At 36.8% G+C, this 72,089-nt stretch overlaps 1 long non-coding RNA gene across 1 annotated transcript; it reads right to left on the bottom strand.

Annotated features, from left to right (window-relative positions):
* Positions 1-20,880: 20,880 nt before the first annotated feature.
* On the bottom strand, positions 20,881-49,872 carry LOC109026201 (uncharacterized). Its single transcript, XR_002005163.4, has 4 exons — positions 49,695-49,872; positions 48,311-48,489; positions 22,060-22,156; positions 20,881-21,906 (listed from the first exon to the last, which is right to left on the bottom strand). It is a non-coding gene; the product is annotated as an uncharacterized lncRNA (long non-coding RNA).
* Positions 49,873-72,089: the final 22,217 nt, after the last annotated feature.

Raw genomic sequence — 72,089 nt, 5'->3', positions numbered from 1 at the left:
TTTTACAGGTTCATAGGCAGAAGGGACTTGCCTTGTCTCAGATGAGACTTTGGACTGTAGACTTTTGGGTTAATGCTGAAATGAGACTTATGGGGACTGTTGGGAAGGCATGATTGGTTTTGAAATGTGAGGACATGAGATTTGGAGAGGACAGTGGCAGAATGATATGATATGGTTTGGTGGTGTTCCTGCGCAAATCTCAACTTGAATTGTATCTCCTAGAATTCTCATGTGTTGTAGGAGGGACCCAGGAGGAGGTAATGGAATCATGGGGTCCGGTATTTCCTGAGCTATTCTTATGATATTGAATAAGTTTCATGAGACTTGATGGGTTTATCAGGCATTTCCACTTTTGCTTCTTCCTAATTTTCTCTTGCTGCCACCGTGTAAGAAGTGTCTTTCACCTCCCACCATGATTCTGAGGCCTCCCCAGCCACGTGGAACTATAAATCCAATTAAACTTCTTTTTCTTCCCAATCTCGGGAAATGATACACCATGGTGTATCATAAATCACCATCCATTCTGCAGCTTATGGATCAAGGAGTAATTTGGGCTTTCAAGTTTTATTATTTTAAGAAATACGTTTTTTAAGGCTATAGCTGCCATAGATAGGAATTCCTCTGATGAATATGGGCAAAGTAAACTGAAAACCTTCTGGAAAGAATTCACCATTCTACATGTCATTAAGAACATTCATGATTCATGAGAGGAGGTCAAAATATCAACATTAACAGGAGCTTGAATGAAATTGATTCCAACCTTCATGGGTGACTTTGAGAGGTTCAATACTTCAGTGGAGGAAGTAACTGCAAATGTGGTGAAAATAAAAAGAGAACTACATTAGAAGTGAAGTCTAATGATGTGACTAGATGGCTAAATTTGAATGGATAAAGAGTTGCTTCTCATGGATGAGCAAAGAAAGTGGTTTCTTGAGATGGAATCTGCTCCTGGTGAAGATGCTGTGAACATTGTTGAAATTACAACAAATGATTTAGAATATTCCATAAACTTAGATGAAAAAGTAGCAGTAGGGTTTAAGAGGATTGACTCCAATTTTGAAAGAAGTTCTACTGTGGGTAAAAGGCTATCAAACAGCATCACAAGCTACAGAGAAATTTTTCATATACTAAAGAGTGAATCAATGTGGCAAATATCACTGTTGTCTTATTTTAAGAAATTGCCAGTCACCTCAATCTTCAAGAACCACCACCCTGATTAATCAGCAGCTATCAGCATTGAAGAAAGACCCTTTACAACTTGCTAAAGGCTTAGCTGATGATTAGCATTTTTATCAATAAAGTGTTTTTAATTAAGATATATAGATTTTTAAAGACATAATGCTATTGAACACTTAATAGACTATAGTATAGTGTAAACGTAACTTTTATAGTTACTGAGAAACTAAAAAATTCATTTGACCCACTTTGATGTGATAATCACTTTATTGTGGTAGTCTGGAACTGAAACTGCAGTATCTCTGAGGTATGCCTGTAAACACATGTAGTTTTCTTCGCACCTTGAATTCTGTGCTTTTTGTTATAGGACTACTTTCCCAGTGTCAAAAGATTTGTAAAATCTATCCATCAAAGTTGATAAAAGTGATGAGAAATAAAAGCATCATCTCTGGGATAACAGAGTGGGATCATCTCTGGGATAATAATAGTGAATACAGATTAGGATCTTACAAAATGCCAATGTTATTGTCAAGATGTGTGTTTGAATTTAAAAGTAACCTGAAACAGACAAAAAATATTGGATCTCCTCTTTCTCATCCTAAAATCCAAGCTCTAAGGAGATTCCAAGTTTATGATTGTTGTATTCATCAGTGTTCTCTAGAGGGACAGAACTAATGGAATATATATATATATATGAGTTTATGAAGTATTAACTCACACAATCACAAGGTCCCACAGTAGGCCGTCTGCAGGCTGAAGAGCAAGGAGAGCCAGGCCAAGTTCCAAAATTGAAGAACTTGGAGTCTGATGTTCAAGGGCAGGAAGCACTCAGCATAGGAGAAAAATGTAGGCTGGGAGGCTAGGTCAGTCTCTTTTTCACATTTTTCTGCCTGTTTTATATTCTAGTCACACTGCAGCTGATTAGATTGTGCCTACCCACATTAAGGGTGGGTCTGCCTTTCCCAGCCCACTGACTCAACTGTTAATCTCCTTTAGCAACACCCTCACAGACACACCCAGGATGAATACTTTGTATCCTTCAATCCAATCAAGTTGACACTCAGTATTAACCATCACAAGTTTCATATTGCTCTTGGGATAAGAAGGTGGTCATTGTTTGCTCGTGTGTGCTCAACAGTGACCATGCAGGAGCTGGAACATATTAAGAACAGTAGACCTAAGTATAAGGTTGTTTAATACTTGCCTTGTTCTTGACTGAAAGAACATCTCTGAATTTTCACCCTTTCCCTCTTAACCTACAGTCATTTCCACTATACCTCTTAATCCTGCTTAATTTCTACATAACACTTATCACCTCTCACGTATTATGTATTTATTTGGTTACTCGTTACAATCTGTGTCCTCCCACTAAAATAAAAGTTCCATGGGACTTAGAACTTGTCTGTTTTAATCATTACACTATAGTAATCCCCTCTAATAGTGCCTATAGCACAATGGTCACCAAATAAATATTTGTGATAGAATTAACAAACAGGAACTGAGCAACTCTAGATTTCAGTTAAAACACAAGAGGCCTCATATCCTCTCCTAAACTCTGTACGAGGATATCTGGAATGCAGCTTCTCCTTACTACTACTCCCATTCCTGGCCACCCCAGTGTACTCCAATATTTTTCCCAACTCCCAAAGTTTTTTGAAAATTAGTATTTAAATGATAATACACAAACATGACTATAAAGCATAACTGAGTTTATTAAATTACAAAACACTTCCGTTTTTACTGTTATTCTAAAACTATACGTTGAGTTTTTACTGTTATTCTAAAAGTATATATTTTAAACAAACACACTGGAACTTATTCACACTTACTATATAGGGTAAGGTTCCTTTTGAGTCGCTGAGGCACCTAATGACTGTTACTTGCAGAAGAGGTATGCTTAGTTCTCTCTTACATAAAAGCCTGAAGTTATGCAGTCTAGGACTTGCATAGGGCTGGATCCCATGAATGTTTCAAGCATATGAATTCTATCTCTTGCTGCTCTACTATTTATGTGACCTCCAATCTCAAGATCATCTCATGGGCCAAAGTAACTGTTTCAGTCCAACTATTTTGTCACATTTCAGCCTGTAGGAAAAGATATGGACAAAGAAGAAAGGGCAAAAAATGCATGGATGTTTGTCTAGTAATGAAAATTCAAGGTTGCCACATGACACTTTTGCTTATATCCCATTGACCAAAACCAAGTGACATGATTTCATCTTGTTTGGAGGGAGGCAAGGAAATGTAGCCTTTCTTCCATGCAGTCATGTATCCAGCTAAAAATCAGGGATTCTACTACCACGTATGAAAAGAAAATGGATATAGAGGACAACTAGCAGTTTTTATCAAAGCATCCATCTGAATGTCTTCCCATACAAAATGGTCATCCCAGGAGGCTAAGTTCCAATAATGCTGTCATTGCCATAGTTTTCAACTTCCATTGGCACCTACGATACATTTTTATACATATCCTTAGAGGTGTCAAATATTCAGTCTTAAGGAGTAAATTTGATTTTTTGAAGCATCAAAAATTATCTTAGAATTTCCTATGTAAGATATGCAACAAAATTAGTGATGTCATTTGAGGGCAGAAGGCTGGATATGGCTTCAAACTTATGTTTCTCTAAAAACAATTTCCCGAGAGGGTCTTACACATGTTTCCCAAGACTGGCATCACCATTTACTCTCCTCCCAACACCATCATCAATGTCATCATTAGTAGTAGCACTTAACAAAGACTGAAAACTTATGAGGATGGTGATTTTCATGTGACACTTTCTACTCAAAATATAGTACTCAAATAAATGCATTTAGTGCCCCTCAACTTGTAACTTCCAGACTTACATCCATTTGTCTGTATAATATGCTCTAACAACAGATGGTATATCATTAAAAATCTTTATTACACTTGATGCTCTTCTAGGATGGAGAGAAATCTATTTCCAAAATTTACATAAAGATGCTGTAAAATTAGGGACTTACATTTAAAAAGCTACTTGGGATTGATTTAAAATGACATGTAATATTGTGCTTTCACCAGTTAGCTGGATAATATCACCCTCTGGAGGCAAAATGCTAATTATTTATGCACTTCATTATAAGGCAGCTCAAAACATTAAATTTCATTCCTGGAGAAATGTTAAACTGGGAAAAATAACAAGTATTGCTTACATTTAAAATCGTTTTTTAGAATTTGATTTTTAATTCCTTTTTCTCTTGAATCTTTATCAGTTGTTCCAAATCAGGAAAGATCTTAGCTAGATCTTCTGGATAACTTGCTGCAGCTTCTATATTATCACCTGCTTTCATCTTGTACTTTGATGGTATGGAGACAACATCTGCTTAAACCTCATGATCCAACCTTTGCTAGCCTCCAACTTTTCTCCTGCAGTTTTCTCACCTCTCTCAGCTTTCATAGAATTGAATAGAGTTAAGGCCTTGTTCTGGATTAGAGTTTGGCTTAAGGGAATGTTGTGGCTTGTTTGATCTTCTATCCAGGCCAACAAAACTTTCTTCGTATCAGCAATAGGGCTGTTTTGCTTTCCTATCATTCCTGTGTTCCCTGGAGTGGTGCTTTTAATTTTCTCCAAGAACTCTTTTTTTCTTTTAATTCATATCTTAGCTAACTGTTCATCACAAGAGACTTAGCTTTTGGGCTATCTTAACTTTCAACATGTCTTTCTCACTAAGCTTATTCATTTGCTTCTAGCTTTTCATTAAAGTGAGAGATGAGTGATTCTTCCTTTCACTTGAACACTTAGAGTCCATTGTAAGGTTATGTAATATTTTTTTAAAGTAATATAATTTACTTTTTATTTAAATAGGTTTTTGGATAACAGATGGTGTTTGGTTACGTGAATAAGTTTCTTAGTGGTGATTTCTGAGATTTTGATGCTCCCGTTACCCAAACAGTGTACACTATACCCAATCTTTTATCCCTCACCCACCTCCCACCCTTTCCCTCAAAGTCCCCAAAGTCCATTGTATCATTCTTGTGTCTTTGCGTCCTCATAGCCTAGCTCCCACTTATGAGTGAGAACATAACAATGTTTGGTTTTTCATTCCTGAGTTACCTCACTTAGAATAATGTTCTCCAATTCCATCCCTGTTGCTGCAAATGCCATTATTTCATTCCTTTTTATGGTGGAGTAGTATTCCATGGTGTATATATATATATATATGTATATATATATATATATTCCAAATATATATATACACATATATATATTCCAAATATATATATATTACATATATATATTCCAAATATATATATATTATATATATATTCCAAATATATATATTACATATATATTCCAAATATATATATATTACATATATATTCCAAATATATATATTACATATATATATTCCAAATATATATATTACATATATATATTCCAAATATATATATTACATATATATATTCCAAATATATATATTACATATATATATTCCAAATATATATATTACATATATATATTCCAAATATATATATTACATATATATATTCCAAATATATATATTACATATATATATTCCAAATATATATATTACATATATATATTCCAAATATATATATTACATATATATATTCCAAATATATATATTACATATATATATTCCAAATATATATATTACATATATATATTCCAAATATATATATTACATATATATATTCCAAATATATATATTACATATATATATTCCAAATATATATATTACATATATATATTCCAAATATATATATTACATATATATATTCCATATATATATTATATATATATTCCAAATATATATATATTCCATATATATATTCCAAATATATATATATTCCATATATATATTCCAAATATATATATATTACATATATTCCAAATATATATATATTACATATATATATTCCAAATATATATATATTACATATATATATTCCAAATATATATATATTACATATATATATTCCAAATATATATATTACGTATATATTCCAAATATATATATATATTACATATATATATATACCACATTTTCTTTATCTACTCATTGGTTGAGGAGCATTTGGGCTGGTTCTGTATTTTTGCAATTGCAAATTGTGCTGCTATAAACATGTAGGTGCAAATATCTTTTCTGTATAATGACTTCTTTTCCTCTGGGCAGATACCCAGTAGTGGGATTGCTGAATCAAATTGTAGATCTACTTTCAGTTCTTTAAGGAATCTCCACATTGTTTTCCATAGTGGTTTTACTAGTTTACATTCCCACCAACAGTGTAAAAGTGTTCCCTTTTCACCACATCCATGCCCACATCTATTAGTTTTCAAAAATTTTTTGACTATGGCCATTCTTGCCAGAGTAAGGTGGTATCGCATTGTAGATTGTGTTTTGATTTGCATTTCCATGATAATTAGTGATGTTGAGCATTTTTTCATTTTTTCCATTTGTATATCTTCTTTTGAGAATTGTCTATTCATGTCCTTAGCCCACTTTTTGATGGGATTGTTTGTTTTTTCCTTGCTGATTTGTTTAGGTTCTTTGTAGATTCTGGATATTAGTCCTTTGTCAGAAGTATAGTTTGCAAAAATTTTCTCCCACTCTGTGGGTTATCTGTTCACTCTGCTAATCATTTCTTTTCCTGTGCAGAAGCTTTTCAGTTTAATTAAATCTCATCTATTTATCTTTGTTTTTGTTGCATTTGCTTTTGGGTTCTTGGTTATAAAGTCTTTGCCTAAACTGAGGTCTAGAAGGGTTTTTCCAATGTTATCTTGTAGAATTTTTATGGTTTCAGGTCTTAGATTTAAATCTTTGAACCATCTTGAGTTGATTTTTTTATAAGGTCAAAGATAAGGATCCAGTTTCATTCTTCGACGTGTGGCTTGCCAATTATCCAAGCACCATTTGTTGAATAGGGTGTCATTTCCTCACTTTATGTTTTTGTTTGCTTTGTCAAAGATCAGTTTACTGTAAGTATTTTGCTTTATTTCTGGGTTCTCTATTCTGTTCCATTAATCTATATGCTTATTTTTATGCCAGTACCGTGCTGTTTTGGTGACTATGGCCTTATAGCATAATTTGAAGTAGGGTAGTGTGATGCCTCCAGATTTGTTCTTTTTGCTTAGTCTTGCTTTGGCTATGTGGGCTCTTTTTAGGTTCCATATGAATTTTGAGAATGTTTTTTCTAGTTCTGTGAAGAATGATGATGGTATTTTGATGGAATTGCATTGAATTTGTAGTTTGCTTTTGGTAGTATGATATTTTCCCAATAATGATTTTACCCAACCATGAACATGGAATATGTTTTCATTTGTTTGTGACATCTATGATTTCTTTCAGCTGTGTTTTATAGTTTCCCTTGTAGACGTCTTTCACCTTCTTGGTTAGGTTTATTCCTAAGTATTTTATATATTTTATTTGCAGCTATTGTAAAAGAGTTGACTTTTTGATTTGATTCTCAGTTTGGTCACTGTTGGTGTATAGCAGAGCTACTGATTTGTGTACATTAATTGTGTATCCTGAAACTTTGCTGAATTCATATATCAGTTCTAGGAGCTTTTGGGATGACTCTTTAGGGTTTTGTAGGTATACGACCGTGTCATCAGGAAACAGCGACAGTTTGACTTCCTCTTTACTGATTTGGATGCCCTTTATTTCTTTCTCTTGTCTCATTGCTCTGGCTAGGACTTCCAGAACTAAGCTAAATAGAAGTGGGTGAAAGTAGGCATCCTTGTCTTCTTCCAGTTCTCAGGGGGAATGCTTTCTAATTTTCCCTATTTGGTATAATGTTGGCTGTGGTTTTGTCATAGACAGCTTTTATTACCTTAAGTTATGTCCCTTTTATGCTGATTTTTGAAGGTTTTAATCATAAAGAGATGCTGGATTTTGTCAAATGCCTTTACTGTGTCTATTGAGATAATCATGTGATTTTTGTTTTTAATTCTGTTCATGTGGTCTACCACATTTATTGACTTACATATGTCAAACTCTCCCTGCATCCCTGATATGAAAACCCATTTGATCATGGTGGATTGTCTTTTTGATATGGTGTTGGATTTGTCTAGCTAGTATTTTGTTGAGGATTTTTGCATCTATGTTCATCAAGATATTGGTCTATAGTTTTCTTTTTTTTTTTAATGTGTTTTCCTTGTTTTGGTATTAGGGTGATACTGGCTTCACAGAATGATCTAGGGAGGATTTCCTCTTTCTCTATCTTTTGGAATGGTGTCATTGAGATTGGTACCAATTCTTCTTTGAATGTCTGGTAGAATTCAGCTGTGAATTCTTCTGGTCCTGGACTTTTTTTTTTTTTTTTTTTTTTTTTTTTGGTAACTTTTAAATTACCACTTCCATCTTGCTGCTTGTTATTGCTCTGTTCAGGACTTCTGCTTCTTCCCGGTTTAATCTAGGATTGTATATTTCCAGGAATTTATCCATCTCCTCTAAGTTTTCTAGTTTATGCATGTAAAGATGTTTGTAGTAGCCTTGAATGATCTTTTGTATTTCTGTTGTATTGGTTGTAATATCCCCCATTTCATTTCTAATTGAGCTTAATTGGATCTTCTCTCTTCTTTTCTTGGTTAATCTTGCTGATGGTCTATCAATTTTATTTATCTTTTTGAAGAACTAGCTTTTTATTTCATTTATCTTTTGTATTTTTTTGGTTTCAATTTCATTTAGTTCTGCTCTGATCTTGGTTATTTCTTTTTCTCTGCTGGGTTTGGATTTGGTTCATTCTTGCTTCTTTAGCTCCTTGAGGTGCGATTTTATGTTAGATTGTCTATTTGTGCTCTTTCAGACTTTTCGATGTAGGCATTTAATGTACAAACTTTCCTCTTAGCACTGCTTTTGGTGTCCCAGATGTTTTGATAGGTTGTGTCACTATTATCGTTCAGTTCAAAGAATTTTTAAATCTCATTATTGATTTCATTTTCGACCCAACAATCGTTCAGGAGCAAGTTATTTAATTTCCATGTATTTGCATGGTTTTAAGGGTTCCTTTTGGAGTTGATTTTCGATTTTATTCCACTGTTGTCTGAGAAAGTACTTGCTATAATTTCAATTTTCTTAAATTTGTTGAGACTTGTTTTGTGGCCTACCATATGATCTATCTTGGAGAATGTTCTATGTGCTGATGAATAGAATGTATATTCTGATGTTGTTGGGTAGAATGTTCTGTAAATATCTCTTAAATCCATTTGTTCTAGGGTATCATTTAAGTTCATTGTTTCTTTGTTGACTTTCTGTCTGGATGACCTGTCTAGTGCTGTCAGTGGAGTATCGAAGTCCCCCACTATTATTGTGTTGACATCTATCTCATTTTTTAGATCTAGTAGTAATTGTTTTATAGATTTGGAAACTCCAGTGTTACTTGCATATATATTTAGGATTGTGATATTTTCCTGTTGGACTAGTCTTTTTTTATTATATAATGTCCCTCTTTGTCTTTTTTAACTGCTGTTGCTTTTAAATTTGTTTTGTCGGATATAAGATTAGTTCCTCCTGATCGCTTTTGGTGTCCATTTGCATGGAATATCTTTTTCCACCCCTTTCCCTTAAGTTTATGTGAGTCTTTATGTGTCAGATGAGTCTCTTGAAGACAGCAGATACTTGGTTCATGAATTCTTGTCTATTCTGCCATTCTGTATCTTTTAAGTGGAGCATTTTGGCCATTTAAATTTAATGTCAGTATTGAGATGTGAGGTCCTGTTCTATTCGTCATGCTATTTGTTACCTGTATACCTTGTTTTTTTTTTTCATTGTGTTATTGTTTTATAGGTCCTGTGAGATTTATGCTTTAAGGAGATTCTATTTTGGTGTACTTTGAGGATTTGTTTCAAGATTTAGAGCTCCTTTTAGCAGTTCTTGTAGTGCTGACTTCATAGTGGTGAATTCTGTCAGCATTTTTTTGTCTGAAAAATACTGTATCTTCCCATCATTTATGAAGCTTAGTTTCACTGGATACAAAATTCTTGACTGATAATTGTTTTGTTTAAGGAGGCTAAAGATAGTACCCTAATCCCTTCTAGCTTGTAGAGTTACTGCTGAGAAATTTGCTGTTAATCTGATAGGTTTCCCTTTATAGATTACCTGATGCTTTTGCCTCACAGCTTTAAGATTCTTTCCTTTGTCTTGACTTTAGATAAGCTGATGACTATGTGCCCAGGCAATGATCTTTTTGCGATGAATTTCCTGGGTACTCTTCGAGCTTCTTGTATTGGATGTCTGGATCTCTAGCTAGGTCAGGGACATTTTCCTTGATTATTCCCTCAAATACATTTTCCAAACTTTTAGATTTCTGTTCTTCCTCAGGAACACCAATTATTCTTAGGTTTGATCGTTTAACATAATCCCAAACTTCTTGGAGGCTTTATTCATTTTTTAAATTATTTTTTCTTTGCCTTTGTTGGATTGGGTTAATTTGAAAGCCTTGTCTTCAAGCTCTGAAGTTCTTTCTTCTGCCTGTTTCATTCTGTTGTAGAGACTTTCCCATGCATCTTGCATTTCTCTAAGTGTGTCCTTCATTTCCAGAAGTTGTGATTGTTTTAAATCTATGCTATCTATTTCACTGGAGATTTATCCATTCATATCCTGTATCCTTTTTTTTTTATTTCCTTAAGCTGAGCTTCACTTTTCTCTGGTGCCTTCTTGACTAGCATAGTAATCCACCTTCTGAATTATTTTTCTGGCAATTCAGAGATTTCATCTTGGTTTGGATTCATTGTTAATGAGCTAGTGTGATTTTTTGGGGGGTGTTAAAAAACCTTGTTTTGTTGTGTTACCAGAATTGTTTTTCTGGTTCCTTCTCATTTGGGTAGGCTATGTCAGAGGAAAGTTCTGGGACTCAAGGGCTGCTCTTCAGATTCTTTTTTCCCTCGGGCTCCTCTCTTGATGTGATGCTCTCTCCTATCCCTTAGGGATGGGGCTTTCTGAGAGCCAAACTGGAGTGATTGTTATTTCTCTTCTGGGTCTAGCCACCCAGTGGAGCTACCAGGCTCTGGGCTGGTACTGGGGAGTGTCTGCAAAGAATCCTGTGATGTGATACATCTTCAGGTCTCTTAACCATGGGTACCAGGACCTGCTCTGGTGGAGGTAGCAGGAAAGTGAAGTGGACTCTGTGAGGGTCCTTAGTTGTATTTTGTTGAGTGCACCAGTTTTGTGTTGGTTGGTGGCCAGCCAGGAGGTGGCTCTTTCAAGGGCTCATCAGCTGCGGTATAGGGAGGATACAAACTTTCCCTAGTGTTGCCTTTGGATACGTATTCAGGTTTCTCAGGTTGTGGGCAGGGCCATAGAGCTCCCAAGAGGTTATGTCCTTTCTCTTCAGCTACCAGGGTGGCTAGAGAAAGACCATCAGGTAGGGGCAGTGTTAGGCATGTCTGAACTCAGACTCTCCTTGCTGCATCTGCTGTGGGGCATGTGGGTGTGGTTCCCAGGCCAATGGAGTTATGTTCCCAGGGGGATTATAGCTGCCTCTGCTGCATCACACAGGTTGCCAGTGAAGTGGGAAAAGCTGGCAGCCACAGGCCTCACCCAGCTCCCACAGAGCTCACACCGTGAAAGGCCAGTCTCACTCCCACCATGCCCCCTCAACAGCACCAAGTTTATTTCCAGGCAGCTGGTGAGCAAGGCTGAGAATTTGCCCCAGGCTACGAGCCTCCCAGCTGAGAAAGTAAGCCGACTCACAGTTCCTTGCTGTCCCATGGAGCCTGCAGTGACAATCCACCCTTTCAAAAGGTCTATGGATTCTCTTGGCTTTCCTGGTACGTTCCTGTGTGGTTCTTGGAGCAGAAATTCACAAGGTGAGCTCTACACACCACTCTGTCTGTCAGAGTGGGAGCTGGAAGTTAGTCCTGCCTCCTGTCTTTCATTTTTTCCCATCATAAGGTTATTAAATGACCCAACTTCAATATTTTTTATCTAGGAATAGGGACATCCAAGGAGCAGGAAAGAGATAGGGGAACAGCTGGTAGAGCAGTCAGAACATATACATGTATTGATTAGTTCACCATTTAATATTAACACAGTTTGTCATGTCCCCCCAATTACAATAGTAACATCAAAGATAATTGGTCACAGAGCACCATAACAGATATAATAATATTAAAAATCTTGAAATATTATGAGGATTATCAAAGTATGATACAGAGCACATGCTTTTGTAAAATGGGGCTGACAGACTTGCTCAATGCAGGGTTGCTGCAAATCTTTAATTTGAAAAAAATATTGGATCACCAGGTATGGTAGCTCACACCTGTAATCCCAACATTTTGGAAGGTAGAGGCGGGTGGATCACTTGAGGTCAGGAGTTCAAGACAAGCCTGGACAACATGGTGAAACCCTGTCTCTACTAAAAATACAAAAATTAGCCAGGCGTGGTGGCAGACACCTGTAATTCCAGCTACTCGAGAGGCTGAGGCAGGAGAATTGCTTGAACCCTGGAGGCAGAGGTTGCAGTGAGCCGAGATTGCACCACTGTACTCCAGCCCAGGTGACAGAGCAAGACTCTGTGTGTGTGTGTGTGTGTGTGTGTGTGTGTGTGTGTGTGTGTGTATCTCAGATAACATATATATATATATATGTTATCTGAGAAGTGCAATAAAGTCAGGCACAATAAGATGAGGTATGCCTGTACTTCATAAACATCTTTAGTAGAGTAAGTATAGATACCTTTGAAATCATTATAATTATTATTGCATATGTATCTCCCTCAATCCAAAAGTCAGCATCAATAAACTTAATAGTGAGCCAATTGTAGAAGGCACAAACACTACAAGAATGCCCACTAATACCTCCATTATGTACATCCATTAAATAAATTGTTTTGTAAATATTAGCAAAAGCAAATATACAAGAGAAATGAATGAGACATAAACACTGAAGGGGAAGAGAAAACTACCAATGTTTGCATATATAATAATTGCATATTGGAATAGCAGCTAAAACAAAGAGCTACAAAAATCAATAGGTTGGATCAAAAAGTAACCCAATGCAAAATATAATAAAAGGAAAAATCATGTTTAAAATAACACCCAGGTTCAACTTTTGTTGTATAAAACTAAGAGCTTTGAGTAATCCAGAAATGGCTATCAAAAAATGTGTGGGCAACACACTTCATGGAACTAAGGAAAACTAAGATTGGATTAGATAGGTGCTGATGGCTTCGAAAACTAACTAGCATTAGGGACAGGATTTGGGTAGCCCATGGTGCACAAGGGAAGGAGTAGATAATTTGCCACATGAGGTAACCTAGAATGAATTCACAGACTCACGAAGTCTCCTTTGGAAAATTAAGACATTCTTTGGGAAAGAATGGGTCTCCAGTAATTGAAATGGGAGAGTTTTAGATGACTCAGACTACCCAAAATTCCTAGATTCCACTGAGAATGCTTCGCTAGCAGAAGCAACACCTTATCTCCAGTCTATTGTAGAATTTGTTCCTCCTTTGCTTAAAGACAATGTAATGGGAAGTTAAGTCTTTTTATGCCTTACCACCACCATCTTTAAAATTCCTAGACCTGTAAGTAGAATCAATCCCTATGTGGCTCTTGGTCATAAACACAAATTGTACCTTGAAAGAGAAAGCTTACTAGCAAAGGAATTGCAAAACTTTGATAATTTTTCTAGACAAAACATAGAGAATATCTGAGACAATAGAATTCCAAAGTGCTAGACCAAGGTGCAATATGTAATTTTACATCAGTCAGATTCATCAATATATATGAATTCATCAGAGATTTGGAATTCATCATGACAGCTTGAACGGCAGTAACACTCAGTTGACTAAAAACTATATTCAATGGTGATCCACACTGAATACAGTTGATATGAGAAAAATAATCAGTGTATGGCAAAGGAAGGCACTCTAAGTCTTAGATCACATGTGCCATATGTGACCAATGAACCCACTCCCTGTGTCCCCTCAAAGGGGTTGACAGAAACTTATGTCTTCATGATAAATGCACTGGTGAGAAAAGCACCAAAGTGCTTAAAAAGTGTGAAGTGGCAGGTTTTTTACAGGTTGAAGAAGCTAGTGGGAGACACTGCAGGAATCTCAGCATGGCAGAAGGGGTGTAGTTACCATAACAAGCAGCAGAGCCAAAGTAATTCTCATAATGGTCTTATCTACAGAAATCATAGGTAGTGGCTAATTGATCATAGGCTTCCTAAGTGGATCATAGGATTTCACCAAGATTCTGTCTGGGACATGTAACTCACCTGGTGAGCAGAGAACTGACTCGAGCCACAATAATAAATCCCCAAAGCCTCTTAGTAAGTAGACAGTTACTGAGTCCTGGGACAGTTCTTAGACTCAAAGCTCACAAATGAAGGGGAGGACCAGCCACTTTGAGAAAAAACCATAATAGCAGCACCAATAATATGTTTTATAATGTTTCCATTTTCCTTTCTCAAAAGGACATGTACCTATTTGCTAAAGTAAGTATACATTGCTGGTAAAGGAAATGTCCAGACCTTTCTGATTGTTAGCTAACCCAGAATATAACCACCAGTTAGACTGAGACTTTGGAGGCTGAGTGATAAATGGGATTTGGATTTGGGACCATCTTGTAGTAGAAATGTTAGGCCCACGTGTTTATTCTACAGACATTTTTGAAGTTTAGTGTACATTAACAAAATAAATATACTCAGCTATGGGCAGAATCGGCATCAGCTACATGTGGCTCTGTGTATTTGTGTGTGTGTGTGTGTGTGTGTATATATTCATTTAATTCACAACTTATAAAGCAGAGCCCACTGATTTCTCATTTTACAGATAAAGAAATTAAGACCCAGAATGAATAAGTAACTTGCTCCTAAGGTCACAAGCCAAGTTTGTGGCAGAGATGGTGATGCTCCCAGCAGTCTGTCTGGAGCAGCCACTGCAGGGATGCCAGTTGCAGCAGGGGAAGGGCATCCAGGGCTGTGCTCTCTATGGAGCTGGTGGGAGGCAGGAACAGGTGGGAGCCACGCCCCCTACTGAGTTGGCAAGGTGGGAGCCTCAAGCTTCTGGGTGCAGCTGCAGCCACCCAGCCACGGCTCCTGACCTGGGCATCCTTGCACTCTTGGGGGCCCGGGAAACCCCCCTTGCCCTCACAGGATCAGAAGTGCCTTCTCCTGCTCCCTGACCTCTCCCTGCTTCCAATGCCCACTCCAATTTTGGAGCAAATTTGTGGCCGAGCCTGGGTGCTGTCACAACCCAGCTGAGTGTGCCTGCACTCAGGGTGGTGCTGACATGCCAGCCCCCCCCACTTCCTCAGTCCCCTCCTAACTACAGGCACTGATGACTGTGGGAGAGAGGCCAGGAGTGATGCTGAGGGCAGCTCAGCATGGGCCTGCAGGCACCCCTTGGCATGAACAGCTTGGGCACCATGGACAACATGTTGACAGCAGGAGGCAGACGGGTTCCTGGGCAGAAAGGGGTGGGTCCCTGGTCTCTTCAAGCCAGGGATGGCCTGAAGCCTGGAGGCTGAGCTGTCAGTTCCAGGTAGAGTCCACAGCCCAGAATGAGAACTTATGATGCTTTCTCTGGGCCTGCCCATGGCCACCCATTGACCGATCAGCATGCACTTCCTCCCTTCTGAGCCCATAAAAATCCTGGACTCAGTCAGACTCATGCAGACATTGAGACTACTGGCTGCAGGATGGAGCTACCCATTTTGGGTCTCCCCAACTTGTTGGGATGACCTGCCTGTGGAAAGGAGCTACCCATTCTGGGTCCCCTCTCCTCTGAGAGCTGGACACTCATTGGATGACCTGCCTGTGGAAAGGAGCTATCCATTCTGGGTCTCCCTCCACTGAGAGCTGGACACTTGGGACTATCTGCCTGCAGAAAGGAGATACCCACTATGGGTATCCTCTCTGCTGAGAGCTGGGTGCTTATTGGGATGACCTGCCTGTGGAAAGGAACTACCCACTTCAGGTCTCCTGAGAGCTGTTCTGTCATTCAGTGAGGCACCTCTCCACCTTGCTCACCCTCCAGTTGTCCACATACCTCATTCCTCCTGGACGCAGGACAAGAACTCAGGACCTGCCAAATGGTGGGACTGAAAGAGCTGTAACACAAACAGGGCTGAAACACACTCTCTGCTTGCCATGTTGCAGGTGATGAGAAGAAGAGAAGAACTGCAGCCCTTCGGTGACCCCAGACCTAGGAACTCCCTGAGCCAGGGCTATGACTCCCTCTTTGGGGCTCTGCAGTTCCTGGCAACTCCAAGCTTCTGGGTGCCACCACATTCCCTGGTGCCTGCAGTGGTAGCCACTTGTGCTATGCCTGGTCCAGCCGCAGCCTTGCAGGGAGCTGGCACCTGTTCCAGTGCCTGCAGCTGCCCACCCCACTGCAGCTGGCATGCCTGGCTGTGCACAGTGGCCGGACCCCATGCTCACTCACACACTGCTTGCCACTCTGCGCCTGGCTCACCCTTAGCAGTTGTGGGATCTGGGCTGGTAGCATGAGTTGAGTGCAGCCTGCCAGGCCAAATGGGCAGAATGAGCCCAGCAAGCCTCAGCGAAAACTTGGGCAAAGGCACCACTGGCCACAGAGGTTTCTGGCTGGAAAACCAACACCCTAAACATCCCGAGACAATGGGATTCGAATTCAGGCAGGCAAGTTCCTAAATTTGTATTTTAATCATTGTACTATATTGCAGAGTATAGAGCACACCCATTTCTCCCATGTCTCCCAAAATACACACACACACACACACACACACACTTTAGGAAAATATACAAGAGGCAAATGACATTGGTTATTTGGAGAAGAGTGACATGGAGGAGTGAGAGGAAAGCTTTTAGTTTTTTATTTTATAGATTTTTGTGCTGCTTTAGTTTTCTAGCCATGTGGATAATTTATTTCTGCCTTAATATGAACAGAAATGCAATTTTAAAATATGTACAAAGGCCTTGAGGTGAGAAAGAGCATTCTTTGAGAAACAAAAGGAAGTTTTCGTGGTTGATGCATAGAGCCAGATGCAGAAGAGAAATAATAATTGCTTGGAAAGGAAGGTAAGACTTTGTGGGCCATTTTAAATATTTTGAATCTTGTCCTAAAAGTAATGGGAAATTATTTAGAGTTTTAAGCATGAGAGCAACATGATCAAATGAATGTTTATTTAATAGATCACTGGGTAAACATGTGAATAATAGATTGGAGATGAGCAAAAATAGATGCTAGGGACTATTTACTAGTGAATTAGAGTAGTGCAAAAAATAAGATAATGGTGACTGAGACTATGATCGTGGTAGTAGAGATAAAAATAAGGAATGATTACATAGCTATCAAGTAGGAAAGGTCAATGTGATTTGGTGATTGATAGGATGATGAAGGACAGGAAAAAGATAAGACTTATTCCCAGTGTTTGGGCTTGTATATCTCATGAGTAATGGTGACATTCACTGAAAAGAAAGCAAAAACTGGGGAGGAAAACCTATGTTCAGTTTGGAATATGCTGAGTCAGAGGTAGCAATTGAAATCCATGATATAAAGCAAACAAATGGATATATGGTTTTGGAGCTCAGAAGAGAGGTCCCTGTTCAGCACAACATGGCTTCATGGGAGTAAACAAGAGAGACATATGGGAGAAAGTGGCTGGTGAGCAGGAGGACTGAGACAGACAGCTCCCAGGAAGGACCCAGTGAGTAATTGTTGAATGAATGAATACAGCAGCCAAGGAGACTGAGGAAGTTTTCCATGAAGCAAGTGAAGGAAAAGGTAAGCATTATTTTATAAAAGGAAAAAAAGAGTGATCAGTTTATACAAATAAAGCTATGGAACAGATTGCACTAATATAGGTTGATAAAGATATTTATTTATTTATTTATTTATTTAGAGGAAGGATTTCACTCACTGTATCCTGGACCTTCTGAGCTCAAGCAATTCTCCCACCCCAGCCTCCCAAGTAGCTAGAACTACAGGCAGGCACCATCACGTCCAGCTAATTTTTAAAAAGTTTTTGTACAGACAGGTTCTCACTATGCTGTCCAGGCTGGTCTCAAACTCCTAGCCTCAAGTGATCCTTCTACCTCAGCCTCTCAGATTTCTGGGATAACAGGTGTGAGACACCATACCAGGCCAAAGTATTCATTTTTAAAGAATTCCAGGGTTAGTAGAGATCCAACCTAAAATCCAAAACCTTCTTCAAATATTGTATAAGTGACAAAAGCATCATATAAGTGACAAAATTATGGTGTTGCTGGGATAGTATAAGTTGCAGAATCAAAGAAAAATTTTATTTTGGCCAATATGCTCTGTTGGAAAATATAGACTAGCATATGATTCTGGAAATCATCCACTTATTTAAAAAATCAAAATAATCAGTTCATCTAATTTTCAAAACAGATAATTAAACAAAAGGTTTTTAAATTGAACCTCAAATATAATGGGTATAATTTTTAAAAAGTAACATGGTTTCACATAAGTAAAAAATGTGATTTATAAATGTGTTAGAGTAGAATTTTTCCAGGTAGCTCAGAAATAATAACTCATATGATTGACTGAGTTTGTGGTATTTCCATTCTTAACTTCATTTTCATGGTATTTCTAGAGTGATTATCATTCACCAGACAATGTTGTTGTATGAGAGATCTCAAGATAATTTAATTTAGTTCTTGTTCTCAGGAGCTTGCATTTGAGTGGAGAAGATAAAAACATAAGCATTTGTTTGCAAAGATACAAATATGCACAAATTATTGAGGAAGTTCAACACCTATTAGAGAGATCTCCTGGGTGATTTATATAAGAACTGAACATTAAAGACTGAATAGGAGTTGGGCAGAGAGAGTAAGGAATCAGTCATAGCAGAAAGACAGAAGGGCAAACTAATCTGAGAAGCAGAAACAAAGGAAAAATTAATTGTGTTCAGTACAAACAAAACCTATTGATATTACTGCAGGGTAAAATATTGGACCTGAAATGAAAGCTCTTCTTCAGATTGAATTGCTAAGTATGAGTCTAGGCTTCTTGGAGGAAGAAGAAATATGCACTTTAACCAGGAAGTGAATGGAGCCATTGGAAGAGTGTTGTGTAGATGGGTAATGATTTCACACACACAAATCTTATTTATTCATTTATATGAAATCAGATCTCTGTGTTAATATATTTAGAGAGGAAAAGACTTGGACTCAGGCAGTTAAGAAAGAAAGTTCTAAAGGTACTTTAGTTGCGAAAAGAAAGACAAGAGAAGCATAAGGTTGGAGAGGGAGAAATTAATTTGTAATGGACGTGTAGGATTTCCTGTGCAGCACCCCTTTCTCTGATTCTTCTGATAAAACCAACTTCTCCATTTAGGGATTAAATACTTGCCCTCCACCATGCCAACAGTGTGGTTCTAACAGGGGCTACTATGTGGGTGGGTCAAATCTGTCAGTTCCTTCTATCCTCTTATCCTCCAGCCCACCAAACTAACTGGGGCCAAGCAGGGGAGACATAACACTAGATGGGTCAGTAAAAATCAGTTCTAGGATTGGCATTAAAAGAAGAAGGAACCTTTCATCTCTATATGAAGCTGTAACTCTGCAATTACCAGGAAGGATATACAGCCAACACACAGAGAAAGGCAGAAAACAGCGTGGGGGTAATATGAGAGAGACTGAGAAATTAAGAGACACCTGATGGCATTAATTTCCTTCTCTCCCAATTATATTTCCCCCAATCAAGGTGACATAAGCTTAGAGTTTCCCTTTTGCCTAAGAGAAATTGAAGCCGAGTTTTGTTTCAGTTACTTAGAACCTAAAGTGTCATCATTTATACAAGACTTGGGTAATATTTAGGAAATAAAATAAGAAGGTCTTGAAAACTAATGCCATGTGGGGATGGGAAAGTGAGAAAATGAAAATGATACTAATATTCTAGCTAGTGAAGGATGGATCATGGTACTATTAACTGAGATAAAGTACACAGAAGAAAAAGCAAGTTTTGGGAAAAAGATAATGAGTTGAGCTTTACACATGTTAAATTTAAGGTGCTTATCAGCCATTCAGAACACATGCAGTTGACAGGTGGATATAAAAGTCTGAATAGACTTATGTCCAGTTTTGGAAAGTACAGGCTGAAGAATTATCACATAAAGGTGATAGACAAAAACTTCAAAAATGATGATGTTAGACTTGGAAAATGTGTAAAGTGAGAAAAATGATGGGATGAGAATGAAAATCTGGAGAATATCAATGTTAAGGGTCCCAAGTGGAAGAAAGTATTAAGCAGATAGAGAAAGAAGTATTATAAAAATACAAAAAGAAACAAGGGTGCTCAGCAATATAGAAACTAAATGGTAGAGAATATCTTGAAAGAAGTTACTGTTTTAAAAGCTACAAAGAGCTCCGATAGTACAATGTCTTGAAAGTCTTCATGGCATCTGGAAAGCTGTTGGTGGTCTTATAGAGAACTATGTTAATACAACGTGAGAAATAAATAAAGTAAGTTTCCAGTGGGCTGGAATAAACATGTGAGGTAAGAAAATTAGCTATAGCCAGTGCAGTTCTCCAAGTTTTGTAAACAGATAATAAGAAGTTGGGCCATAGTTGGAGGGGAACACAGGCAAGGTTTCACTAGATTAGGAAAGACACCAACAGGGAAACTACACAAACACACACACTATGAGTTATATATACAAATATATATTAAATACACACACACACACAGGTACACACTTACTTATTAGGCTAGTGCAAAAGTAATTGCGGTTTCAGACCGTGAATTTTAAATCATTATAACTAGGCTCAAACACATCTTTATTAATCAAAATAGGAACCATTATAATCAACAAATTTTTGCCAGTGAGAAATAAGTTTGTTTATTCCTGTAGCTAACAATCTATGGTTCAGGATTAAATGAACCCTTGGAAAGCATTTTCTGCATCCTGCTGGTTGTGGAAGCATTTTCCCTGCAAAAAGTTGTGCTGTCGAGATGCTTAAAGAAGTGGTGATCAGTAGGTGAGAGATCAGGCAAATATGGCAGATGAGGCAAAACTTCGTTCAACTTTTGAAGCATTAGTTTTGCAACATGCGGTTGGGAGAAGAATTGGACCCTTTCTGTTGACCAATGCCAGCTGCAGGCATTGCAGTTTTCAGTGCATCTCATCTATTTGCTGAGCATACTTCTCAGATGTAATGGTTTTGCCAGGATTCAGAAAGCTGTAGTGGATCGTAGTGGCAGCAGACCACCCAACCGTGATCATGACCTTTTTTTGTGGTGCAAATTTGGCTTTTGGAAGTGCTTTGGAGTGTCTTCTCAGTCCAACCACTGAGCTGGTCATTGCCCATTGTCATATAAAATCTACTTTTCATCGTACTTCACAATCCAATCACGAGATAGTTCACCGTTGTGAAGAACAAGAGAAGACAAAACTTCAAAATGACTATTTTTTTTCTTCTCACTCAGCTCATGCAGCACCCATGTATGGAGCTTTTTCACCTTTCCAATTTGCTTCAAATGCCAAACAACCATAGGAAGGTCGACACTGAGTTCTTTGGCAACTTCTCGTGTAGTTGTAAGAGGATCAGCTTCAAATATTGCTCTCAATTGGTCGTTGTCAACTTCTGATGGCCCGCCACTATGCTCCTTATCTTCAAGGCTATTGTCTCCTTTGCAAAACTTCTTGAACCGCCATTGAACTAAGAGTTGGTTAGCAGTTCCCAGGCCAAATGCATTGTTATGTTGCCAGTTGTCCCCACTGCTTTAAGACCCATTTTGAACTCAAATAGGAAAATCGCTCAAATTTGCTTTTTCTCCAACATCATTTCCATAGTCTAAAATAAACATAAAATAAGCAGCAAAAAAACATAAAGTAAGAAATGCCCGTTAAAATGATGCATAACATAACCACATTTATTTAAGAATGGATTCCAATATCAAACGGCAAATTCCAACAATGCAAAACCCAGAATTACTTTTGTACCAACCTAATATCTTCTTGGGCCAGTACTCCTGGGCTTAAGTCTTATCAGTTTTTTGTGCCAGGACAATCTGTATAACTTCTCTGTGCCTCCTTTATTCTGTCTGTAAAATATGGATAATGGAATAATAATGGAAAGTACTTATTGGAATTGTTGTAAGGATTAAATGAGTTAATGGGTGGAAAGAACATAGAACAGATACTGGTACACAATAAGCAATAAGTAAATGTTAGCTATCATTACAGCAAAAATAATCCATCTTAGAGAGCTTTTACAATTCACTTAGAAACCTCTTCTTTCAAGGCTGCTCAAGTGTGTAGGTGGAGAAGGATGCCAGCACTCATACAAATACGTCATTACCTCTATTCCTTAATAACGGACAGTACTCTTGGTGCCAAAAATACTTTGGACAGGCTGACAGAGCATTAAGCATTGATTTTCTGGCTTTCCTGTAGGTCTTTTTCCTCATAAGTTATTTCTTTTCCTCACAACTCTAGGTCCTCGGGTGTCTTTGTAATATAATTAGTCTGACATGCATTCTCTTTGACTCCTGGAAGTGTTACTTCTCAGTGGCATGGTGGGTATGACATCATTATCACAGAGGTACACGTGCTTCATTCTGGAGCTGGCCATTATTGATGGCACCTGCCCAGGACTTGATCTTTCTGCGATACATCTAAACTCATTTCTCATAAATGTTGGATACCTACTCTATAGAATATGAAGAAATTTAAAAATGTATGAAGAATTTTTAAGGACAAAATGCATAAAAGATGTTGTAGTAAAAATCAGAAAGCAAAAATTCATCCACACTATAATTTCAACTCTGAAAATGTATGCATATATTTATTCATGTTCTGCTTAAAAACACAGACTGGAAGAAAAAACACCGACAACTTAAACTTATATATATCTGAATGGTATGGTTTAATTTTCTCTATTCTTTTTCAAATATTTACAGAGGTCTTTTGTTACTTTACAATTAAAGAAAAAGTTTTATTTTGTAGGCTGGATATTCAGAAAAGTTACTGACATTCAAAACCATCCTCCTTTGTATTGTTCCCAGGCAACGTTGTAGCCAACTTCCATGCTCTCAGAGCAAAGCTTTTGTGAAAGCCCATTCTGAAAAGTTCCCATGGCAATCCAAATCCTAAGCCATTTAAAAAGAAAAGTATTACCCATTTCTTCTGGTCTTACTTAAAGTGACTATATTTTTTGGTTTTGACATTCTTTCATACAACAAATATTTGTGTGCCTATAATGTGCCAGTCTTTATTCCCTGCAAATAAAGCAGGGAACAGTACAGGCATTAATTGCTGTCTTCACAGAGCATTACACCACAGGATATATTTAACTCTTAATTTTCTTATAATAGAATATTTGTCATTTAACTAAGGATGGACACTGTGATATAGAGGAACACTCCTTCATCTCTATCACCTAGTACATACACCTCACAGCCCTGTCTATGCCACCATCATTCTCCCTCTAGTTGACCCTGTCATTTCTGTCCAATGACCACCTATCTCTGGGGTTCTCTGTCAGGGTTTCTGTTGACTCTTATTGCACAACTGGTTGTTCTAGTGTGGGGAGTATCTAGTGATCAAGAAAGAAAAAGATAAAATAACTATCAAATGTCAAGCTTATTATTTCATGTAATCCTTACAGTTTCATGGAACAGGCAATATTAACTGCCTCTTATAGATGAGGAAACTGGTTTAGTGAGCTGAACATTCAGTGAGCTCTTTCCATCCTTCATTTATTTATTTTTCTATTAATTGACTCAACACATATTTGTAGAGTACCTAGGTGCTAGGGATAAAATGAGGAGTGAAAATAGATCATAAGCTCAAACATGGGAAGATAGGGTAAAGAATTTTGTGAAGAGAATAGAGAGGCAGACAAGTTCTGCCTGAGGAGTCTGAGGGCTCCTCCAGGGAACCCTACCTATGGGGCAGGGAGAGAAAGAACAAGAAGCTCACAGGGCTCAGAAAAGGGAAATTTCCAGGATATTCTTTGCCTCCTCATTTTTTCTCAGTATCCTGCCTCTAAAGTTAGTCACCATCCTAACTCTGATTTTTATTTTTAAACAATTCTTTGGCATAATTTTATTTAGCTACAATAAAATTCATTCATTTTAATTAGTGAATGAGTTTTAATGGATGAGTTTTGGCAAATGTATATACCCACGTAACCAAGCCCCCAGTCAAAATATAGAACATTTCCATCAGCCCAGAAAGTTTTCTACTGCCGTTGACGTTCCTCAGCCCCTAAACACTCACTGACTTAACGTCTGTCACTCTAGACAGATTTTGCAAGGCTTCCAGCCAGCCCCCAGGTGGATACCTATCCATGGTGACTGTAATGTCTCATTGTCTGTGACTTTGCCCCGATTCTTGGCCACTCACTCAGTTTCTTGGAAAAAGTACAATCATTAAAATCAATGGCACTATTTCTGGCATTGTAAAGCTACAGAAGTCACTTTCCACAAGTACCCACAGAACCCATTATCCTACAGGTGGAGACTTCTTAGAGGCTGAGCCAAGACTGAGCCTGGCTCCACAACCCTAGCTTCTGGGAATGTGGCTGAGCTGATTAAGGAGGTCTTCTCCCTTTTGTTTCTAGGAATGATAGTCACAATTGCCCAAATAAGAACTCTCATATGTTTGAAATTATGTTGAATGCTGAGTGCTGAGGTTGTTTAACTTTCTTGTAAGAATCATGATAAAAAATTTATAAGCGTTTTAGTATTCAAAAAATTGATCTACTCAATGATTTTCTGTCCTGGAGTATCACTCACAGTCCTAGAGGTCTTAATATATTGGTAATTGTTACAGAAGAAACATCTGCTAATTAATAGGCAAGTGTGTATGTTTACCTACTGAGACATAACAGTGGAGATATCAGATATTCTTACCATAAGGTCCTCTGCTAGGAAATACTTCAAATTCATATACCTGCCTTCTCTAATATTTTCTTTATGGGAAGTACATGGGATACCCTTGTATCTTCTGAGACAAAGAAGGGGGAATTATTAGAATTCACCAGATTACCTTACTTCTATTCAGTCTCCAAACCTATACTCCTTTATGGAATTAACACTTACAAGGAACACAAGCTAAAAAGAAAAAGAAATCTGGAGATTTTTTTGGTTTGTTCAGTTAGTAATGCTGATAATATAAAATTTTATCAGTTCCAGGAAGCAGTTCTTTCCCTTATTGTTTTTTCAATCTATATAAGAGTAGATCCTTTCTACTAACTTTTAGAGCTGTAATATTCGTTCTTCTGGTATAGAAAACTGCAATGAACCCTTATGCTTCAAAAATGCTTAGAGCTTTAAGAATTGTCAAATCCCAGGCAATCTTTGTAAGCCTATATTCTGAGCTCAAAATTGAAATGAGCAGAGAGTTAGGATGTTAGCACCATGTATCTAGTAGATTTACAAGAAGACCAAAGCCCTCTATTTCCAGCCCAACCTTAAAAAAAAAAAGAAAAAGAAAAAAACACCCTATTTCTCTCTAAGAGTATTACAAGTACATCTGGAAAAAGCAAAATGAGACAAAAGAGGAGGAGACAGAGATGCAATCAAAGAAATCTCCAGTATTCTGGATTCCACATGCCTCTTCTAAACCAGTCCTAGAATCTATGGGATATTAAGAGTTTTGTTATTCCAGGCAGAAGGCAGCATTCCTTGACAGCTCCAGGTAAATTCCTAAGGCTTCCCATTTGAAATTTAGTTCTATTTCTTTTTCCTCCCATAATATTCTTTACTCTTTATTTACTATGACAATGAATATGGAATTGCCAATGTGTTCTAATTAATGACATGTTTCCAATGGGAGCCCGGTTATCTGTCTTTATCGCTCCTCTTTGCTTCTCTCTGGAATTCTGATTCTTGCTTTACTCTTTCTTAGGCCACAGATAAGATGGATTTGGAAAGGCAAGTGGGGGAAAACAAATGGTAAATCGCATTTGAATACACTGCTAAGCCTTTGCAATTTGTCAGGATATAAGGAGCCAAACACTTTGAAGCAATGAAGTAACATCCTCATTTACTGTTGTGATCATCTTTAAGAAAGATCACATAGGGAAGCATAAAGACCACAGAGAAAGATACATGAGACCCTGTTTTATTCTTTGAGTATGTATTATTTATATTTATTTTCCTGTCTTTACTTTTTTTTTCTTTTTATAATCCACCTCAGACGGATGGAGAGACAGAGAGCGAGAGAGAGAGAGAAAGCGGGGGGCGGGGGGTGGAGAGAGAGAGAGAGAGATAAGATGACATCTTATTAGGGAAGACTGGAGGATCTTTTTAGGAAGAATGTATTAGTTTGCTCAGCCTGCCATAACAAAATACTATAGTCTGGGTGGCTTAAACAACAGAAATTTATTTTGTTACTCTTCTGGAGGCTACGAGTCCAAGATCAAGATGTTGACAGGGTTGGTTTCTTCTGAGTCCTGTCTTCTTGGCTTGCAGATGGCCAGCTTCTCACTGTAGCCTCACGTGGTCTTTCTTCTGTGTGCATGCATCTCTTGTGTCTCTTTGTATGTCCAAATTTTCTTTTTTCATAAGGACATCAGTCAGATTAGATTCAGGCCCTCCCCATTGGCCTCTTTAAAGGCCCTATTTTCAAGTACAGTTACATGTTGAAGTATTGGGAGTTGGGACTTCACATATTAATTTTAAGAAGGACACAATTCAGTCCATAGCAAAAGGTATAATGCCTTTGTTAGAGAAGACAAGAATATGCAGTGATGGTGGTGATAGGAAAAAAATGGATTACAGACAATTTTCTAATGTAGATTAAGATAATTTAATGATTGATCTGACATGGAAGGTGAGGTACAGGAAGAGTTGAGAATGCCTCCAAGTTTTCTAGCTCAGGCAGCTAGATATACAGCTGTAAAATTAACTAGAATTTAAAAAATACTGGACAAAAGACAGGTTTGGGAGTAAATCAGGATATTTATTAATTCACCACATATGTAGCAAGTTTTGACTACATCTCTAGCATTTCTCTAGAAAAAAAATCTTCCCCGAACATCATCAAGTTTACACTCAAGAGTTCTCTGAACATGTAACACTTGTATCTAATAGATACATGTAACACAGTATCTATTAGATACTGAAAAGATTGGAAACCATAAAGTAGGGACGTTCAGTAAGCAGTTAAACATATAAACCCAAAACTCAGGAATTGGGTCAGCGATGCAGATATTAATTTGGCAGTAAGAGTATATCCACCACTAAAGCCATAAGTCTGAGTGAGTTCACCTGAGAAGCATGAATACTGAGAACCAGTCTCTGAATCAGGCAAACACATGTGGGTTATAAAGAAGAGGAAAGACTAGTAAAGGAGATGGAAAAACAAATCAGCCAGCAAAGCAGGAGGAAAACAAATTACTTCAGTTTTGACTATGTCCAGCTGAGATTGCCTGTAGAATTGTCATATATATATAAATTACATTCTGTAATGCTAATTTGAAGGTGTATATATATATATATATATATATATATGTCAGATTAGATTCTGACTATATATATATTTGAAGGTATATATATATAATTAGCATTACAGAATGTAATTTTTACATGCACACTTTATGTGTTCAGGTCTTACCAGTAACTCTAATGAGTCTAAACTTAGAAGTTCTAAGGAAAGGACTTTACGCATTATCTACACTAATCTATAAGCAACAGGAAGCAGCGCAAGTCCTTCAGGAGCCTGTTCTCTTTCCCAGACCTCTTTCCCAGACGTTTCTCTGCCTCTGGCAACCTTGTTTAAAGTACTCATTTGCTAAGCACAGACTGTGCAAGGGTAAACTGGAGCTGACCAGCCCTCATGGGCACCGACCTTAAACACCTTGTGCAGTATTGACATAACTCCCACTGGCTTTTGCTTGTCCATCTAAATTTCCCTTGTTTCCCATTAATCTCATTGAGACTCCCCACACTGCACTAAGAATCTCTTTCTTCCACATTTAAAGCCTTTAATTACTCCCCCAGACATCCCTTCCCAGTTTGGCAGTGCAAAAGCAGACTTTAGGGAAAGATTTCCTAGAATTAAACAAATAGATTACATCACTGTTTCCTGTTCTTTTCAGAATTAGGGCAAAATTATGTCTTTGTCGTGTTAGTCCATGTGAGGTCGGGCCAAAGAGGAGGTTGGCAATTATTCCTTGGGGGGAATGCTAAGTGGTCCTTCATCAGCAGTCACAGCTGACAATGATAATTTTCAGAAAAACAAAAATGAAATCTCTGTGGCTCCTATGATAAGACCTTCATTTCCTTTCAGATATTGTTCTCCTTTCACCATTACCACATTCATGCTGCTAGTGAAGTGCAGCACTAATGTGTCCTTGTCAGTTTTCTCCCCAGTCGTTCCCATTTTTAAGGTCGTCGTTCCCATTTTGTTTTTAAGCATGATCTACCTTTTGATGAGTAATCTTCTTTTCCAAATTCCTCCCAAATTTTGCTTTTCTCAAACCACACGCACAAAAAATGAGTTTCTTTAAAAATACGTACATAAGTGTAATTTTGGCTTTTTTTTTTAAACTTCCTCTTAATGATAACGTTATCACACACTCTCCACTTCCTAATGAGGCCAAAATTTGGAGGGGGGTTTACATTTTTGAAGCCTATTCTAAATGAGTGGCACATTATAAATTAAATACAGACAAAGTCAACATAAATTTAGTCAGACAGATGAGGGAGAAAAGCCGAAACTCTGATTTACTTCTCTTCTCTACCATTTTCTCTTAATTCCCTGGTTGTTTCATTTTGCTTGTTTGGTTGATTGTTTGGTTCCCCACCCCTTTCTTTTTTTCTCTCAAGTGTCTCACCTCAACTTGGGCACAGACTGAAGACAAACCACAACCCTCACCCATGGTGCAGGCCCAAGTCCAGAATGCACAAAATAGTCCTGGTCTCTCTTAATGTGGTAAGGTAGGGGCAGTGGGCTAAGCAAAACAAAGCCAGGGGTGGATACTCAAGGTCCCATTGAGTCAGGGAAATAAGGTACCTGGGAGAGCGCGTCATTCAGCAAGAACGTATTCTGATGTCTCCAGGGCCAAGAATGTGGCATAAATGAGCAAAGCCTAACAAAAGTGAGTGTGGGTCACTGCAGAGAATATACCCCGTGTGGACAGAGCTGACAGTATATATCTGCAGCCAAATATTGCCATTTAGAACTATGGGGTTAGTGCTGTCCGATTTCTAATTATTATTTTGAGAGAACCAAAAACAAGAATTTTTTTGTACGTGTGTAAAATAACCCAGTTTTGTAGTCAGTTAATTTTTCTTTAACATCATCATCTTAGAGACCACCAGTTTGAAACCTCTAGTTTTGCATTAAGAAAACAGCATTCCAGATGTCTGCCCATTAGCAATATGCTGATTAGCAGGCAGAGCTCAGATCAATGTATAAATCCTATTTCTCTTGAATATTCCTTAGCTGTTATTGGAATGAGTTTCCCAATTTATCAAATTTTGGAAAAGAAGATACAGAAAGCAATAACGCTTTTTAAAAAGAGAGATTAAAAAGGAAAAATAACAGTATTTTCCCTCCTTCACGTATTGTTTTGATATATGCTTCCTGGTTTTTTTCATTCTATGTCTTTTCAGAAAATAAAGAGATACACCCCTAGAGAGATAATTAATCCATTTTGAGGGCCTGCCATGTGCCAATCAACTTCTTTAGGACTTTTGGTAGGTTTTGCCTTTTAATCTTATTTAAGAAATTGGAGAGTAAAGTAGATAAACAGTAAATAAAATGAGATCAAAAATGTAATGTGAAACTTTACACAAAAATTTGAAAATAATTAAAGAATAACTAAAAAAATGATGTGTGACTTTAATTTCTTAAATATGTTGTAGGGCAAATATTAGGATGTAGGACAACTCTAAACTTGCATAGGATTATTTTAAAGTTATCTCTGATGATAAAGGTAAGAACTTCCAGCTTTACTTGAGGAACGGAAGGCACTTCTCAAGACATATAAGGTTAAGATTTTTTAAATTGCATATTTGAATACAGCTTTACTTAGAAACAGGCTGAGACTGAATGAATACAGATAACTAAAGGCTAAATTTTCTGTGTTAAAATGAGCACACTAGGAGAAAAGTAGAGTGTCTTGCCAGCCCAGAGCTAGTATATTTGGTACTTGTCATTTACTCCTTTTTGCCTTCATTCATTCGACACATATTTATTATATTCAGCACGGTTCAAAATACAGAGTGATATAGCAAATATTGAAAAAGCCACAGAAGATCCTTGCCTTCATAGAGTTTATATTCCATGAAGAAGAGACAGACAAGAAAAAAACAAATAAATAAATGGTGTAATTTCCAATAATGCTAAGCACTAAGAAGAAAATAAAGCAGAGTATTAAGAAAGAGAGCAGTAATGGGGGGAGGGAGATGTTTTAGATCATTTACGTCAGAATCAGTAAAATCGAGAAGAGGAGACATGAGAAAAGAGAAATACAGAACTGGAAGTGCAAAGTACTGGAATTAGAATGAGCTTAATTAAGTTCAAGGGACAGAAAGAAGGTCTATGAGGCTGGAGGGTATAGCTCACTGCAACCTCTGCCTCCCGGGTTCAAGCGATTCTCCTGCCAGTAACACATTACAGACTCCCAGAAACCTTCAAGGGAAGAGTCTCACTTCAGCTGTTTTGTGCAAAGAAATGAGTTTGACTATATAAATACTGGCCAGAGCTGGAAGAATGCCCAAATCTTACTTGTAAAATACTACTCAGCCCATTAAACAACCAATGTGAACATGGCCCTAAAGACATGGTTGGACCCGAACAGAGACAGTCCTCACCAAAGACAGCAATTATCACTGTGGATACCTGTAAGACTGTGCACTGCTGTCATTTATCTGTTCATCTTACTTTCCAGTCTTTGGTTGATTTTTGCCCTTTAATATAACCTCTTTAGTGTTTGTACACATTGTTGGTGGGAGTATGTAGATATATGCATCAAGAATGATAAAATAATTTTACTTCTACGAAATTATCTTAAGGAAGTAATCAGAGGTGCTATAATAAGATAAACAGATAAAGAAAGGATAAATGCCCACCAGTAGTACATGGGTTAGGTGCATTACGAACACTCTTACAGTCATTCAATATCATGTTCTGAGAAAATACTTAAAAACAGCAAAAAATTCCACAACGTAATTTTAAGTAAAAACATAGGCTACAAAATACTATGTACAATATGAGCCTGGTGTTGAAAGTATGTACGTTTATATGTACATATTTTATTTCAATTACATATTTTAATATATTAGAGTGTTAATAGTGGTTCTCTCTTGATTGTAAGTTGAACTGTCAATTTTTCTTTCTCCTTGATTATTTTATGAAGTTTTGATAATGCACATAATTTAGTTTTATAAATTTAAAATAACTCTATCAAATATACTAACACTTCCCTTGAAAGCTTTGCATCTTCTAGCTTACCCGGCAGGGTTCTGGGAGGCCACCAAGCCCAAGAGAACAGTGAGAGTTCTGAAGTATAATCCAGACCCTCCAAAGGCTATATGTTACAAAAGGGTCATGAATACAATGTTCCCATGGCTCATGTACCTTAGAAAAAAAGAAGAAAAATCAGCTGCAACCCACTCCTACTTTGTAATTCCAACCATTTCATTTTACCTTTTTTTTTTACTTTCTTAATTTTTAAAACTTTTGTGCATTTGGCAAAGATATGCTTTTCCCACTAGAATGTAAGCTCCACAGAGCAGACAAAAGTCTGTTTTGTTCATGCTGTATCCCAGTGTCTGGCATATACTAAAAACTGGGTAACTATTTGCTGAATAAATACATTAAAGCAAAATGCATTAATATGAATCTAAGTCCTATCAGTGGAGACTTAGAGAAAAACATGGCACAACAGCATAACAGGTGTGGGTGCATTCAGGTCAATGTTCAGTAAAAATGAATGTATAATGTTTAGGAGAACTGAATTAAACTTTTTTGTAAGGGTATACTGTCCTACAGATGTAGCTAGAAAGTGGCTTTTTGCTCCAACAGTATTTTAGAAGCTACTCATTTCTCATATGAGTGGCTTTAGACAGAGGTATCTTCTCAGCCACAAGCAAAAAAAGATTAAGGCCTATGGGAAAAAATTGATATTCATAGACTAGTATTGCTGCTGTTATCCACGAAGGCATAGAATGAAAAGGGAGCACCTCATAGAAAAGAAAGAGAAGTAAAATAAATGACACTATGCAAATTGCAAAAATTCTGTAATTATTTCTTCTACGCTATTCAAATTCAAAAATTATAAATTCAGGGAACATGCCACAAAGCCCTGTGGTATTTTATACAACCTAAATAAGTATCAAGGATGTTAAAAATGTTAATATCTTTTGATGTAGTGATTCCACTTCAAGGATATAAACTAAGGAAAAGTAATTAATGCAGACAAGGATTTGTGTACAAAGTTGAACCCTAATTTGAAAAATAAATTTTATTTTATACATAAATCATAGGCAACTAGTGCTAAACTGGGCCTTAGCTGTATTGTTTCTCCAGAGAAAAATAATCAATAAGTTGGAGAAAGGAGGGAGGGAGACAGAGAGAGAAGAGAGAGAGAGAGGAGAGAGAGAGAGAGGAGAGAGAGATTATTTAAGGAATTGGCTAATGCAATTGTGGAGGCTAAATCCATATTCTTCAGGGTAGACCAGCAGGCTGGAGACCCAGAGATGAGTTGATATTGCCACTTGAGACCAAAGACAGACTGCAGGAGCCAAGCATGGTGGCTCACACCTGTAATCCTAGCACTTTAGGAGGCCGAGGCAGGCAAATTGCTTGAGCCCAGGAGTTTGAGACCAGCCTGGGCAACATAGCAAGACCCCATATCCAAAAAAAAAAAAAAAAGAAAGAAAGAATAAAAAGACAGACTGCAGGTAGAGTTCACTCTTCTAGGGAAGTCAGTCTTTATTTATTTTTTTTCCAGTAAGGCCTTCAACTGATTGAATGAGTTGAATGAGGCCTACCTGTATTATGGAGGGTTATCTGCTTTACTCAAAGTCAACTGATTTATATAATCTCATCCAAAAGACACCTTCAAAGCAACATCAGGATGTGTTTGGCAAAACATATGGGTCCCCTGGCCTAGCCAAGCTGATAGATAAAATTAATCATCACATCAGCAAATATGCACATTTGGAAAGACTCTCAGAGAAGTGAATTTCCCAAGCTGGATGACAAATAAACCATTGACATCTTTCCTTAGTGTTAATATAAACTTTTTCCTGAAGTCTATAAAAGGGCCTTCAGAGTCATAAAGCCAGAAAATATCAGACAATACCTTCTCTTCCTTTATTTTAAAACATAGAAAGCCTTGTTCTGAAAGTAGGTAATTCATATAGATAATCTTATTCACTTTGCATCCCAGAAGCTCTTAGCACAATGCTTTCCATATTGTAGGCCTCCACCACCACCTGGAGCAATTAAAATCAGCCTTGTTCTTTTTTTTTTTTTTCCTTTTGATGTTGTAACCACAGGAAAGCATAAGCCTTGTTCTTAATGAGCTCAATCAGAAAGAGGTCATGTTGCACAACCTAATTTATCTTCATTCTCCTCTTCTAAAATATAACAGGATTTACAAATTATCTCTAAGATCATGTAAATGACAACTACACTAAGAACATGGGAGTTCAGAGGAGAGAGAAGGCAAGGAAGGCTCTTCATGAAGTAAGTGAGATTTGAAGGAGGAGTAGGATGCATATAGTCAGAGAGGAATGTGGAGTATTACAGTGAAAGTAAATAGTACATAAAATGAAAGAGGTGGATATGTGCTGAACAGGCAGTGGGTTGAGCAGGAAGTTTTTAAGGGAAGCTATGAGAGATGTGACTGGAGAAGTACCTGATAAACTTGAAAACAATATAAATAGTTTGCTTTTTAAAAGGATGGGGAATTATTGAGAGTTCTGATTTGGGGAATAACACGATTAAAGTGGGATTTTATGGACAGGAAAAAATATTCTTGCCATACTAATGTATCCTCTTTAAACTAATCAATTTAATTTTTTCTTATGTCTCCCATGCCCCTGACTGTTTTTGTAATCACAGACAGAATAACCCAATTTCATGTACAAATTATACGATACTAAGCTGCAAATCTATGCACTACCAAAAGCTAATTTAGAAGTAATTTTACCATACAAATTATTTCAATGTAGTTGTCACAACTAATATCTGTTATTGCATTTATAAACGATCACTTGTCAGAGGAAAGATTTAAACAGGAAAATGTGAGCTGCAGAGAACCACATTAAAATGAACTATATAGATCTAGGGTAACGGGAAGAGCAGATTTCAAAATTAAGAAAAAAGAGACACAAGCTGTACCCAGCTGTCAAATAAAATCTTCCAGGAAGGAAGGATTGGTGGCTTGCAACTTATCTCAAGCAGTAAAGAATTGACTTTTTCAATGTATCAGACTGTGTGGTTGGTATTTGGGAAAGACAGAGTGTTGTTGTGGGAATAATAGGAGTTGCTTTGAAGTCTGAGTCTTGTCTCTGTTACTATCTAGCTTGCTGACTGAGTGAATATTGCCATCGCTAAGCTCTAGTGTCTCCATGTATAAATAGGCATAACACTATGCCCAGAGTTAATATGCCTAGTGTATTGGGCACATTAGCTCACATATAATAGCCCTCCTTAAGGACACCATTTACCCTCTCATCACCTTCTCTATTCTGACCATTGTCATCTTTAGCTGTAAAGTTGTAGCCAACACCATCAACCTCACAGCACCACTGTGAGGAAGGAAAAGAAATAAACCACTCTGAGTAATACCCATGAGGCTCTCATTGTACCAGGCCCCACATCATTATAACAAAAGTTTGTAGACAAAATTATTTCTGTTTTACCTTACTGCTCTGTCCATTGAAAGAAAACAGCCTATATTTTCCTACCTGGTTAGAATCAGATGTATCTACCTGTTTCTTCACAGACTTCTAAAGTGAGCAAAAGAATACGAGGATTAAATGATTTCTGATGGAGTTCTTGTATACAAAAGACCTCAGAAAACTCTTCATCTTAGTAAAGAAATATAGCAATAATAATTTATGTTTATTGAGTGCTTATTATCTGCTAGGCATTCTTCAAAGTGGCTTACATGTATTGATTGATTTAATGTCCACAACATGTTTGTGGGGCCTATACCTTTATTACTGTCACTTTAAGGGTAGCAAAAATTATATAGAATTTATGAAGCCTGCTTGAGGTCACCCTGCTTGTTAGTAACAGAGCTTGGATTAAGAAACACATATTCCTATGTACTTGTTGGTACATGAAACATAAAGCAAATCATATTCATAATTGTGGCTTTCATTCTTTAAGTGAAAATAAATTTGAAAGCAAGTGAAGTATTAGACTTCTGATGTGTTTCAAATGTCTATACTTTCAAAAGAGTAAATTACATATCATGCAGTGAGAAAAACAAATAGCAAATTTAGTGTATCATGTTTAATCGGAAGTGTTTAGTTTTGGTTTTAACTAAATTTTATTTAAAAATTACTTTGGGAGGCCAAAGTGGGCAGATCACGAAGTCAGGAGTTTGAGACAATCCGGGCCAATATGGTGAAACCCTGTCTCTACTAAAAATACAAAAATTATCTGGGCATGGTCACGTGAGCCTGTAGTCCCAGCTACTCAAGAGGCTGAGGCAGGAGAATCACTTGAACCTGGGAGGCGAAGGTTGCAGTGAGCCAAGATTGCGCCACTGCACACCAGCCAGGGCGACAGAGTGAGACCCCGTCTCAGAAAAAAAAAAAAAAAAAAACTTTGTAGGGCCAGGCACAAGGACTCATGCCAGTAATCCCAGCACTTTGGGAGGCTAAAGTGCGAGGATCAATTGAGGTCAGGTGTAAGACACTAGCCTGAGCATCATAGGGAGACCCCAACTCTACAAAAACAAATGTTTTAAAAATAAGCTGGGCATGGTGGCTACTCGAAAGGCTGAGGTGGGAGAATTGCTGGAGCCCAGGAGCTCAAGGCTGCAATGAGCTATGATGGTGCTGGATACAGTTTGGATATGTGTCCCCACCCAAATATCATGTTGAAATATAATCCCCAGTGTTGGAAGTGGAGCCTGGTGGGAGGTGATTGTATCATGGGGATGGATTTCTCATGAATAGCTTAGTACCATCCCCTTGGTACTGTCTTCATGATAGTAAGTGACCTCTCACAAGATCTGATCATTTAAAAGTGTGGAACCTCCCCACTTGCTCTCTTGCTCCTGCTCTGGTCATGTGATGTGGCTGTTTCCCCTTTGCCTTCTGCCATGATTGTACATTTTCTGAGGCCTCCCCAGAAGCTGAGCAGATGCCAGCATCATGCTTCCTGTACAGCCTGCAGGAAGCCGTGAGCCAATTAAACCTCTTTTCTTTATAAATTACCCAGTCTCAGATATTTCTTTACAGCAAAGTGAGAATGGACTAATCCAGTGCCATTGCACTCGAGTCTGGGAGACAGAGCAAGACCCTATCCCCCAAAAAAGAGAGAAAACTTCATGAAGAATTTGTGTACTATAGAGAGAAAGAATTTATAGAATAATTTCCAATTTACAACACTGCTGAGTCTTTTTCCCTCACAATACATCTGTGTTAAAGCTATGAGCATCTTTCGTATTGCGAAAGTTGATAATACATATTGGGTTATTCTTATCACACCCAACTAAAACAGAGTTGAAAAGCCAGCAGGGAAAAGCACTCAGGGCACATAACATTGCTCCAAAAATGTAATTGTCTATAAGCCTTGCTGCTGAACCTGCCAACTGTAACCTGATGCCAGTTTTATCTAAAGACTACTGAAACAACCTGCTGCAACTTTAAGACGAGTTTTACCCAGTTCAGTCACTCACCAGTCAGTTTACCAGCTCCCCCAAACTTCACTATTGCCAATGACGTTTCTTAAAGAGCAATACATAATATTTCTCCTTTTAATAATACCTCTTACCTTCTCTTTGTTCTGCCATACTCAAGACCAGCCAGTCTGCGTACATGCCCCAAATTGCAATTCTTTCTTCCCAGAAAAAACATTTTAATTTTAGACATTCATCTCTATATTTTATTTTACTTCAGCAGTATGTAAATAGCAGTTGAATTTATAATTCTTGGATATATTTTATTACTTTTAAAGAGATTTATTGAGATATTTAAATACTATAAAATTCACTGTTTTAAGTTTGCAATTCAGTGATTTTTTTTTAGTGTACTTACAGAGTTGCACAGCTATCACCACAATCTAATTTTGAAATATTTCCATCACCCTGAGAAGAAATATTTTGCTTATTTGTAGTTATTCCCTATTCCTATTCCTACCCCTTCCCCTTCCCCACCACCCACCCTTTCCGTCCCAAACTCTTGGCCTTAGGCAGTCACTAATTTACTTTTTGTTCTATAGATTGGCTTGTTCCACACATTTCATATAAATAAAATTATAAGATGTGTTCTTTTGTTTAGGGCTTCCTCAACTTAGCATAATATTTTTGAGGTTTCTCCATAGTATAGTATGTATGGGTACCTTGTTCTTTCTTATTGCTGCATAATATTCCATTATATGTGTATAAGGCATGTTTTTTCATGTCTTTTATCCAGTTGATTGACGTTTGAATAGTTTCTACATTTTGGTTACTATGAAAAATGTTGCTGTGTAAATTTGTCTTCAAGTGAACATGTGTTTTCATTTCTCCTAGGTAGGTAATAAGCAGTGGAATTGCTGGGTCATATAGCAAGTCTATGCTTAATTTTTTTTAAGAAACTGCCAGATGGTTTTCCAAAGTGGCTACACCATTTTACATTTCCACAAGCAACGTATGAGAGTTCCAATCTCTCCACATCTTTGCCAATACTTGTTGTTTTCTGTTTTTTTTATTATAGCTACCCTAGTGGTGTAAAGTAGTAACTCATTTTGGTTTTGATTTGCATTTTCCTAATGATTAATGGTGCTGAACAAATTTTCACGTGTTAATGTGTATACACTTTGAAAAATGTCTATTCAATTCTTGTCCATTTTTATTTCACTATTTATTTATAGGTATTCTTTATAAATTCTGAATACAAGTCTCTTATGAGAGATATAATTTTCAAATACTTTTCTCCCAGTCGATGGATTGTATTTCATTTTCTTGACCATGTTTATTGTAGCACAATAGTTTTAAATTTCGCTAGGTACAATTTATCAAATTTTTAAATTGCTTATGCTTGTGTGGTATCTAAGATATTATTGCCTAACCCAAGATCATGAAGATTTACTCTTATTTTGCCTGTATTATTTTTTAGGTTTTCATACATACATATACATACATGAAATCCTACATACGTGTGTGTGTATATATATGTATGTATGAAACCCTACAAAATATGTATTTCTCATATATATAAACCCTATTATATATATATATTTCATACCTATATACGACATATGTATGAAACCCTATAAAATAATAAATATGTAAGTAATTTAGGAGCAAAGTTCTCTGGAAATTAGGATGAAGTGAAAGTCAAATTATTAAATGACATTGTATTAGTCTGTTCTCACACTGCTATAAAGAACTACCTGAGACTGGGTAGTTTATAAAGAAAAGAGGTTTAATTGGCTCACAGTTTCACAGGCTGTACAGGAAGCATAGCTCGGAAGGCCTCAGGAAGCTTACAATCATGGCAGAAGGCAAAGGGGAAGCAAGCACTTCTTCACATGGCCAGCAGGAGAGAGAGCAAAGGGTGAATTGCTACATACTTTTAAACAACCAGGTCTCATGAGAACTCATTCACTATCACAGGGACAACAAGGGAGAAATTAGCTCCCATGATCCAACACTTCCCACCAGATCACTCCTTCAACACTTGGGATCACAATTCAACATGAGATTTGTGTGGGGACACAGAGCCAAGCTGTATGAGACACAAAAGAAAGAATGCAGACACAACCACTCAATATTATGCACAGTGAAAAACTATGTGATCTATTTTTCTATGTTAAGGTGTATAGGAGGCAAAACACCCCCTTTACCATTACTTGTAGACAGCATGATCAGAGCACAGTAAGACTAAATCAAGAGTACTGATGAAAGAAAAGCTAATCAACAAGGACTATGCCATCAAAAAAGCAAGGACATATCCAGTTCTTACTCAGACTATAGCTGAACAGTCAAACTGGAACATACATAGACTAGCCAGCAAGAGGAGGTGATATGTTGACCAGGTAAAAGACACCATGCTCTACAACGGATGACAATGGAAACAGTAAATTAGAAAGGTATTTAGAGACACTGGAGTTTAAGGAAACTGATCTTAATCTATTTAAACATTATGAATACTAAGGAATTAATTCATAATTCTCACCTTAATATGAAGTGGAATAGAGTTGCGTTCCTTGACCAACAGTAATAAATGTGTTTTAATGATCCACAGAGCATTCGAATAAGATGTCTCATTTGGAATATATTATCAATTTTCTTTATAAGGCTTTATAATTAAATCTACTATCATTAAAAGGTTGCACTATTATTTGCTTGAATGTTACTAATAACCTACTTGTTGCCAAATCTGTATGTCTTTTATTCTTTGAAAAGTAAGAAAAGGTTATTCCTGAGTAGGAAAAGGTAACTTAAGGAATATGAGACAAATGTCTGTCAACTGAGAAAGCTGTTGAATTTTGAGGCATAACAATGAAAGCTCTATTTATAGATATTAAGCTCTAGAATTTCACATTTTGAAGGAACATTAACAACTTTTTTACAGCTGACGGGCTTGGAGAGATTGTTTAAAGGTTAGAACCCAATCTGGTTAATTACCTATGACACGACTTCATATTCAAAACTTTATGACCCTGTGTTAGTCAAGGGTTATATATGTTTCATCCCTTTAATAATATCAGAAGACTTTCGGGAAAAGCACTTTTTTTCTTTTTCTGAGTCCTCAGCATCCAAAAGAGTGTTTGGCTCAAAAAGCATTTGTTGAGTAGCACATCTTAAGAGGTATTCACTTGAATTGTTATTCATTTTAGCTATTTATAAAAGCTTAATCCGTTGTTTCTTTGGAACTGAAACTTGTATATCACAAAATTTCACTGTTGTTTGCTTTTACATTTATCAGCTTTTGTTATCTCTTATCTCACCATCTGATACCTATTTGTTGATGCTATCTGTTGATATCTTTTTACATTTTAGAGATAAGAAAGAATTCTAAAACTAAATAATTTAAAATAGTTTTAAAAAATATATAGGTTGCACAGGAAGAAAAGTGATTATCTTTGGAAGAATCTCCAAACAAATTATCTAGTCAAAGGAAAACAAAAAATAGTAATTAAAAAATTTAATTCAATTCAACTAGCACTGATTGAACATTTCTTATGTTTCATGCATTGAAGATATAACAGCAATAAGACATAGGTCTTACTTCAGGGAACTCATATATCAGTAGAAGATATGTACTGTATAATAATGTGATCAGTCAATTGTATTTTAAAGCAGTAATAATACTTCATATAAATATGAAGTATTTTATAAGTATTAACACACTTAATGCTAACAACAATTTTGTAAATGAGAAAATTGAGGCATAAAGAGGTTAAACAATCTGCTCCATTTATGTAACTAGTTTTTGGCAGAGCTAGTATTTGAACCAGGCAGTCTGTAGATTCAGAGCCTGCATTCTTATGCCACACCGTACTGCCTCAGAACTCACCGCAACTTCTCAGTTTTTGTTTTTTTTTTAATTTTGTTCATGAGATGATTTCTTTCTTTTTACACATATATCACCAAAATTAGAAAGTAAGATTTGCAGGTTATTTTACATCAGGACAGTAAATCCATTTTTGACTTCTGAGAGATTTTTTCATGCAGAAGTTTGAAGATTGTAAATGCCCTTACAAATATATGACATTATTAAAACATTTTTATTTTATGAATATGAAATATTTTAGAAGTAATGAGACAGCCAAATATAAAGGAGTCACCGGAGAACCCCCAACTGGCCTGTGTGCTGGGAGGAATGCACACTGGGGTGGAGCCTCGGGAAGTTCACTCTGTTTGCCCTGGGGAGGAGCCTGGCCCCTCCTCTTCCTGCGTGGAACCTGGAATTCAATCTGTGACGCGGGAAGCATATACTAGCAGGACTCTCACTCTGCTGAGGGTCCCTCTTTCCCCTTTTTTCCTTTTTTTCCAATAAATTCCATTTTTCTCACCCTTCAAAGTGTCTGCGGGCCTAATAACTTCATAGCTGTATGGCAAGGACCCCATCTTTAGCTGAACTAGGGAGAAAGTCCTACCACGGTACAAACATCTGATATAACATACACATGCATTTCTGAAAAGCTTGCATTAAGCTACATTGCATACTTCAAGTTACAAAGTTAATGAGGGAAAAAAATAGAATTAGCATAGACCACTCAAAACTTAAGCCACTTGATGACCAGAGCATTAACAACAGTAACAAATCCTACTCAATAACAATTTATCACAGTTTTTAAAAAATGTTAAAATCATAATAAAGAAAGCAATACTACAATAACTAATATGACTTTATTCTAAATACAAATGAAAGTAGACTATCAGAATGAGGTAAAAGAAAGACTGCTGAATTACAGAAAAAAGCACAACACCATCAGAAGTTACAGGTGTAGCACTTTATGTAATAAGTAGATGCAAGTTTCACACATACCACAGCAAAGATATGGCTGGTGATTTTGGATCATTATCTTGTCATTGTTTCTTTTGCACATGATCAACCTCCTGGGAAGATAGGATGAATGGACATGGTATACAGTACTGTATTCTTCTAAGGTTTGCTGTATGCAGCTTTGTTAGCATATTTTGCACTCTGCTGCAGTGTAAATGCTGGCAGTGCAAAATGCAGGGGGAAAATCCCTTAGGAGCCTTCTCATCACCCAAGTTATGTTCACATCATTCCCTCTTTAACAATCTTATTTCCATTTACATTACAGAACATGCTCTGTAGCAAAATAAACTATATTTGGAATGGATTACAGTGAAGGAGAACATCAACAATTTTATCACTAAATTATTTCTTATTTCAGGTTCCTTTCTCCTTTTCTGTCAAACACACTTAAAAGCTAAACATGCAAAATGCTTTTCTAGGTTAAGTTCAATTATAGTTAGTAGTATAGGTGTCACTGCATAGAAACTACTGCTTTCCAGACAGAGGCAGAAGGATCGCTTGAGCCCAGGCCTTCGAGACCAGTCTGGGCAACATGGCAAGACTGTGTCTTTACAAAAAAAAATTTTTTTAATTAGCCAGGCATGAGGTGGGAGGATTGCTTGAACCAGGGAAGTTGAGGCTGCAGTGAGCCCTGATCATACCACTACACTCCAGCCTGGGTGACAGAGCAAGGCCATGTCTCAAAAAACTAAAATAAAATAAAAATAAAGAAACTATTGCTTGCATTTCCAAGCAACAAGTATCCAAGAGGTCATTCACACATGTTCCTTTGCAATTTCAGCATGAGTGCAAATATTTTTCTTCTTTCATCTCTATCAACATTAATACAAAATTTAAAATAATATGGGATAACTATTATAGCCCTCATTCGCAACAGCCATAATTTAGGACTGAGGGATTAACTAAAGTTCGGTATCATTTAAAAGAGCAAAACAAAAATAGAAAACAGCAGTTTTCCTAGTCATAATAAAAAAAGTTTTTTGTCCAATTTACAAAAAGTTCCTGCTAATTAAGACCTACTAACACAGTCACAGTTCATATACTATCAAAGTTGTTATTTGAGTAGTCAATTAACTTTCCCCAAAGCACCACAACCAGATAAAACAATTTATTTTCTTGTAGTGTTGTCCTAATTTGGTCTTAATGAGGAGTTGAGCTTGTCTTGTATGTTTGTTCCTTGAGTTGCTGAAGGCTTGATTTACTTGTCCCAGTAAAAGTCTCTGCTTGTTCCCCTCCTTCTCTGAACAAAGACTGATTTTCATATGAAAAGAGTTAGTGAATGTTTTCCCTTAGGCACTGGGGCTAGCTTTTCCCAGAGAAGTAGGCTGTTGCATTGCTTTTGTCATTTTTGATCACAGAAATGTTTTCAAAGGGCAGCATAAACAATGATAGTCAAGTTGGTCTCTGCTTTCATGAAGAAGGTGATGGAAGTGAATTTTAAACAATTTTAGCAACAAATGTTTGGTGGCACATGAATCTGGATTTACAGTAATTAGAGATATCTGAATTTTCACAAAATAGTCTAGGCATACTTTTTCTTTGGTCTACCAAGACTTGACACTCATTGTTGCTTTGGTTTTCCCTGGTGCAGCTGATAACATCAGACACTTAAAATTAGCACTGCAGAATGCAGCTCCAAGCAGCAGCTTCAGGTTGAGTGATTTTATCAATGGTTACAAGAGTAACAGAACTCCAGAGCCGGGATTCTGTCTTGGCTTGTAAAATATCTTTCAGTTCTACCTTTAATATGTTTTTAAGTAGAAAGTAACTTAGTATCATTATGTTACTAAATCCCAGAATCTTTTTTGGAAGGGAGCAAAGGATTTTGAAACACTGAAGATATGGTGACAAAATGGAGACATGCAAAATTATATTCTTCCATTGACATTAACTGTAACTCTTCAGTGGTACATATATATTAATAACAAATTTCAGGCATTCTAAACAACTGTTGAGGATCTGTTTGTGAACATTTTCAATGTGAGAGAATTCTTTACTCCCCCTAATAAATCCCTATCTCATGATTTATGCATCAGTTCTCACAGCCTGGCTGCACAAAACAGTTTAATTCCAGAGTGCAGGGAAGCTGAAATGAGGAAGTTGAAGAGACTGAGAGCTTTCTTGGGAGTGCCTAGATACTTCTTCCCTGAAGATCCGTACCCGGAAGCCTTGAGAAATACAGCTGATCCAGGAGAAAATGTGAACCTGCATCCTACGGCTCTAAATTCATTTCCAGACCCCCGCCCTCCAAACTCTGTTCCCAGCAAGTGACCTGACATTTTGCATCAGGCCCAAGAGCAGACAGTTGCTAGGGGGCTGGCTATGGGGCAGCCATAAAGAAAATAAGCTAAAAAATAAATAAATAAACTTTGAGAATTCTTCTTTAAAATATAGCATTCTAGAACACTTTAGGTTTTCTGAAAAAAATGATTTACAAGTTAATGTTCAAATACATTAATCCAGAACTTTCAATTACAAGACGAGTAAGTCCTGGGGATCTAACATACAGCATGGTGAATATAGTTACTAATACTGTATTGTTTACTTGAAATTTGCTGAGAATAGAACTTGTGTCCTCATTCCTTCCTTGCCATGCATACAAAATGTTAACTATGTGAGGTGATGAATGTGTTAATTAATCTGATAATTAACAGTAATTAGTTAATTGTAATTAATTGTAATTAGATACATCTCACAATGTATATGTGTATCAAACCATCACATTGTATACCTTGAATTTATACTGTTTGTGTTAACTTACCTCAATAAAGCCAGAAAAAAAGTTAAAATTTCCCCCCAAATTAATTCAAGAATGAAGATATTTGATTATATAACACTTGCATGAAATAGGAGTACCAGAAAGCATGATAATGGGAAAAGGCAGCAAATGTGAAAACCACCTTTTCCTGATGTAGTTCTGACTTTGCTCAGGGCTCATCCCAGATGGTTACCTTGTGCATATGCTATATTCTAATTAAAACAGAAAAGAACATATTCAGAAAAAGAATGACTCATCTTAAAATTTTTCATTTAAATTTTATTCATTGAAATGTTTTCATTTAAATTTCATTTTAAAATTTTACTGAATTAAGATAGAATTTGAAATCCCTAAAATAATTAACTATTACTAAGTATGTAGAAGGCCCTTAAATTCCACCTAACTTCTTTTGGTTCTGATATGATTCCCTGCATTTGTTTCGTTTGCATTACTTTCCCTTTGGATTTGAATGGGAAATTGATTATTAAAATTATATTGCTATATATTAAAATATTGAAATGAAAATTAAGATTTGAAAATAATATTTATCAGAAGTTAACCTTTTTGCATTAGGCCAGTTTACGTTAGGCAAAGTGCTAAGAAAATTAATCTGTACAATACCAAAGGCATTATTATATTCCAAATCCCAAAAGTCTTTCTTGCCTCTTGTAGAAAGGTGCATTAGCTGACTAACAGTATTTCCAGGTAGAAAAATGGAAAGGAAAATGCTGAGCCTGTTATAGAGAAGAGCTTAATAGACTTGTGTGCATACATTAGCCTTCTGACTCTGGATTGATTTGCAGAGTGCCACTGCCAACTCCATCTCAGGGAGTCCATCATTAACACTTCCACTGACCCCTCCAGCCCTGCCACCCTGCCCCAAATTATTTTGCAAGTTTTCCAAATTGATACTTTAACTTAATATTTCCTTAAAGATGAGAAAGTTTAAGCAGATTCAAGACTAGTAGAATTGATGTCTCATTTTCTTGGGCAATTTCAGCAAATACTAAGTCTAGGATTTTCTCTAGAGTTGTATTTATAGTGTCTATATTGCTATTAACATAGAGAATCAACTAATACTGAGTTCATAAAGAGGGAGAGGAAAACAAGAAAAAGAAACCCTTCTGCTGTCCTTAAGTAATGACAAATTCCTTTTAAATTTCTTAAGATTTTCATCAGTTTTTAAACAAACAAGTAACACAAGGCGAAAATCTATCAAACACACAAAAATATAGAAACTGATGATAAATGAGTTTTATTTAGCTATCAAAATTGCTCCTCCTCCTTTTGCTTTGCTTTCTGCCATCTTTCAACATGAGAACCAGAGATCTGACTGGAAATAGGTTGTTTTCCTGTGCGTGAATAGAAAGTGACTAGTTTTGGGGGCCGGGGACGATGGTTCACGCCTGTAATCCCAGCACTTTGGGAGGCCAAGGCAGGTGGATCACTTGAGCTCAGGCATTCCAGATCAGCCTAGACAACATGGTGAAACCCTGTCTGTACTAAAAATACAAAAATTAGCCAGGAATGGTGGAGCATGCCTGTAATTTCAGCTACTCAGGTGGCTGAGGCAAGAGAATCGCTTGAACCCAGGAGGTGGAGGCTGTGGTGAGCCGGGATCACGCCACTGCACTCCAGCCTGGGAGACAGAATGAGACTCTGTCTCAAAAAAAAAAAAAAAAAAAAAAAAAAAAAGAAAAAGAAAAAAAGGTGACTAGCTTTTCTTTATTCCCAATCAAGTCCATAAATAAAATAGATTAAGATCTTGAAATTTGAACATTGAGATTTGTGTGGTGGTTTCTCATTTCCCTTTTATATTTTCAAGAAGACTCTAAAGATATCACTTATAAGAATTACTTAAATGGGCTTTCTGCTATCATGTTTCTTGGGTTTGGGTAGATGACTTGGATGGCTTCTAAGCAAAGCACGGACAGACAAAAACAATATTACCTACCCCCAAAGGAAAAAAGAAATAATAAGATACATCTACAGACCATTACTGATTTATAAGTTCATCATATTCTAATGCTATTCAGATTTAGCTGGAAGAGGAGTCTGTTTAAAATGGTTTATATTAGGATAAAAAGTAGTGTTTAATAATGTATTCATTTTAATATTTCCAGGGTTGAGACACAGAGGGAGTTTTCCAATTTAATCAGCAATGTCCTATGTGTGCTCCCCTTGCCTTTAGATGAAATCTGACCGAGGATGTTTCATCACCACCGTTTTTTGTCCTAGAGAAGCCTCATTACTTTGTACTCTGCTTGTTTCACCAGCTCACAACCCCAACCAAGCTCGACTGCTTTTATATTCAGATAGACAGCCCTCTTTCTCCTTTATCACTTTAGCCAGTTCTGTTAGCATTCCTGTTTCCCTCATATTCTTTGTCCTTTCCTAAACCTATCTATTTTACCTACCTAGCCCTAATCTTTTTTTATTTTTAAAAATTTATCTATTTTTTGTAGAGACAGGTTCTTGCTATGTTGCCAAGGCTGGTCTCGAACTCCTGGACTCTACAGATCCTCCTGCCTTGGGCTCCCAAAGTGCTGTGATTACCAACATGAGCTATCACACTTGGCCCCAGCCCTAATCCTAAACCACTCCATTATCTTAGGTTCTTTATCTCAGGTTCTTGAATTCTGGTGGGGAAACCACACCACCTTTCAGATAGGTGCTGCTCCAAATTTACACTCACAGTTGGCCTGCAGACTATCTGGCCAACCATGTTTATGCTCAGAGAATGCAGTTTTTGTCATCCTTCACAATGGCAAGTCAAAACCATCCACGTGCAAACTGTCCAGTTGTCCTTCACCTTCCTTGCTGCTCCTTCACCCTAATCCCTTTCCCTAGCAGCACCCTTCTCTCTTACTTCACAGAGACATTCAAACCTGCCACCAGGTTTTCACCATCTGATTTCCAAGACTCATGCATCTGTCTCTCCTTTAGATGGTCTTGCCTACTTCTCTAGGGTCTGTTAAGAAATATTTACCAGCATCTCATCCCTCTCCTGTGTTTTCAGTTTCTTTCTCCTGTCTCCACATTCTCCCTGCCTATAACAGACTATTATCTCATTTCTGTCTGCACTCTGCTAAAGTTTTCTGGCAAAGTTGGCCTATAACTATCTAATATCACAATGCAAAATACTGTTTTCATCTATATTAGCTGATTACCTGATTACACAGGTAATCATCTCATTCTTATTGAAATTCTCTCCTCTCTTCCCTCTAGGCACACACACTTTTATGGTTTTCCTCTTGTATTTCAGACCTTTCCATTCTAATCTTTCCCCCCAAAAGCTTGTGTGATTTCTTTCCTGGAGCGAGGGGGAGGGCTGAAGTGGTAGAGCCAAGATTCTGAACCAGATAGTAGAACTCAGAATGGAGCTACACAGGTTCCATAAGGCATAACGGCTTCAGAATTAAGATTTTTAAAAAAAGAAAGAAAAAAGAAAAGGAAGCTGAAATCCCAGCTTCACCAGTTACTGGATGGATACTCTAGGGCAAGTTAGTTTCGTTGAGCACTGCTTTTCTCATCTACAGAATGTAGCTAATAATACCGTTCAGATAAAGTTGTTGTAAGGAACAGCTCTGGTAATAAATGCAAAGAATCTGTAAACTGTAGCTTTCCAGTAAATGACATTATTGAGTTTATGTTTCCTCAAATATTTATCTTTGTTTTCAGTGTCAAGCGTGAGACAAAACAGGGAGGTAGGGAGTCATTTAGGGCAGTATTATATTAGGGAAGGAGAGAGAAGCATTCTTGCCATAATACACTTGAACCAATTTAACAATTACCTGAGTTTAAGAGACTTCCATTCTTTTGAGAGGTATGTTGATCTGAATTCCTTGCCAGCACTGTTAGCCAACCATTCTTCACAGCTTCCTTCTTCTTATCCTAGATTCCTCATGGACCAGTGACTCCAGATTCGCAGTTCCCAAAGCACATTCTCATATTATCTCATTACTTTTACAACCTTTGTTCAACACCAAAGACAGAAACATTTAATAGGAGTTGACTAAGCAAATCAGAACATTTCTAATTTTGTGCCGAATTTTTTTACTTATAGGTTTATAATTGAAAGAAAAAACAAAGCATCTATAAATTGTTTAAAGCTCTTGATGAAGGATTTTTTATTGTAAAACTATTACCACACAAATAGAAAGCAAACTTTGTCAAATATTTTATTTAATTCATTAATTAATGAGAGTACCAGTAAGATGTTATAATCACGTCAAAGGAGAATTCTTAGAGCACGCATATACAACAGACATCCCCAGAAATTTGGAAGTGAATATACATGTAGATGTGATACTGTCAATATCCACCTAACAATAACTAATTAAGTTCTACCACACACAATTCATTTGCATTGCCATGGATACCTATTATTAGTTTTCTTTTCCTTTTTTAGACAGAGTCTCACTCTGTCACCCAGGCTGGAGTGCAGAGGTGTTATCTCGGTTCACTGCAACCTCTGCCTCCTGCGTTCAAGAGATTCTCCTGCCCAAGCCTCCCAAGTAGCTGGGATTACAGACGTGTGCCACCACACCCAGTTAATTTTTTTGTATTTTTAGTAGAGATGGGGTTTCACCATGTTGGCCAGGCTGATCTTGAACTCTTGACCTCATGTGATCCGCCCACCTTGGCCTCCCAAAGTGCTAGGATTACAGGCATGAGCCACTGCACCCAGCCCCTATTATTAGTTTTTTTTACAACATATAGAGTTGTGAAATAGTTCAAAGACAAGGAAAAGAGATAACTCTAACAGAACATTCAGTAATGATTTTGTCCATTGAAATGTTTTTCACATTTTTTCCTAACAGTTTAACTCTTAAAGCTAGGAAAGATACCAACTGTACATTTTTCTATGTCTTGATACTGTACTCAGATTATTTCTACTTAACCAATAATGAGGCAGATTTAGAATGTATTAAGGGTTTCTAAAATAATATATAGGAATCAGATCCTGAATGGATTACAGAACCCCTGATTTCCACTTCTAGAGTCAATACTTTGAACACTGTGTGTCCCGATTTCCTTACATGTAAAATGACATTTACCTTTTCTCTATTCTAATATTTCTATTTTAGAGTAGATGGCAGAAATTACAGAAGCAGGAAAAATAAGATTCATCATTTGGGGATGCAACAGGTTAGTACAGCAACTGTTTCAACTTACATTTTCTCCTAATTCTTTTTCTTTCCCCCACCCTTCTGGGCTGCATGATAAAGCTTGATCGGGATCTCACTGGGAAGGGAAGGAGTGGTGCTGGTGCGGCGTACGAGGAACATCATAGAGAATCATCATGGCATTTCCAGAACAAGTTCACAATGGAATCATTGTGAGAGTTCCCTTTGCTTTGACCCTGATGCTGAGCATGAACTCAGGGCAAATGCCCCATAGTTCACCCAGCTGGAGCCCTGTGAGAACAAGGAAGGTGATGTCAGCTTTGGCACTCTGTTTAAGTACAGTGAAGCCTGTGCCTAGTGAATTTCATGAAGATGGATCACCACCCTCAGCTCTGTGTTTACAAAGACATCAGGAATAAACACACATACCTTAAGTGAAAGAAAACCACAGCTACTCTTATCACCCTGAAAAATGAATCGACTTTTTTAAAAATGCATGAGTTATTTAGAAAATATCATAAATATGTCATGAGACCCCTCGTTGCTAGTTAGTCAATATCATCAGAGCATTGGGAAAGCTGTTTTGCTTTTATTTTCCATGAGCCACAGCTCCTTGTCACTTACAGTTACTGCTCTGAACATCAGTTATTATGTCAGCCTTTACAATATTTTATCACTTTCACTTTAATGTTACATAGAAAAGAACAAATATTTTAGATCTAGAAGTAATTTGGGTCAGGCTTTCTTAAAATTCCTATAAAGTTCCTGGCACTTCTGAAGAGACTCCATTCTTCCTCCAAGAACAAAATTTTATTTGATTTCACCACCCCTAAATAACAATAGCAGTGATTAAACAATTGTTTTCATTCCCTTTACAAATAACTTTTTATTCTAATCTCCTCCTTCAAAGAAATAACTAATTACTGTTGCTTTTACAATCATACCAATTAGGCATGGATTTAAAAAATAAAGTTAATATGTCTAACTGTATCATTGGAAAAGACTCTAAGGTAAAGAGGAAGAAAACAGAAGACTTACAGAGGTTGAGACCTGGGGGAGCTTAAGCTAGTTCAAACATCTGTAAACTAAACCTCCTTCTTTCCATGAAAAAAAAAAAAAAAAAAAAAAGCAACTATCATTTGTCCAAGAGTATTGCCATTAGTGTGTGTGCATGTGTGTGTGTGTATGTGTGTTTACTGTTTGTTTCTTTAAAAGATAAATGTTTAAGTATATAATTGAGGAGAAAGACAAATGCTTGTAAATATATTGTTTCCCTAAGCACACACACACAGGAAAAAAAAAAAGACTCAGTGAGAAAGGAACTTGCATATTTTCATTGAATTTTGACAGATAAAAAAATGGGAAAGAGATATAGCTGTCGATGGTAAACAAAGGTAGAAGCATTTAGCTTTTAATCACCATAGAACTAACTCAAAACCTGCCCTCTGTTTCAGTTCCAGAATCACAAAGGCAATTTTGAGATTTTTCTCACTAATTCTTGTCATTCACAACAGATAACATGTGACGAATGTTCATTACATGCCAGGTTGAGCTAAGTCTTTCACATGCATTAACTATTTCTAACCCTTATAACAATTTTATAAGGCAAGTATTATTATTATCAATCTATCAACTATTATTATCCAACCCTTCATGTGAATAAGGAAATTAAGGATCTGAGAGGTTGAAATTGCCTAAAGTCACAGAGCCATAGGGATCCATGGCTCTGTTATCTTTCCTACATTTTGTTTACAGTGGCTTAGAAACTCGGTAGTTTTAGCACAGAGATTCTGAGACACAAGTAACCTCAACCTGCAAATGCTTCTCAGGCTCTGCAGCAATGTTTTCCAAATCCTTTGCACTTCTTCTTAACATTCTGACATACACAGTACCTTAATTTGTTTGTATTGCTTAGAGGTTTTTTTTTTCTCACTCTCTTTAGCTTAAAAATTCAATAAATTTTGCCTGCAAAGGCCCTTTCTTAGGTCCTTGTGCTTTTTCTATTCCTCCAACTACATTAAATTTTTATACAAATTTAAAAATGTATTTTTAAATCCGGGGCCTGCCCTGGAGTGTCCTACATGCCCCTGGCCCTCCCCAATTGCTTGCCCCTGGCACATGTCTTTTGCCCTTTACTTACCTTACTTAACTGTTTGTCCTTTGCTTACAGGTTGTTTTGTCACCCTTTTGGTGCAATTTGGTGAGATTCAGCAGGAACCCAATCATACGACAAAGTAATAAGTAATGGGCTCCAGAGATTGTGTTAAGTAAAGGTATTGATTTGCCAGAATATTTTACACTTGTTACTGACATAATATTTTAATTGTTTACAATTTTAGATAATAGGAAAGAAAACAATTGTTGTCCCAAACTGAAAAATAATGAAATTTGTGTCTCAAAAAAGCCAAACCCTCTTCACTTTCTCTCCTGTGCCTTTTATGTCTTGGGTAGGGAATGAAGGCAATAGAGTTTTCCCTCCCATAAGCTCCTCAAATATTAGTTTTGTTTTCAAGATATGTGGAACTTCTATTAAACTGCAAGAAAGGAGGACTGATGCTTTACCATTAACATATTAATTATCCTGACTTCTTTCTCTGATTAGGTAACAACAACCTTCAGGACAAAAATAGCCCTTAGCTTCTAGCATAAGGGAGAGGGAAGCTTCCACTACTCTACGGTTGTTAGATTACACACATTTCTTAATATCAGAGGTTATGGTCTCTGTTAAAGCAACACACACACATATCCATCCATGATTTTTACTTCTTATTCTTCTGTATTTCACTATCTGAAGTGTTCTGCTATTTAACACACAATTTTTGAGGATTCACTATTTTGTTTTCTTTGAAAGCTGAGATTACGTCTTAATTAAAAAGATAGTCTACACTTAAGGAGCATACGGTTTAATGGAGGAAGGTGAAACTGACTAGGAACTTCTAAATACAATGCAGTGTGCATAATATTATTTTAGGGAATTGAGTAATCTAGGAGCTGCTAGAATTCAGTTGACCTAGTGCAGGGTGAGAAGAAATCATCCTGTTTCTCCCACTCTAGGCCCCTTCCTGGACCACAGTAAGTGCAACTAATTTCCTCTCTGGGCCTGCTAAATAATTTGTGGGGCCCAATATAAAATGAAAATGTGTCTTTAAAGGTATTAAAACATAAAATAATTTCCTTTCTTCTGTGGTCCCTGTCTCCTGACCTATCACAGTATTTTATACCTACTATTTGATGTCATATTCCCCCAGCACAGTGATGCAAGAGCCAACCTTCATAGGCCCCCCAGTGGTCCACCCCATGACTTGGAGCATACACATTGACTTAGCCCTCCAGTTTCTGGGTTCTCTTCCCACCAGCCGCTGCACCTATGCCATTTGGAATAAGTAATGCATGGTGCTTTCACCAGCAACAGGAAAGCATCATCTTCCCTTCCTACAGGGCCTCCACCCAAGCTATAGTAACCTCCATGAAGGTAGCAAATGCGATGTAGCAATGATGGGACTTACTTGGTACCTGGATTGGAGCTAAGTGAGAGGCCCACATGGGCTGAATTGCCTGCTGAATATGTCATTGCGCTGCTAACTAGGGGCAGTGACAGCCCCTGGCTTGTCTGGCCCCAAAGATGTCCTGGAGCGTTTGTGCCTGCCTCTGCTAATCCCCACTTCCTTGCCCATGGCACTGGGATGAAGGTGGAAAAAATGGCAGTGTCAGCTGAGGTGGAAAATGTGTGCTGTCCAAGAGAAGTGGCAGGAGGAGGATGCCTGCAAGCTGAGGTTCCAAGCCCCTGCACAGGCTTTATTGTTGAAAGTTAAAATTATCATTTAGAATACCAAGACAGCAACCTCAGAGCATTAAATCCCTTCTAGTAGACCCTTCTGAGCACATTGAGCTGGGCCCTATGTGATTCCACTGGCTTTATGCCCACATGGCCAGTCCTGCTCCTTCCTACCAATCTCCCACTCTATCATCTTTTACTGTTGTTAATTACTACTTTAGGAAAAAAATTTACTCTGCAGTTTTCTTAATTTTTATTTACCAGCTATTACTCTAGGATAAAGTAAAAGTGTCTTAACCTAGCAAAAATTAGGCTTCAAAATTTTGCATCACCTTCAGCTGCAGCCTTATCTCTTCCCACTTCTTTCCACTGTGCCTATCTCCTACAGCTCTTGGGCTTTTTGCTATAGCTAATGAACTCCCCCAAATGTGCTCGTGCTTCCACGTTTTTGCATTACTGTCTTCCTTTCTGAAAAATTCTCTAAACTTCTTTTCCACTAGTTCCATCTCAAGGCTTATATTGAAGGTTATGTCTTCCTAATTTCCCCAGTCAATCTCACTCCTCTCACGCAGCATCACACCTTGCTCCTTATGCTCCTCTGCATGTTTCTTTTTGCCTTGGCACCGTTCCTAGATGTACTTCCGGTGATCAAAGCCCAGGAAACTCTGAGATAATGCCAATTCAAATATTTGATCCCGAATTAAAGTCCACCCCAACTTTGCTGATACTCCTTTCACAGAGCAAGTAGGGTGGAGGGTCACCAGAGAAAGTGAAGGATAATGTAACAGTTTGCTAGTGGGTGGTTTTGACTTGACAAAGTGATGGATGGCAGAGACTACTTACGGTGAGCATATACATGGTTGGCCAGAGTGGACTGCAGGCCAGCCCTGGTGGATAGGGTTGGTATGGTTTCCTCACCAGAACTGAAGGACTTAAGATATTAGATTGGTTTAAGATTAAGGCTAGGTAAGCGAAAGAGGTGAGGTGTAGAAAAGGACAAAGGACACAAGGAAAATGGCAAAGTTGGCAGAAGTGACTAAAGTGAGCAAGGAGGAGGGGGGTTGTCTATCTGAATGTAAATCAGGTAAGTCTTGTTGGAGTCATGAGCTGGTGAAACAAGTGGAAAATAAAGTAATAAGGCTTCTGTAGGTCAAAAAGTGGGAATGAAAAGAAAGGTGTTAGAAAGTTTGAAGAAATTTAACTCATTCTGCATTCTACTGATAGCATAAAATAATACATGGTACTGTAGATCCCTTTATGTGCAGTTTCAGTTACCTACAGTCAACCATGGTCTGAAAATACTAAGTGGAGAGCTCCAGAAATAAACAATTTGTAGGTTTTAAGTTTCACCCCGTTCTGAGTAGTGTGATAAAATCTCTTGCTTGCTCGTTACATCCCACCCAGAACATGCCTCATCCCTTTGTCTAGCGTATCCAGGCTGCATACCCTACCTGCTCAGTAGTCATCATCGTCACCTGCTCCTGACATCCTGCCATTGACATTGTCATGGCTAGATGTTCCAAGGTCTCCTGAAACAGATGATCCTCTTTTTGGTGTATCATCAGAAAGTAAACAGCAGCCAAATGCTATATCACAATGCCTGTGCCATTTGCCTCACTTCATCTCATCATGTAGGCATTTTATCATCTCACATCATCACAAGAAGGGTGAATGCAGTACAATAAGATATTTTGGGACAGAAACCACATTCACGTAACTCTTATTACAGTATATTGTTATCATTGTTCTGTTTTATTATTCATTATTGCTAGTCTCTTAGAGTACCTAATTTATGTTAGACTTTGTCATTGGTATATAAGAAAAAAGCATAGTACTTTTATAACGCTTGGTACTATCTGCAGTGTCAGGCATCCGCTTGAAGTCTTGAAACATATCCCTTGCAGAATAGGGGAGGCTACTGTAATTTAGTCCAGATTGAAGAACTCTGTCTCTCTCTCTCTTTCTCTCTCTCTCTCTCTCTCTCTCTATATATATATATATATACACTCATATATATATATTGCTCTCTCTCTATATATATATATACACACACAGAGACATATATATATATTATATATATAGCTTTTTGATATTGAAGGAATAAAAAGGCTAAAAGCTTAAAAGAGACCTCAATGTGAATCTGATTGGTCCAGTAAAGTGGTTGCACCCTTTTACATACTCAACGTCAGTGTATAAGAGTTCAGTTCACCCATATCCTTACCAATACTTGATATGGTCAGTCTTTCTAATTTTAGCAATTTTTATGGGTGTTTAGTGGTATCTTATTGTGGCTTTTTTTTTTTTTTGCATTTCCCTACTATCAAATGATGTTGAACATCTTGTCATGTACTTGTCAACCATATATATTCTTTGTAAAATGTCTTTTCAACTTTTTGTATCCTTTTAAACTTTGGTTTTTGGGTTTTATTATTGTTTTGAAAGTTCTGGATATATTCTGGATACAAATCCTTTATCCAATACATGCTTTGCAAATATTTTTGTGTGTGGCTCATCTTTTCATTCTCCTTTCAGTATCTTTTGAATCGCAGACATTTTCCATTTTGATGAAGTACAATTAATCCTTTTGTTTTCTTTTTTGGATGGTGCTTTTGATATCATAACTAGGGAATCACTGCCTAACCCAAAGTCACAAAATTTTTATAAAGTTTTATAGGTTTCAGTCTTACAGTTAGGTTTATTATCTACTTTAAGTTACTTGTTTATACATTAAATAAGATAGAAATAAACATTTTTACATATCAATATCTAATTGTTCTACCATTATTTGTTGAAAACGTTATACTTTCTTTACTGAACTGCCTTTAAGCTTTTGTCAAAAAATTACTGTTCATATATTTGTGGTTCCATTTCTGCATTCTCCTCTTTTCCTTTGGTCTATTTGTCTATCTTGACACAAATGACACACTGTTACATGTTTATATACAGAGACGTTTATAATTAGTTTTGAAACCAGGTAGTTTTAGCCCTCCAACTTCTTTTTTTAGCTATTCTATGTCTTTGCATTTTTGTTTGAAATTTAGAATCAGCTTGGCAATTTCCACAAAAAGGTTTATTGGTATTTTGATTGAGATTGCAGTCACTTTATTCATCAATTTTGGGAAAATTGACATTGTAATACTATTGAGTCTTGCAACCTATAAACAACAACAGAAACTCTCACTGCATCTCTACCTCAAAGAATTTTTCTTAGTGTATTTTCTTTCATTTCTTCAAGCAATGTAGTTTTAAATGTACAGATTTTTGTCTGATTTAGTCCTATTCTATATTTCTGATGCTACTTTAAATGGTCTTGCTTTTAAAATTTTAATTCCTAAGGAGACTACATATTTACATTAGGACATATCACTCATTTTAATTTTCTAAGAAACTATTGTCTACTTTTCATTAATTCAAAATTCTTGCTGAAATTTTCAAGACATTCTTTGGCCTCCTTTCTATCTCTCACTTAATCCATCAAAAAAAAGTCTTATTTATTTTTTTTATTTAAGAGTTCCTGTTTTTCTGAAGTATTATATAATACAAGTTTGGGAAAGGTACTTAGTAAGAAACTGAACGAGGTTATTTTGAAGGTAGCTTTAAGGGAAATTTCTTTTTATTAAATTCTGAGTGTGATTCATCCAACAATAATAGTATAGATACTGGACTTCTTTCAAGGACGGAACAGAAAATAAGAATATTTTGATTGTTTTCTTTGAGCTACAATGAATAAACACTCTAGGGTATGTGTGTTTATCTACCTATATTATATTAATTGCTAGGAGACCAGAGTACCATTTAGTAAGTTACTTTTTCCAGAGCAGTGGATGGTGTTTGGCTCTCTAATGGGATTAATTTAACTAAGACAGTTAATTGAATCAATTCATTGTCCCAGAGAAGCTTTTACTCACCCTCCCTTTTCCACTGAATCAAGGAGAGGCTGCATTTTCTTTCTTTTTTGTGTATTTGTATTTAGCATTATTCCTTTGGTAGCTTAACAGCATTTAAGTTACAAAATGATTTAAGAAAATGATTGATTATGGACTTTGGCAGAAGCTATAAAGCTGTCTGGTAGAAGCTTAGAATGTAATTTATTTCTGAAATCACAGTTGAGTGTGGTCTTTTCTTAAGACACACTGAATCATACTCCAGAATGTGGGTCTTGAAAAACAAGTCTCTATCCAAATTTAATAGATTTTTTTGGAAGTCATATGACTTGGGAGTTTGAAAATCGGGAGCCATTTTTTGTGTGAATATTAGTATGTGGATCGTCATATTCCTGTATTCCATCTCAGAGCCATTTTTACAGATTGGTAAACATAATTGGAAACTTTAAATGACCTGCTACTCAGTCACATCATTAGCTACAGTACTGCTTGGAATAATCTCTGTGATTCTCATAATATACATGCCCCGGGTTTACTGCTGCATGTATGAATCAGCATAAGCACTAGACTGGGGTTTCTTAGATTTGGATTTCTGTCCTAGTTTCCCATGACTAACAGTGGCCAAGCAACTTTAGTATTAGTTTGTTATGGCTGCCCAACAAATTACCACGGACTAGGTGGCTTAAACAACAGAATTTATCTTCTCACAATTCTGGGGTCTGGAAGTCTGAGATCAAGGCGTCAGCAGGGCTGGTTTCTTCTGAGGCCTCCATACTAGGTATGCATATGGCTGCCTTCACTCTGTGTGTTCACACGGTCGCCTGTCTGTGTATGTGTACTAATCTCTTCTTACAAGGACATCAATCACATGAGGTCTCAGCCTAACGACCCCATTTTACCTTGGTTATTTCTTTAAAGGCTCTATCTCCAAATACAGTCACATTCTGAAGTACTAGGGTTAGAACTTCAACATATGAATAAATTATTTTTGAATTTCTTATGACATTCATATGTCAAAGCCCTAATCCTAGTACTTTAGAATGTGATTGTATTTGGAGATAGGGTCACAATCCAACCCATAACACCCTTTAAGCTTTTGCTTCTTTATTCATAAAATGTGTGAATTGATTTGAGTATCACTAAAGACTGTTCAAGGTCTAAAGGGTTAGTATTATTTTGAAAAGATGATCATTATCTTTTCTGCAAATAAATATTGTGATTTTTCAATGTTCTTGACTGCAAGCATCAGAAAATGACCCTGGATAACCTAAAGAAAATTTCTTGATTAACTGTGGGAGTTCTGAGTTTAAGAGTAGGCTAGAGGGTGAGGGAGGTCTCACACATGGGCTGTCCAGTGGGAGGCTGACACCAACTGCCACTAACACCACATACTATGTGAGGATACAGGCATTGCAGGAGACTCCTGAAAGGACAGGGAGGGGTCACAGAAAGATGCAGTGAATAGTCTAGAGCATCCCACTTCTATAAAATGACAGATAACCACCAGGAACATATTATGGTATTTTATAACATTAAGCTAAATGTGTTTAGAAGAGCTGAAAAAAATATTAAGCAAACAATCTCCAGATAGATAGATAGATAGAAATGATGATAGATAGATAGATAGATAGATAGATAGATAGATAGATAGATAGATAGATATAGATACAGATATCTGATAGACCCCTAAAGTGTCTCCTGATTTTTTTAATGGCTCCTCACAATTATATTTTGATAATAAATTTTTAAATAAAATTCAAATTAGAGGTAGAAGTAAAAATTACTACACTGAAAAACTGCACTAGCTTTTTTTCACTCAGAAATCTCTTTAGACTTTAATGATCTTGTCTGTAAAATGGGAACAAAGCTACTTAAATTGTTAAAAGCAAGACAGATGAATTTTGGGCTTACACCTTTATGATTTACAAGCTCTACGATTAAGCATTGAAGATGTGATAGATTTTTTTTCCCTTCATCCTCCATCAGTGCCCTATTGTTTATCTTTCACTATTTTTCTTGGAAAGGTTAAATTGATGTTTTAAAAATCGATTTCCATAACTTCAATTTTCTTATAGATATTTCCTTGTAATCAATTCTGCTACACATTTTTTTCCAACAGAGCTCTTAGAAATTACTGTTCACATTATACTAAGATGTTAGTTATCACATTGAATTATCTCCTTATTTCTCAATTGCTTTACATCTTATCTTTTCCTCAACTCTGCTCTGAAATATATTTTTTGTTGTTGTTGTTTGTAATTTTAACATATGTTACTATTTTTGGCCCAAATACTAGATACATAACAAAATCACTATTCAAAACTTCTCTTTAGATGTAAAGCTTTATTTTGGACATCTTAAGAATTTCAAGTTTTTGTTGAACTCAATGTTATAACTTTCAGATTTCATGTTTAAATATTTTGAAAACATACTGATTCATATTTTTGCTCGTTTTTCGTTGAATAAACTCTCTCTCTCTCTCTTTTGTTTTTGTTTTTGAGACAGGGTCTTACTCTGCCACTCAGCCTGCAGTGCAGAGGCACAAAAACAGCTCACTGCAGCCTTGAACTATGGGGTTCCAGGGATCCTCCTGCCTCAGCATCCCATGTAGCTGAGACCACAGGAGTGCACTCGCGGTTGGCTAATTTTTTTATTTTTTTGTAGAAACGGTATCCCATTTTTTTGCGCAGATTGGTCTCAAACTCCTGGGCTCAAACGATCCTCCTGCCTCAGCTTCTTAGAGTGTTGAGATTACAGGTATGAGACACTGCACTCAGCTTAAATAAACTAGCTCTAAAACCCTGATTGTTATGTATTTGGCTGTTTCTTTACATTCTCACTAGGAATTAATATCCAAAAACTCTCATTCATTCAACAAATATGAGTAACCACTATGTGTCAATTATTGTTCTCGACATATAGTAGATGTTCACTAATATTTCTTCATAGTCATGTTAATTGCAGTTTTTGTTTGGCTTATTTTTTTGTTACTGAAAATTTGTGGTGAAAACAAAAGGTATTTTGCTCTACTATTTTTATTTCCTGAACAATAGTAATGGATACTCTTTCTCATCCATTTACTTCTTGCAAATAAACATCAGGGCATAGGAAATTCTTTGAAATTAGAAGAGATCATTAAATTACTTCTTTGGAAGGTATCTCAGTTTTGGAAGTTTCCAAACTGTTAAATGTATTCTTTTTCAGGTAATATCATACGTATTTAAAATACCCAAAATTGCTATTTTTCTAGTACAAAGGTATTATATATTATATATCCAAATTTTTAACTTTTTAAAATTTCAACATCACTAAATAAGAACAATGAGCCAGCTTTAATAAACATAAGTAGAAAATTAGAGCGACATTATGAGTGACATTTACAATCATGTCAATCTCAACATCTCATTTACTTTTGTAATTGCTAAGATTACACACTTTCACAAAGATACATAGTTGTTGTGTATCTTTAATGTAATCTAGAAGCTGGAAAGAGGAGGTAGTTGGACACTTTTATTTCAAAGTTAAATCACTGACAACATCTACCATCTGCTCACATTCCCGTTCACAAAAATAAAATTCAGCCAAGAAGCTTCCAAAACTTTCAGATGAAACCTGTAAAAGATATTATCACAATTCTTCATCCTACCCACTCACTTACTATTGCACAACTACTGTTAGGCAGTGATGAACACGTGCACAGAATACCGGCATCTGAGCCCTAACATTTAATTGGACTTGGCGCATGTGTGCGGTGACAGTGTACTCAGACGTTTTTATGTGAAAGAACAAGCACAGACATGAATTTTAAAAAGAAACAGAAAACAAGTCTTTCTAAACTGTGCACATTTGCAAGGAGCTCAAATATGTACTAATAGATAATAGGTCTTTTTTCCAAGAACTTCCCTCAAGCAAGTTAACCCAGAAGAACTATTTAATGGGCTAAGTGGTTTTCAAAAACACAGTCTGAAATGCCCCATTTCTCTGCAACTACTTCCCTTCCTGGGTGAGACACTGAGACCAGTGGAAGTCAAACAAAACACACAGTTTCTTCTCTATCCTTCGTGCTGTTTCCTTAACTGGGATTTCATACCCCTTCAATCCTACCTGGCAGGATATTACTCATTTTTAATAACCTTTCTCAGATACCAGGAAGCTTTGTTTTTCCTCAGACACATATTCTTTCTCTCCCTGTCTCCCCATCCCCAACATTTGAAATGCACTTAACATATTTTCATATTTCATCCTGTATCAGAAGAGAGGAATCTCCTGCTCTCACTTTATTGTAATTCTTACTACACTGTACAGCAGGCCATATACGTTATAGGCACTAATTAAACAATAATTTCATCGAATTGTTTATCACAAAGATCTATAATCCTCAATAGATCATTTACATTAAAATGGCTTATATTTTGCCAAATTTAATGAAAGTGTTTTTCTGTAATCCTTTTCACATTCTTAGAATTTTGCGTATTTCTTCCAAGGCTTCTATATAGCAATATTTTTTCAGCTGCCTTAGTTCCTTTTCATCCAATTCCCCTAGAAACATTGTTGTTTAAGTTGGCAATTTTTGTAGTAAAAGAGAAGGCGCTACCAGAAAGCTAGAAAGGCGTCAACAGTGTGGGATTTGCCTGTGGGCTTTGACTGAGGAGCTGCTGAAAAATTAAACAACAGACATGCAATTTTTAGCCCAACTGCACTAAATAAATCTTTTTTTGTGTTTGCTGGTATCTTCATGCTGAATTGTATATGACTGTGTTTTTCAGAATTTCCTCAAACACAAGATAGTATATGTCTAAATCTGTGTCATTTTATCTTTTGTTCAAGGCCTAGTTGTCTAGAAGCAAAGACTGAGACAAAGTCTGGTAAAGATAGGGGCTTACTATTATTATTAAGAGTTGACATCTTTGGAAGTGAAGGTCAGGAAGCAGGATGGCAGAGAGAGAACTCCCCATAGAGAGTGCAGGAATGCATATAGCCCATCAGACACGACTCACATTGGGCTGAGATGGCTGGGCCTCTATACCCCTGCCTTAATCAGGTACTCTGCCTGAAAAAAAAAGTGAGTGCTAGGGAATGTGGCTCTCTGCAGATGGGTCAAACCCTACCAAAGTTGACAACTGGAGGCTGTCTGCCGGGGCAGAAAGTTCCTTCTTTAGGGGTGATCTGGGTAGCACAATTTCATGTCCATCACACCTCTGAATGGAAACCCCCTCTGCAAAATGGGGACAGAGACTACTTTTAAATTTTTTTGAGATTGAAAAACAGAGACAAATAGCTAATTGCCATTAAGGGTTCTGTAGTCAGGTAGGCTTTCAGTTAAGAAGCCTCATGACTCCCTTGGCAGATATTGGAGAGTTTATTTTTCTATAATCTGAGTATTGTGATTTCACAGCATTGATTATGTTCTGGCTTCATGGTTCCACACAGTGAATCCTGGCACAACATGACATTAGTTACACTGAAATTCCCAAACTCCAAATACCAAGCAGCATCAGATTTTCTTAAGATTTCATTTTCTCAGATAAGTGGAACTGGCTAATTAACAGACCCCAAGAGGATTTAATTTCTCTGAGCATATCCGCCATTTTTAGAACCTGGGGATTCAAATCACTTTTCTTTGAAATGTGGCAGTTATGACAATGTGATATGAATGATGAAAAATTAAGATTATAGACTGCTTTGAAGGAATTAGAAATCAATCTGGTTTGTAATGAGTCAATCTCTACTAGCAGAGAATCTGTTTCCTGAGACCTACTACGCAACTGTGCTCAGTGTCAGATGCCAAAGCCCAAATAAGGAAATGCCATCATATTGTAATAATTCAAATATGGTAATAATTCTAAAATATTAATTGGTAGCTGGAAAATCCAGTTTCAAAGGTCTGCTTTAACATTGTGTTCATGACATTGAACAATTTCTATCTTTGGCCTTAATCTATGTTTACATTTTAAAATCTTAAGGACAAATCCTTTACAAAGAAGTTGTTTGTGGGGGTGGGGAATGTTTAACTCTTACAAAAATGATTCCGTTAATCAAAGCTTTTGGTTCTTCTTTTGTACTTTTCTGTAAAATATTACTTTGAGAATTCTCAATGAGATAGTGGCTGGATTGAGAACAAGTGATTAAAGACATCTCTGGAATGGTCAGTGAGGTGATGCAGCAAGAAAGTGCCCAAAGGCTTGATGATAATCTTCGGTGTCTTGACTGCATAGCCCTTCTTTTGAAAGGAAACTGGAATAAGTTATAGGTAAGTTGATGCCTGGTTATTTTTTCAGTCATAGACATTTTCTTATTCTGAACTCTATGTTGCTCTCCTATCAACAGAACTTTTTTTGTATTCTAAACAGCACATCTTTAAATATGTATTGAAAATATGTATCGCACATTCTCAAAGACTTAGATCTTAATAAGTAGTTTTCCAATTGGTTTCAGTAACTCATAGATCATTCTTAGTCTTTTATCAGTGTTTAATAATTTTTAAAATAAATACATTTATGAATGAATAATCATGGGTCCTGGTTGTCATGGGATCTGCGATAAAGTTATAGACCTAAAACTATTTTCACTGAAACACAGCACGGTCTTCAAAGAAATTGAAACTCATTCTCCATTCTGATTCATGGGATAATTCTCTGATGATTACTGTTGCTTCATCCACAGTGTTCTTCAATTTGAAAATGTGAAAACACTAGTTTATTTTTTTAATATGAAAAGGTATTTCAAAGAATAATAGTCAGAGTTTCTAAGTTAAAATATTTCACTTACTACTGCTATTATTTCATCCATGTACATCTAATAAAGCTATTGTCAAAATGACAGCCTTACATGCTCACTTAAAATAATTCATATTCCCTGAAAAAAACAACTTTACAGCATTGTTTGTAGCATAATGGTGGCCATCACTTTTTTCTTCACTTCTTAATTATGCACTAGCATCAAGCTTCTTGATCAGGGCAGACCTGTGAGGTGCCAGCACAGTGTACAACTCTACAGACTCCTCTGTTTCTGCAGTCCAAATGGATGGTAATCCCCAAGAGTGATACAGTGCACAGCCATGCAACTGTGGCACTGGCAAATAAAATGAAGAAAGACCCTGGTGAGGGCCCAGGACAGAACAGAAAGACAACATATAAATCGAATGCAGTTATCTGTTCAAATTCTATGTCTCTTTGTGGTTTCCTTCTTTAGGGGTGATCTGGGTAGCACAACTTCATGTCCATCACACCTGCTCCAGACACAGATTAAAGAAGAGACCGAGGAGACAAAAAAGTGCTTACAACTGGTCTGAAAAGTCCAGGAGGATCTTTTCACTGTGAGCAGGAGTTATCAAAGACAGACAGCTCCTTAGCATTAACAGCATCAATTACTAGAGACTTTAGAACCTATATAATCTGGGAACTGAAAATACATTAGATAAGGTTCACAATCTGAGAGTCTATGTTGAAAGATGGGAATGCTGCCAACTTCAGACAGGGCAGAGAGGACAAATACCAGGAAGCAGTTGGAAAAGAACTGTGCTCCTGAGAAAGTTAGGTGGGAGGTTCTTGTTGCTAGTTTCTTTTCCTTTTTTTTTTTTTTTTTTAATTTTATGTTTTTGTGACAGGGTCTCTCTCTGTCACCCAGGCTGGAGTGTAGTGGCACAATCACGCCTCCCTGCAGCCTCAACTGATCTTCCCACCTCAGCCCCCAAGTAGCTGGGACCACAGGCATGCACCACCATGCCTGGCTAATTTTATTTTTTGTAGAGACAGGGTCTCGCTATGTTGCTCCAGCTGATCTGAAGCTCCTGGGCTCATGCAGTCCTCCTGCCTTAGCCTGCCAAAGTGCTGGGATTACAGGTGTAAGCCACCATGCCCAGCCAGGTTCTTGTTTCTAATGGCCCTTGGCTCTCACAATTTCCATCTTCTTTTCCAGGAATCTTCCACAGGATGCTTCTGTACACTAAAGCATGGAATATGAAGGACTTAATATGTACATTTGGATTAACTTAAAAATTCCTCTATTTTAATTTCTGTCTTTACAGGCCTGGAACCACAATGTCATAGGTATTTTTATAGACAAGTATTACTTTTACTTTTAATATGGTTGTGAATATATATTTTTGCCCAGGAGAATAGTTTTGTATATGTGTGTGTGTTTGTTTTGCTTTAATAAGAAAAAGAAATGTAAGAAAAGTCTAAAGAATATGTGGACTAACTGAATTGCAAGAAGCCCTCAAAAGAAAACTTGTGACTTTTTAAGAAAAAATACAGCAATGTAGAAAGGCCTATTTAAGGCATTGAGGAATGCTGAAGGCCAGGTAGGTGTACCTGTGCTCTATGAACTGCATAGAAGAGATGAAGTAAGGCTGTGAGGCCGCATGGTCAAAGGAGTAAGAGCACAGTGTTAGCATGAGACAGCCTTCGTACAACTCCTTGGTATAACATGTCTTCCCTCTTCATTGATGTGACTTGAGCAAGTTATTGAGGCTTACTAAGTGTCAGTGTTCCCTTTTGTAAAATGAAGATGATAATATGGGATTAGAGTAAAGGTTAAATAAGATAATGCATGTGAAATTATTAACATAGGGTCTGGAACAGGGTGAGCAATAATAAATATAAGTGATATTATTATCAAATGCCACTTTGAAAGATCAGCATCAGGCCGGGCGCGGTGGCTCACACCTGTAATCCCAGCACTTTGGGAGGCCGAGGCGGGTGGATCACGATGTCAGGAGTCTGAGACTAGCCTGACCAACATGGTGAAACCCGGTCTCTACTAAAAATACAAAAATTAGCCCATTGTGGTGGGTACGCACCTGTAATCTCAGCTACTCAGCAGGCTGAGGCAGGAGAATCACTTGAACCCAGGAGGTGGAGGTTGCAGTGAGCCGAGATCGCACCATCGTGCTCCAGCCTGGGCGACAGGGAGAGACTCCATCTCAAAAAAAAAAAAAAAGAAAAGAAAGAAAGATCAGTATCAAAGTAAAGATAAAACAGTGAAAAGGAATGAAAGGATGAGAACACTCAGGCAGTCGAAAATTTTTAAGAACAGTTGGCCATGAATGGATTCATGGATTCCGGTTAACAATGTTTGAGGGTAGTAGCAGGAGTCTGAGAAACAACTTTGAAAAAAAAGCAAAGAGAGGAAGGATAAACACTGGTAGAAAACATGTTTGCTTAGAAGCCCAGGTGTAGTTAACAGAGCCACAAACAGTATTTAAATTTGTCCATTGAGTTTGATGATGCAGAGATGGTCAATGGCCTTTCCTAAAGCAGTATCAGAGGAGAGAAACCAGGAGTCAGACAACGCTAAGTTTTAGAGAATTTGGAAAGCTGGGAAGGAAAGTGACTAGTACATTTTCAATAAGTTGGATAAGAGTTAAAATTAGAGATGGGGGCACTTAAAGGAAAATGAAAAAGAAAAATTGGAGAGAACAGAAGATATTTATACGATGAAGGAAAGAGAGAATAGACAGGATACTAGGTGGAACAGGGTCCCAGAGCAATGAAATGAGATGGCTTCATGAACTAAGGTACAGCATTTTGCCTGAAATGAGAAAATTGAGCACATTCTGTAAATAAAGGTAGAAATAGGGAAATATTTGTTTAGGTACTATAATGTTAATAATAATTATTGAAAGAGACTCAGGAGGTTTGCGGTAGACTAAGCACATGCATGCTTTCCCTCCCTTTTAGAATCCTATAAAAGATGGCGCAGAAGTCCAAAAAACAAAATATAGATGAATCTACAACACTGAAAATAATCTATGCTGAGTCTTCAAAAAAAGTTTCAATAATTTCTTAAAGAGTGAAAAAAAGGAGTATTTTGAAGAATAAAATAAAGCAAGGCAAACAGTGCAGAATACGTACTGAGGGGGCTTTTCACCAGAACCAGAAAGAGCAGAAATGCCACCGAAAACAAATCAGAGGGATGAATTAAAGGTGCACACAAGGAACAACCTCACTAGCCAGCACCTCCCCTCCCTTCTTCTGCTCCCATGTGAGTGAGCAGAAGCACTCACGTTTTCCTCCAGGCAGAAAAAACAAGCCTCTGATTTAAAGATAAGCAAAGTCAAACTTCTGTGAGTGTTAGTGTCTCAAATGAAATTCCCTCTCATTAGAATGCTGAAAACCTTCTCTCTCACTTTACAGCAAACTCTGCCAGTGACATGACCAGCCCCAGTAATACCCAGACTCTCCAGTGACTTTCTACTCCAAGGGACCCACTGGGGAACATACGTTTTTATGCAATGCAGCAGAGAGCCACATGAACCCACCTAGACCAACCAGCCCATGGTTTCAGACTTAAACATAAATAGGCAATGAGGGTCAACAGGCATGTAAAAAGAGCCACACACACACAAAAGACCAAAATAAAGACAAAAACATTGCCCTAAGATAATTTAGAGAACATAAAAGAATAGCAGCCAAGATTTGGAAATAACCTAAATGCCCATTAACAGATGAATGGATAAAGAAAATGTGGTACACTACTGAAAACAATGATATTTCTCTGAAAATGGAATACTATTCAGCCTTAAACAAGAAGGAAATCTGCCATTTTTGACAACACAGATGAACCTTGAGGACATTCTGCTAAATGAAATAAGCCAGTTGCAAAAAGACAAACACTGCATGATTTCACTTATGTGAGTTATTGAAGATAGTCAAATTCATAGCACCAAAGAACACAAGGATAATTGCCAGGGGCTGTGGGAATGAGGAAATGGAAAGTTACTAATGAATTAGCATAAAGTATCCGTTAAGCTATGGAGATCTGCTGTGCAGTATTGCACCTGTGGTCAACAATAATGGATTGTATTATACACTAAAAAATGTATTAAGATGGTAGATCTCATGTTAAGTGCTCTTATTCCAATTAAAATAAAGTTTTTTAAAAACCTCCATTAAGTATTATACAGATTCAAGATAACTTGTTTTAAATAAAAATAGAACAAAAAGAGTATAGATGAAAAATATAATTACTGAGATAGATGCATGCATACACACATTCACACATGGCAAAAGAAAACCAAATAGAATAAGATATAAGAATTAGAAAATCTGACAAGCCAAATTCAGTAGCACATCAAAAAGCTTATCCACCACGATCAAGTAGGCTTCATTCCTGGGATGCAAGGTTGGTTCAACAAACACAAATCAATAAATGTAATTCATCACATAAACAGATCTAAATACAAAAACCACATGATTATTTCAATAGAAGCAGAAAAGGCCTTTGAAAAATTCAACGTCCCTTCATGTTAAAAATGCTCAGTAAACTAGGTATTGAAGGAACATACCTCAAAATAATAAGCGTCATATATGACAAACCCACAGCCAATATCATACTGAACTGGCAAAAGCTGGAAGCATTCCCTTTCAAAACCAGCCTCTCTCATCACTCCTATTCAACATAATATTGGAAATTCTGGCCAGAACAATCAGGAAAGAAAAAGAAATAAAGTGTATTCAAATAAGAAGAGACGAGTCAAACTCTCTTTGTTTGCAGATGACATGATCCTATATCTAGAAAACCCCATTAACTAAGCCCAAAAGCTTCTTAAGCTGATAAGCAACTTTAGTAAACTCTCAGGATGCAAAATAAATGTGCAAAAATTACTAGCATTCCTATACACCACCAACAGGCAAGCCAAGAGCCACACCATGAATGAACTCCCATTCATAATTACCACAAAAATAATAAAATACCTAGAAAAACACCTAACAAGGGAAGTAAAGAACCTCTTCAAAGAGAACTACAAACCACTGCTCAAGGAAATCAGAGAGGACAATAATGGGAAAATGTTCCATACTCATGGATAGGAAGAATCAATATCATGAAAATGGCCATACTACCCAAAGCAATTTATAGATTCAATGTTGTTTCCATTACCACCATTGACATTCATCATAGAATTAGAAAAAAAATTTTTAAATTCATATGAAACCATAAAAGAGCCCAAATACCCAAGATGATCCTAAGCAAAAAGAGCAAAGCTGGAGGCACCATGCGACCCAACTTCCAACTATATTACAAAGTTACTGAACCAAAACAGCATAGTACTTGTACAAGGACACATAGACCAATGGAACAGAATAGAGAACCCAGAAATAAGACCACATACCTACAACCATCTGATCTTCAACAAACGTGACAAAAATAAGCAATGAAGAAACGATTCCCTATTTAATAAATGGTGCTGTGAGAACTGGCCAGCCATATGCAGAAAATTGAAACTGGACCCATTTATAACACTATATGCAAAGATCAACTTAAGATGGATTAAAGACTTAGATGTAAAACTCAACACTATAAAAATCCTAGAAGAAAATCTAGGCAATACCATTCAGGACATAGGCATGGGCAAAGATTCCATGACAAAAACACCAAAAGCAATTGCAATAATTAGAAAAATTTACAAATGGGATCTAATTAAACTAAAGAGCTTCTGCACAGCAAAAGCAACTATCATCAGAGTGAACAGACAACCTACACAATGGGAAAAAATTTTTGCAATCTACCCATCTAACAAAAGTCTAACATACAACATCTATAAGCAACTTAAACAAATTTCCAAGAAAAAAACAAACAACCCCACTAAAAAGTGGACAAAGTACATGAACAGACACTTCTCAAAAGAAGGCATACATGCAGCCAACAAAGATATGAAAAAAAGCTCAACATCACTGATCATGAGAGAAATGCAAATCTAAACTACAATGAGATGCCGTCTCACACCACTCAGAATGGCTATTATTAAAAAGTCAAAAAACAACAGATGCTGGAGAGGTTGTGGAGAAAAAGGAATGCTTTTACACTGTTGGTAGGAGTGTAAATTAATTTAACCATCATGGAAGACACTGTGGCGATTCCTCAAAGACCTGGAGGCAGAAATACCATTGGACCCAGCAATCCTATTACTGGGTATATACACAAAGAGATATTAATCATTCTATTATAAAGATACAATGAACATGCATGTTCATTGCATCACTATTCACAATAGCAAAGACACAGAATCAACTAAATGCCCATCAGTGATAGACTCGATAAAGGAAATGTGGTACCTATACACCATGGAATACTATGCAGCCATAAAAAGGAGTGAGACCCTGTCCTTTGCAGGGAGATAGATAGAGCTGGAGGCCTTTATCCTCAGCAAACTAATACAAGGACAGAAAACCAAACACCGCATGTTCCCACTTGTAAGTGGGAGCTGAACGATGAGAACACACTGACACATGGGAAGGAACAACACACACTGAGGCTTGTTGGAGGATTTGGAGTTGGGGGACAAGGGAGAGCAACAGTAAGAATAGCTAATGGATGCTGGGCATAATATCGAGGTGATGGGATGATCTGTGGAGCGAACTACCATGGCACATGTTTACCTGTGTGACAAATCTGCACATCCTGCACACGTACCCCTGAACTTAAAATAAAATATAAATAAATAAATAAATAAATAAATAAATCACTTGGAATAGTACCTGGGAAAAAAAGAATTAGAGAATCTATGAGAATCTATTACACAAACTATGAGAGGCATGAGTGTTAAGTATTAAACAATTTAAAATGTAATATAAAAAAGTAATAATAGCCAGTAAAATATGAAAAGCCTAGGAAAATGTATATTTTCCCATATGTAAAGTATTTATAAAAGAAATAAAAAATAGTACTTCAGGCTACCAAAGAATAACTTCAAAATGGAGAGATATAGCATGTTTTTAGAATTCATGATGCCATTCGTATAAACCTTAAAGCATATAAAGCAGTGGTATAGGTTCTTTAGGAATACAGACATATGTAGTAAAAGTGTCCAGAAAATATGTGTGTACATATGAGAATTGATAGTGCAGAAGATGGGAAAGGGGAAAGGATTGATGGATGTGGTCAAGAGAGGGTTAAGCAGTTGTCTCTAGCAGATTTGCATATGCTTCTTCCTTAATTTGATTCGTGTATATATCCATGAATGTTATATTATTCCTGTACCTTTGTAATTGTTTTATACATTTTGTAATTTTGAAATATTCCTGGGAACTATGTGTTTCTTTCATATCTTAAAAAAATGCAAGCAAAATATGTAAGTTATTGAAATTTTTAAGTCTGACAGGTTTATTATACCTTGTTCTTGCAAAGCACATTCAAGGCTTAAATCTATTATGCTTTCAGGTACAACGATACAAACCATTTTATTTATTTCAAAGGCATTGATTCCTTGACTAATAACTACATATTTAGAAGGGAAAAACAACTTCATTTCTTTTCGGCCACAATAATCTCGGTGTGCCAAAGTTTCTCTTCATTTGGCAGCTGTCATAGCAGCTGAGGCTATCATTTTTATCTCAAGGGGAAAATGGGAACCTGCTGTAAATTGTTCAAATCCTGAATTTACTGAAGCATTAATTACAACTACAAATCTAATTGATGCCACAAAACAGTCACTAACTTGCATCATTAGAGTCTAAATGCTAAAAATCTACATTTTCCCATTTAAAAATTCTAAGAGAAATATTAAGAAATACTGGAAATTATCAAACATAATCAAAAGTGGGATTCTCCCCCCATTTTGTTTTGTTTTGCTTTCTTTTGTTTGTTGTAACATATGGAACAGAATAGAATTACCTCACTTGAACAGCAATTTGTATAAGCAAATCCCTAGTTTCCTAAGTATACAAAAAAGAGTGTTACAACATAATTTAAATAGTAATTTCCTGTGTTGATTTTAAAATATTTGATTTAATAATAAATTTCAAATCTCACATATATTTAGAACAAAGTTGCTTCTAAATTAGTT

Source organism: Gorilla gorilla, chromosome 2 (assembly GCF_029281585.2).
Source record: "Gorilla gorilla gorilla isolate KB3781 chromosome 2, NHGRI_mGorGor1-v2.1_pri, whole genome shotgun sequence".
Taxonomy (NCBI): Eukaryota; Metazoa; Chordata; class Mammalia; order Primates; family Hominidae; genus Gorilla; species Gorilla gorilla.
This window is presented reverse-complemented; position numbering and strand designations above follow the sequence as displayed.